A 72,089-nucleotide genomic window follows, 5' to 3' on the forward strand; every position below is an offset into this window, starting at 1 on the left:
GCTCACAGTCTTAATCCCCATTAAAGATGAGGTAACTGAGGCACAGAGAAGTGAAATGACTTGCCCAAAGTCACACAGCTGACAAGTGGCAGAGCCGCGATTAGAACCCATGACCTCTGACTCCCAAACCCTTGCTCTTTCCACTAAGCCCCACTGTTTCCTACAACACTATACTAAGTGCTGGGGTAGATACAAGTTAATCAGGTTGGATACAGCTGACAAGTGGCAGAGCTGGGATTAGAACCACGACTTCTGACTCCCAAGGCTGCCATTAAGCCACATTCTCAAGCGCTTAATACAATGCTCTGCACATGGTAAATGCTCAATAAATACTATTAATTGATAGTTCTTTCGGACTGAAATATCTGGATAATTTAGAGCTCACAGTGTAATTTTTTCCCTAATCAACAGGATACTCACTAGGGTCAGCCTCACCTAAGTTTCCCTTTCATGGCAATGAAACCAAATTTATTGAATGGAATCCACAGGGTCTGTAGGAGTTAATACAGCACTGGTGTCCATGGGAGAACATGGATATTGGGAGAATCCAGCCAAGAGATTGTCCTGACACATTACAGTATCACTCTCCATCCACGATGATGAGGATGATGGTACTTGTTAAGCTCTTACTATATGCCAAGCACTTTTTTAAGCCCTGGGGTAGATACAAGTTAATCAGGTTGAACACGGTCCTTGTCTCACAAGGGGCTCACACTCTTAATTCCCATTTTATAGATGAGGGAACTGAATCCCAGAGAGGTGAAGTCACCTGCCCAAGGTCACACAGCCGACACGTGGCAGAGCAGGATTAAAACCCAGGGCCTTCTGACTCCCAGGCCCGTGTTCTATCCACTAAGCCATGTTCCGTGGAATTCACCCAATAAAGGCAAAGCTTTCAAGAAGGATGAAGCGGTATTTGCTCTCAGAATTAGTTCTATGCTCAAAATGGAAAGTCCAGAATATACAAAATAGTGAAATACTTAAAAGATCAGAGTAAGGGAGTTCTGGCAATATCAAAACTAGTGAAAAAGGAGAATTTCCCTAAACAATAATAATAATATTTATCGTATTTGTTAAGCGCTTACTATGTGCCAAGCACTGTTCTAAGCCCTGGGGTAGATACAAGGTAATCAGGTTGTCCAACTTTGGGCTCACAGTTTTAATCCCCATTTTACATGAGGTAACTGAGGCACAGAGAAGTTAAGTAGCTTGCCCAAAGCCACGCAGCGGACAAGTGGCAGCAGACAAGTGGCAGAGCTGGGATTAGAACCCACATCCTCAGCCTCCCTAACCCGGGCTTTTTCCATCAAGCCACACTGCTTCTCATGCTTCTCTAAAGCATGTTGACCAAGCAAAATGAGAAATCCTGGTCCCTGAAGAACTCTGCCTGAGTATACTACGACTGGGATCAAGTCACATCAATCATTCAGTCAATGCTGTTTATTGAGCACTATGATGCGAAGCACTGTACTAAGCGTTTGATTTACCTAGACCAAGTGGAAAACATTGTTTTCCTGAGCGGGCATTATACTGAAGGTGGAGCGGGGACACCATTAAATAATAATCCTGAGGGGGCTCTAAAGTGGATTTTGACCTGGCCCTGGAACAGAAACCTGCTATAACCCAGAGTTATATTTTGACTTTGCTACTCCGTCATTTGAAGGTGGAAGTTTTTTGTCTGAGAGTTTATCCTTAGCCTGTAAGCTCCCTCTAGATTGGAAATGCCCCTTCCTACCTCTCCTTCTTTCTCTCTTTCTACCGCCCACCCCGCACACTCCGCTCCTCCGCCGCCCACCTCCTCACCGTCCTCCGTTCTCGCCTATCCCGCCGTCGACCCCTGGGCCACGTCCTCCCGCGGTCCCGGGACGCCCTCCCTCCTCACCTCTGCCAAACTCTCTTCCCCTCTTCAAAACCCTACTTAAAGCTCACCTCCTCCAAGAGGCCTTCCCAGACTGAGCTCCCTTTCCCTCTGTTCCCTCTACCCCACCCCCCACTTCTCCGCAGCTAAACCCTCTTCTCCCCCCTTTCCCTCTGCTCCTCCCCCTCTCCCGTCCCATCCCCTCAGCACTGTACTCGTCCGCTCAACTGTATATATCTTCATCGCCCTATTTATTTTGTTAATGAGATGTACATCACCTTGATTCTATCTATTTGCTGTTGTTTTAATGAGATTTTCTTCCCCTTGATTCTATTTATTGCCATTGTTCTTGTCTGTCCGTCTCCCCCGATTAGACTGTAAGCCCGTCAAAGGGCAGGGACTGTCTCTGTTACCGATTTGTACATTCCGAGCGCTTAGTACAGTGCTCTGCACATAGTAAACGCTCAATAAATATTATTGAATGAATGAAATGCCTTATGGGTAGAGAACATGTCTACCATCTCTTATATTGTTCTCCCCCAAGTACTTAGTATAGTGCACTGCACACAGTAAGTGCTCAGTAAATATGATGGATTGAGGTGGTCAGTCATCTAGATCCCAGGCAATTCATATGTTAGGGCATCTTGCACTGCAACTGAAGAGGACCTGGTGGAAGGAAAAAGAACCCAGTGAAAATGCTTTGGTAAATTGTCTTCTCAGCTTTAGGTACTCTGAAATGCTTAGGCCCTGCTCCCCCCGAGCTGTACTCCAAATTTTTCTTCTGTTCCCCCCTCTTCCAGGTTCATCCATCAGCCAGGTTATCTGGCTTCCCCAAAGAGCTAGAAGGTCAGTGGCAGGGCCCAACAGAGGTGAAGAACCTTCTGGAACCCCCTCTGAAGCCAGCTCCAGAATGAAGTTGGGAGCACAGCTGAGCTGGTGATGGCCTCCCCACTCCATTCCCAACCAAACCAGCTTTTTCCTGCTCTGGATGACTTCCAGATTTTCTGGTCCATCCAGAATGTGTGCCACCCCCACCCCACCCCCCGCCCCAGAGATCTGCTGCTTCAGGGTTCAAGGTATCTCAGCTTTAGATGAATACCTCGAAGCAGTGAGACCGGCAGCGAGTCCAGGTGCCGTGACCATTTGTAAAGATAGGTTATATACCCTTGCTAGGAGTTTCAGTTTCCCCTCCAAGTTTTTACTTTTGGTTTTTCCAGTGGTATTTATGTTTTCCCTCATTTCCATTATATGTGTACTGTTTGTGTCTGACAATCTCCTACATTAGATTGGAAACTTGACAAAGTCGGGGGCCATATTTTCTTCTTGCGTTATCTGCTTCCAAAAGCCCAATACAGTGCTCTGCACCCAGCAGCCTCTTAATAAATACCAGTGACGATGATGACCATGATGACGATGAGAGGTTATGGATATTTCATTTTCAGCCCAGAATGCAACTTCCACACCAGTCTCGAGGGGTCCCACTAGTTCCACAGCTGGCTTCCTGCTTGTGGTGTTTTTGAAGTATCTTTGGCTATTAGCTTTGACATCCCATGCGAGATTCTCTTCCAACTCCTTTTCGGCCCTTCTAATTTCCTTTTTGCTCCAGATCGGCCATGCTTTAAAGGCTTTTCTTTCCAGAAGTGTGTCGGGGGAGGCGGGAGGGGAGGGTTCCTTTTTTTTTTTTTTTAAAGGAAGACTTTTCCTTCCCGATGACCTCTTTTACTCTGACCATTTGCTTGCAGCTTGTTTGTTGGGTCACCTGTTTTTGTTGTTTGGTAGGTAGCACGATTTGAGTTGGGTCTCTCGTGAAGTGTTTTTAACTCCAGGCGTCTAGGACCGGGCTTCTAGGAGTTACAGTAAAGACATTCTCAAATGGTTGTTCAGTTCAGGGGTGGGAAGGGGGTAGTGTGGGGGCAGAAGGAGGAAGGGTTAAGTCCCCTTCTTTCTCTATTCACCACTACATTTTATGGGATCGGAACAGTCGTCTCTCAAAACTCTCGACCTGCCTTCGGCGCCGTAAGAAGCCCTTCGGTACATTTGCCGCGGGGCCTGCTTGTTAAATGTCCAATCATTACCTCTAATTACATTCAATTATAGTAGCAGCTTCTTCACATTTGCACACGGCTGGCCTAAGAATCAAATCAGAAATGAGCCGGCGTACGGCTCGAATGAAGGAAAGATAGCTGATGGATCCAGTTTTATTTTATGATTTGTGTTCTTTATATACCAGTTTGCTTGTTCTTTATTTAAAAAGTAACAGAAGACATCGCTCCTTCGGTGGTGGTCGAAATAAAGCTTCCCCAGACGGAGCGGCGATCCTGGCTCTCACACTCCTGAAGGCTTGGAGGCTGGCGGGCGGGGAGGGAGGGCGGGGAGGGCTACTGTCTTCGTCATGTGTTGGCCTGAGTGGTCCCCTTTTGGGCCACGACCTCGCCTTCCTTCTGGTCTAATTCTCCTGCCACAGAATAAGCTATGGTTCCATTACTCCAGAGGCGCAGTTTGGGGTGGGGCTCTGGGGCAGGACTTTTTTTCTTCCTCTTGATGAGTCGAGCAAAGCCGAGTAACACTGAACTGAAGATCATGGAAAATCCGCAGAGGAGGAAGGCGGCCGTGTAGCTGCCAGTCGTATCCACCAGCCACCCTGTTGGCAAACAGATAATCTCGTTGGATCATCTTGATGTTTCTATTAATCATAATCTTATTAATCATCTCTGATGCACTTATTTTTGCTGTATTCGTTAAGCGCTACATGCTAGGTGCAGGGGTAGATACGAGCTAGTCGATTTGGACACAGTCCATGTCCTACAGTTTTCATCCCCATTTTACTGATGAGGTAACCGAGGCACGGAGAAGCGAAGTGACCTGCTTAAGGTAACACAGCAGACAAGTTCCAGGCCCACGTTTCCTCCTCTAGGCCACACCGCTTCTCTTTATACTCAGTTGCTTCCCCTCCCTGGATTTTTTTTTAGTGTGTTTCTGCTCAGTGGAAAGAGCCTGGGCTTCGGAGTCAGAGGTCATGAGTTCGACTCCCGTCTCTGCCGCTTGTCAGCTGTGTGACTGTGGGCAAGTCACTTAACTTCTCTGTGCCTCAGTTACCTCATCTGTAAAATGGGGATTAACTGTGAGCCTCACGTGGGACGACCTGATTACCCTGTATCTACCCCAGCGCTTAGACCAGTGCTCTGCACATAGTAAGCGCTTAACAAATACCAACATTATTAAACTTCTTGAGGGCAGGGATTGTGTTCATTCATTCGATCGTATTTATTGAGCGCTTACTGTGCGTGGATCACTATACTAAGCAGCGTGGCTCAGTGGAAAGAGCCTGGGCTTCGGAGTCAGAGGTCATGGGTTCGACTCCCGGCTCTGCCACTTGTCAGCTGTGTGACTGTGGGCAAGTCACTTCACTTCTCTGTGCCTCAGTTCCCTCATCTGTAAAATGGGGATTAACTGTGAGCCTCACGTGGGACAATCTGATGACCCTGTATCTTTTCCAGCGCTTAGAACAGTGCTCTGCACAAAGTAAGCGCTTAACAAATACCAACATTATTACTAAGCACTTGGGAGAATACAGCACAACAATAAATTTATGCCCTGCCCACAACGAGCTTGTGCCTACTTACTCTGTTGAACTCACTCTGTAGTACAGTGCTCCATATAAACACTCAATCGATTGACTGATTCCCATTCAGTGAGTCAGTCACACTCAAGACACCCAAGAAACCCAGCCCGGCTGCTTGGTTAACACTAGTCCCTAATTCCTAGCAATGTGGGGAAGGAGATGCTGAGCCCAACCTCGTTTATCTCCAATTTTGGCACAGCATTGGAAAGTCCATTCTGCCCTTTGATTCCTTGGAGCCAGGGCTGTCTTCAGATCTGGGTTCTAATCCTGGTTCTTCTACTTGCCTGTTGTGTAACCTTGGGCAAGTTACTTCATTCATTCATTCATTCAATAGTATTTATTGAGCGCTTACTATGTGCAGAGCACTGTACTAAGCGCTTGGAATGAACAAGTCGGCAACAGATAGAGACGGTCCCTGACGTTTGACGGGCTTACGGTCTAATCGGGGGAGACGGACAGACGAGAACAATGGCAATAAATAGAGTCAAGGGGAAGAATATCTCGTAAAAACAATGGCAACTAAATAGAATCAAGGCGATGTACATTTCATTAACAAAATTAACAAAATAAATAGGGTAATGAAAATATATACAGTTGAGCAGACGAGTACAGTGCTGAGGGGATGGGAAGGGAGAGGGGGAGGAGCAGAAGGAAATGGGGGGAAAAGAGGGTTAAGCTGCGGAGAGGTGAAGGGGGGGCGGTAGAGGGAGTAGAGGGAGAAGGGGAGCTCAGTCTGGGAAGGCCTCTTGGAGGAGGTGAGTTTTAAATAGAGTTTCGAAGAGGGGAAGAGAATCAGTTTGGTGGAGGTGAGGAGGGAGGGCGTTCCAGGTCCGCGGGAGGATGTGGCCCGGGGGTCGACGGCGGGATGGGCGAGACCGAGGGACGGTGAGGAGGTGGGCTGCGGAGGAGCGGAGCGTACGGGGTGGGCGGTAGAAAGAGAGAAGGGAGGAGAGATAGGAAGGGGCGAAGTGACGTAGAGCCTCGAAGCCTAGAGTGAGGAGTTTTTGTTTGGAGCGGAGGTTGATAGGCAACCACTGGAGGTGTTTAAGAAGGGGAGTGACATGCCCAGATTTTCTCTATGCCTCAGGTTCCTCATCTGTACGATGAGGAGTCGATACCTATTCTCCTTTCTCTTCGACTGTGAGCCGTATGTGAGACAGGGACTACATTCCATCTGATTATCTTGTATCTACTCTAGCATTTAGTACTGCGCTCGGCACGTAGTCTGTTATTATTATTATCATTATTAGGCAGCAAGTGAGTGAGGCGGCTACGGGAAAGTGGGGCTGTGTTTAAAATTTTGAAAATCTCCTGCCTTACTCTGCTCGCGTTGGAAGTGACACCTGTCTGAACAGGTATCTTAGCTCTGTGGCTCCGGATTAAGGCATGGGGGGATCGTGTCGTCTAGTAACAAACAGTGTGGTCTAGTAGATAGAGCATGGGCCTGGAAGTCAGATGGACCTGGGTTCTAATCCCCGCTCTGCCACTTGTCTGCTGTTGACTGTGGGCAGTCACTTCTCTGTGCCTCATCTGTAAAATAGGGATTAAGACCTATGTGGGACAGGGAATGTGTCCAATCTGATTAGTTTATATCTACCTCAGTGCTTAGCAATGAGCCATATAATTATAATTATGGCATTTGTTAAGCACTTGCTACATGCCAGGCACTGTACTATGCGCTGGGATGGAGACAAGCATCGGGTTGGACACAGTCCTTGCCCCACATGCGGCTCACGGTCTCAACTCTCGTTTACAGATGAGGGAACTGAGGCCCAAAGAAGTGAAGTGACTTACCCAAGGTCACATAGCAGACAAGTGGCAGAGCTGAGATTAGAACTCATGACCTTCTGACTCCCAGGCCCATGCTCTATCCACTACTCCATAGTAAAGTGCCAGGCATATAGTAAGCACTTAACAAATACCACAGTTATTATTAGGGATTTTCCCCGCAGAGAAATGCCCTAGGTTAGGGGAGATGTCATAGCGTGTCAAAAAGCTTCAGAGCCATCAGTTAACTTTCCCCTGCCCCAGGGGAGTGATTGAAGCTGGCCCTGTTGGAACCTCCTCTGATAGGATCCTGGGGCTGATTGCCCTGATTCTCATGGATTTGGGTGCACAGAGGAAGATGGGCACAAAATGAGCACTAATCGAGTCAGTTCTATCTAGGAGAACTCCCCGTCCGGACTCAGAGAACTCTTCTAGGAAGCCTGAAGAAGGAAGCGTAACATCAGTTAATCGCATCCCTTATTATCCTTAGCCAATCTGTTCCAAACTGAGAGCTGGGTCAAGGTGGGATAGCACTGGGTTTTTAACAGGACAGCAGGAGGGGGCACAGCTCCCAGATCCGACTCTCCGGGGGGTGCACGGTCACATTCCTCACATTCCCGTGGACTCTCCTCCTGCCTCACCCCCCCCCCGGATTTTGTGAACTGCTTCACCACCCTCCGCCAAGACAACAGCCTGGATCTCCTGTAGACCAGCGCTGTGTCAGACAGGGTCCCCCGCCACTGGCAATCAATTCCACATGTGAAAATATGTCCATGCTGTGTCCAGGGAGAGGATGCCTTAAGGAAAGTGCAGATGGCTCTTACGGGTCAAGCAAACCGAGAGAGGAAATTATACAAAAAAAGAAGGCCTCGTCCCCCTCTTGAATTTCCTCAGATTAAAGAGACCCTGGTGTGGGGGAATGGTCTGATTCAGGAATACTCCCAAGCGCTTCGTACAGTGCTCTGCACTCAATAAATAAGAATAATTATAATTATGGTATTTGTAAAACACTTACTGTGTGCCAAGCACTGTTCTAAGCGCTGGGTAGATACAAGGTAGTCAGGTCGACCCACATGGGACTCACAGTGAGAAGCAGCGTGGCTCAGTGGAAAGAGCACGGGCTTTGGAGTCAGGGCTCATGAGTTCGAATCCCAGCTCTGCCACTTGTCGGCTGTGTGACTGTGGGCAAGTCACTTAACTTCTCTGTGCCTCAGTTCCCTCATCTGTAAAATGGGGATTAAGACTGTGAGCCCCACGTGGGACAACCTGATTCCCCTATGTCTACCCCAGTGCTTAGAACAGTGCTCGGCACATAGTAAGCGCTTAACAAATACCAACATTAGATTAATCCCCATTTTACAGATGAGATAACTGACACCCCGAGAAGTGAAGTGACTTGCCCACGGTCACACAGCAGACACGTGGCGGAGTCGGGATTAGAACCCATGACCTTGAATGAACGAATGAATAAATTGTCCCCAACACCCGGTGGGGATCCTGGCTTGCCTGGGTCTGAGCTGCTTGTGGAAAGCCAAGTGCTGGTTTTCTCCAGAGATTCAACCTCCTGCTGGTCTGCCCACCTCCCCGCCCTCCTCTGACTCCTTGCCGGCCCTGAATTCCCTCCTAGACCCTTATGAACTCCAGGAAGCCAGGCTATCTGTCCCAACCACATCTTTTGGCGGGACCACATCATCTCTCTCACGTGAATCCACACCCTGGGAGTGGTTATTCTGTGGCTCAAACTTCCCCCGACAGAGAGTCTTCAAAAACACTGGGCTCAGGTCTGCTCATTCCTAGCCCGTGACTGCTTGGTCACAGCTCTCCTGGAAGAGCTGAACTGTGGCATAAATGTATCACGGTGAAGAAACCATACTGCGCTTCCCCTTCAGTTAATCAATGCTGTGTATTGAGTGTTTACTGGGTGCAGAGTAATAGTAAAAGTAATTATAGTTGCACTAGTTGTAATAGTGGTAATAATAGTATTTATCAAGCACTTACTGTGTGTGGAGCACTGTCTTAAGTGCTGGGAGAAAATACACGGGTGGGAACTAACACAGCACTGAACTAAACCCTTGGGAGAATTCCTCTCTGAAACCATCATCTGGAAAGCAGTCTAGCATCTCCCTTTAACCACAGGAGAATCACGTGAACCTTGACTTTATGGAGAAATCGGGATATTTTCAAAGACTATCGTTTTTAGGGAATTGGCACTGTTACAGTTTGAACACCGAGGATTGTTAAACGTTGGAATGGACTGAGAGTCTTTGGGAAAGCACCACTTTTAGATCTCGAAACTCATCTGCCTTTGCTGGTTTTGCTGGGGTCCTCCTGGAGACAGGGGAATGGACTGGTTGACCTCTCAATTCCCACCTCCTTGAGGTCCCAGCTCCACCACTTGTCAGCTGTGTGACTTCGGGCAAGTCACTTCACTTCTCTGTGCCTCAGTTACCTCATCTGTAAAATGAGGATTAAGACTGTGAGCCCCACGTGGGACTACCTGATTACCTTGTATCTTCCCCAGAGCAAAGAACAGTGCTTGGCACATAGTAAACACTTAACAAATACCATTATTATTATTTATATGTGTTATGTGATCAAGAATTCTGAATTTTTGCTCTCTGGAGAGTCCAGGGCTTCTTCGATTGGAAAGAGGAATATTTCATCAAACATACCTTTCAGTTATTAATCAGTGGATATTTATTGAGTGCTCATGTTGTGCCAAACATTGTACTAAGCGCTCGGGGAAATCCAATACAACAGAATTAGCAGACATGTTCCCCACCCATAAGGAGGTAGTCTAGAGAAGGGCCCTAGGAAAACCAGGAGCTTGGACCATGGCGGATAACAGTCAGGCAGAAAACTTCCATCCAGGAGGCCAGACATATTTCCATGATGCCAAGCTTCTCCTTAAAACTATTTCCAGGTTAGTGGGCCTTGTTGGGGGTTAGTAACAATAATAATAATAATTATGGTATTTGTTAAGTGCTTACTATGCGCCAGGCACTGTTCTAAGCGTCGGGGTGGATACAAGCAAATCGGGGTAGACACAGTCCCTGTCCCATATTAGGCTCACAATCTCAATCCCCATTTTACAGATGAGGTAACTGAGGCCCAGAGAAGTGAAATGACTTGCCCCAGGTCACATAACAGACAAGTGGCGGAGCAGGATTAGAATCCATAACCTTCTGACTCCCAGGCTCGTGCTCTATCCATTACACCATGCTGCTTCTCAGGGGATAAGAAGGGAGAAAAAGACATTTGCAGGGTGAAAGGTCCAGGAGATCAAATCTACCAGGGTTTGGTGACTAAGGAGGACGAGTGGAGTTTGACATTTGGCTGCTTTTGCTCACTCCTCATACCCTGGAGGAGGACAGGGTAATAATAATAATAATAATTATGGCCCTTGTGAAGTATATACTATGTGCCAAGCACTGTTCTAAGCGCTGGGGTAGATACAAATTAATCAGGTTGGACACAGTCCCTGTCCCAAATCCCCATTTTTTAACCGATGAGGTAACTGAGGCACAGAGAAGTTAAGTGACCTGTCCAAGGTCACACAGCAGACAAGTGGCAGAGCCGGGATTAGAACCCAGGTCCTTCTGACTTCCAGGCCCGTGCCTTACCCACTAAACCAAGCTGCTCCTCTAGCCCACAAGCCATGACCACACCCTCTCTGGGGAGTCCAACTCTGGGGAACAGTGAATTGCGGTGGGTGAACAAACGCCCCGGCAGCCCGTGAATGAGAAGACCTTGGGGAGATCTCCAGAGGAGATACTAAAGGGGAGACAACCGGAGACTCACCTGCAATGGGGGGGCTCACCAAGTAGGGAACCGCGTGGAGGAAATACACCACGCCAAGGGCCGACGACAAGCATCTGGTGCCCACCACGTCGGCGGTGACGACCGGGATCAGCGTCACGTAGGCACCGTCAAAATACCCAAAGGTGCAAGAGAAAGGCACGAGGAGGGGGAAGCTCTGGAGTAGCGGAAGAAAGAGATAACAGAGACCATCTAGTCCCACCGCAAAGAGGTAACAAATATGTCGGTAGCTCTTCAGACACCTGTGGATTTAGAGAACAGGGGAGAGTTTGGCATAAATAAGACCCGATCTGTTGAGCTCAAACGGTTTTGCCCCCAACCCGTGCCCCGATATGGAGAAGGGAGCACGGCTGATGGACCTCATTTCTGTTTTATCCATTAAACCACACGTTAATAATAATTGTGGTATTTGTTAAGCGCTTACTTTGTGCTGAGCACTCTTTTAAGTGCTGGGGTAGTCACTTAACTTCTCTATGCCTCAGTTACCTCATCTGTAAAATGGGGATTAAGGCTGTGAGCCTCATGTGGGACAACCTGATTACCCTGTATCTACTCCAGTGCTTAGAACAGTGTTCTGCACATAGTAAGCGCTTAACAAATACCAAAATTATTATTATTATTATTATTACAAGGTAATCAGGTTGGACACGGACCCTGTCCCACATGGGGCAAGCATTGCGGCTTAGTGGAAAGAGCCCAGGCTTGGGGTCAGAGGACGAGGGTTCTAATCCCGGCTCTGCCACTTGTCTGCTGTGTGGCCTTGGGCAAGTCGCTTCACTTCTCTGTGCCTCAGTTACCTCATCTGTAAAATGGGGATTAAAAGTGTGAGCCCCGCGTGGGACAACCTGATTACCTTCTATCTACCCCAGCGCTTAGAACAGTGCTTGGCACGTAGTCAGCGCTTAACAGATACCATAATTATTACTATTATTATTATTAATCCCCATTTTATAGATGAGGGAACTGAGGTCCAGAGAAGTGAGGTTACTTGCCCAAGGTCACAGAGCAGACAAGTGGCAGATGCAGGAATAGAACCCAGGTCCTTTCATTCATTTATTCAATCGCATTTATTAAGTACTTACTGTGTGCAGAGCACTGTACTAAGCACTTGGGAAAGTACAAAATAATAATAAAACCTATCCCCGGGCCTGTGCTCTACCCACTAGACTACACTGCTGCATACGTATTGACATAACGCCCTTCTTTCAGAGCATTCTTAGCACTTTCAAACATGACGACGACGGAATCTTCCATTATCAACGGACAAGCTTCGGTTGTGTCAGGAAGACTTCCGGGTCCGAGAACAAACGGGAAGAGGGATGGGTTGTAGTGCTAACGGTTTTGGCAGTGCTTCTCACACTCTCCCAAGCCTGCCAGTCTTGTTCCCGCTGGGGCAGAGGGGGCAAAAACTGAGGGGATGAGCCGAGGGGTGGCACAATGAAAAGAGAACAGAATTATTTTATACGCAAAACCCACCGGCAGCCATAGCTACTGCAGCATTGTATCGATGCCAGGTTACAGCACTGTCAACCAGAAGGCGTTTGCCAAGATAGCCGCGTTGGTAGCCATTACGACTCTTCCCGTCTACACTAGCCCGCTATTTTTAGGGTTTCTACTGAATCTCTCCACCTGCCAGTCAGAAACCTTCACCAACTGATGATCTTCCTCTTTTAGACATTCCAAGAACCTGGGCTTTGGAGTCAGAGGTCAAGGGTTTGACTCCCGGCTCTGCCACTTGTCAGCTGTGTGACTGTGGGCAAGTCACTTAACTTCTCTGTGCCTCAGTTCCCTCATCTGTAAAATGGGGATGAAGACTGTGAGCCTCACGTGGGACAACCTGATTACCCTGTATCTCCCCCAGTGCTTAGAACAGTGTTCTGCACGGAGTAAGCGCTTAACAAATGCCAACATTATTATTATTATTATTACAGTGCTTGGCATGTAGTAAGTACTTAAACACCATAACAATAATTCAGATTAGTACTTCCTCAGGATATCCTACAGTACCGGGCACAAAGTCAATGCTCGGTAATCACCAGTATGTTTTCACCTCATTGTCCCCTAAGTGGCTAGAAAAGGGGCCTGGGAGTCAAATGGTAAGGGGTTCCAATCCTGGTTCTGCCACTTGTCTGCTGTGTGGCCTTCGGCAAGTCACTTAATTCCTCTCTGCCTCAGTTACCTGATCTGTATAATGGGGACTGCGACTGTGAGCTCCACGTGGGACAAGGACTGTGTCCAAACCAATTTTCTTGTACCAACTGCAAATGCTTAGTACAGTGCCTGGCATATTGTAAGTGCTAAGACACTCCCCCGATTAGACTGTAAACCCATCAATGGGTAGGGACTGTCTCTATCTGTTGCTGATTTGTACCTTCCAAGCGCTTAGTACAGTGCTCTGCACATAGTAAGCGCTCAATAAATACTATTGAATGAATGGATGAATAGTAAGCGCTTAACAAATACCAACATTATTATTATTATTCCCTGATTCCGGCTGTTTCCCCCCAACCCTGTGGTGAGCTCTGGGCCAGACTTGTCCCGAATCAATATTGAGTACTTACTGTGTGCAGAACACTGTACTAAGCGCTATATCTACCCCAGTGCTTAAAACAGTGCTTGGCACATAGTACGCGCTTAATAAATACCATTATTACTACAAGAGAGTCGGTAAACACTTTCTCTGTCCATAAGGAGATTACAGTCTAGAAGAAGAGACAGACATTAAAATAAAAAATTGTGGATATGTACGTATGTGCTGTGGGGCTGAAGTTGGGGTGGATATCAAGTGCTTAAAGGGTACAGATCCAAGGGTATAGGTGAGGCGGAAGGGAGAGGAAGTAGGGGAAACGAGGGATTAGTCAGGGAAGGCCTCTCGGGGGAGAGGTGATTTTAATAAGGCTTTGAAGTGGGGCAAATGATGGTCTGTTGGTTGTGAAGGGGGACGGAAATCCAGGCCAGAGGAAGGAAGTGGACAAGAGGTTGGTGGCAAGCCAGATGAGTTTGAGGTAAAGTATGTGGTTGGGTGCTATGGGAGGGCAGAGATTACAAACCCATTTCATACAGAGAAGCAACGTGGCCTAGTGGATAGAGCCCAGGCCTGCGAGTCAGAGGGACCTGGGTTCTAATCCCGGCTCTGCCACTTATCTGCTGTGTGAGTCTAAAGCAAGTCACCTCGCTTCTCTGTGCCTCAGTTCCCTGATCTGTAAAATGGGGATTAAGACTGTGAGCCCCATCTGGTACATGGACCATGTCCAACCCGATTAGCTTGCATCTACCCCAGTGCTCAGTGGAATGCCTGGCATTTAGTAAGCACCTCTATAGCATTTGAAAAAAAAATCAGGAAAAACTGAGGCACAGATTTGTGGTTTGCTCCTTAGAGGAGGGGCTAAGATTAAATCTCAGCCAGCCCACCTCTCCGCTTCTATCATCCCAGAGACATCTGGCACCTTCTTCGTCTTTATGCCCATAGACCAGATCTGAATTAGTGAAAAATCCAGATGATAATTTGTGTTCACAGAGCCAAACCAAGCAGCGATCACAGCCAGAACCGCCATAAATTACAGTCCAAGAACAGCAACACAGTCTGCTCCTGCAGAACTAATCAGTTTAGCTGCTTCTCTTTCTACTTAAAAGGTAATTTAGAATAAGCGTCAAAGGCTGGATGTCTAGCCTGGAGATCCTGACCCCGTCCTGTGGTCTTGTCTTGCCTTACGCCGTCGAGTCGTCTCCGACCCCTAGCAACTCCACTGATACACCTCTCCCAGAATGCCCCACCTCCAAATAATAATAATAACTGTAGTATTTGTTAAGTGCTTACTATGTGCTAGTAGGGTAGATACAAGCTAATAGGGTTGACAACAGTTCCTGTCCCTTAGAGGGCTCGCAGTCTTAATTCCCATTTTATAGATGAGGGAACTGAGGCACAGAGAAGATGTGACATGCCCAAGATCACACAGCAGACAAGTAGTGGAGCCAGGATTGGACAGGATTAGAACCCACAACCTTCTGAGTTTCAGGCCCCTGCTCTATCCACTAAACCACGCTGCTTCAGACACATTCTGTCTAAACCCTACCTTCTGTGTCACCAATGCATTTGGGTCTGTACCCTTAAGCACTTTAATATCAATTCATCTCCCAGCCCCACAGTACTTATGCATATACACATCTATATTTAATTTTAATATCTATCTCCCCTTTTTAAGGTCCTTGTGATCAGGGATTGTTTCTACCTATGACAATAATAATAATAATAACTGTGGTATTTGTTAAGCACTTACCATGCGCTGGGGAGAACAAGTATTGAATCCCCATTTTGCAGATGAGGGAACTGAGACCCAGAGAGGTGAAGTGACTTGTCCAAGGTCACACAACAGATAAATGACGGAGCTGGGAATAGGACCTAGGTTCTCTGACTCCCGGGCCCGGGCTCTTTCCACTATGCCACCCTGCTTCACAATACAATAGAGTATACTCTCCTGTACTGTACTCTACCAAACATTCAGTACAGTGATCTGCCCACAGTAAGCACTCAAGAAATTCCATTGATTGGATGACTGATTGATAACCCCCATAATAATAATATAACATTTATGTTTTTTGTTAAGCACTTACTATGTACCAGGCACTGTACTAAGTGCTGGGGTAGATACAAGATCGACAGGTTGTACTCAGTCCCTGCACCACGTGGGGCTCACAGTCTTGAGCTCACGGATGAGGTAATTGAGGCCCAGAGAAGTGAAGTGACTTGTCCAAGGTCACACTGCAGACGAGTGGCGGAGCGGGGATTAGGAGCCATGACCTTCTGACTCCCAGGCATGTGCTCTATCCACTACGCCTGCTGCTTCCCATAACGCACCCCCACTATGACCAGTTCAGCAAAGGACCATCCAGTCTTCTCGAAGTGCCATCTGAGGGCACCGACCCAGAGGACCTTGCGCTGCCAGAGGCCTAAGCCAGAATGGAGTCCTGGGAACCCCTGATGTGGAGGGCACCTGGGAGAATTGCAGGAGCACACTAAGGGGACCCTGGTTGGCATCAGGGTCCTCAGCCCTCCGTTTGGGTCTTCTGTCCTTAGCAGCCAACGTGAGGCTGCAAAAAGCAGAAAATCAACTAGTGGCAAGACAAAGGGCTGGCTGGTGGTCAGGAGTCTGCTACTTGCCCTTTGTGTGACCTTGGGTATGTCACTTAACTCCCCTGAACCTCAGTGTCCACATCTGTACAATGGGGATAAGACTGTGAGCCCCACGTAAGACAGGGACTGTGTCTCATCTGCTTTATTATCTAGTTTAGTGCTGGTCACATAGCAAACACTTGATAAACATTATTATTATCATCATCATCATCATCATTATCATTATCAGCTCCCCTACTCCAGAAGGGACAAGGCTCCCGTTATTATTATCTCCCCCACAGTGCTTAGAACAGTGCTTGGCACATAGTGAGTACTTAACAAATACCACAATCATTATTATTAGTAGTAGCAGTAATTATTAATTATTAGTAGTAATAATGATTGTGGTATTTGTTAAGCACTTACTATGTGCCATGCACTGTTCTAAGCACTGGGGAAGATACGTGTTCATCAGATTGGACTCGGTCCCTGTCCCACATGGGGCTCACAGTCTAAGTAGGAGGGAATAGGATTAATCCTAATCTTCAGATGAGGAAACTGAGGCACAGAGCGATTAAGTGACTTGACCAAGTTCACCTAGCAGACATGTGGCAGAGTCAGGATTAGAATCTAAATCTTTCGGCTCCCAGATCCGTGATCTTCCAGATTTCTGAGGTAGCTGTGTTGGCAAAGAGGCCAGAGGCTCGGGGGCCAAGGTTTGCGGCACCACTCTCAGACCCACAGTAATTGGTCCGTAACCATAATTTATTTTACCTTCTGTCTCCCCCTTTAGACTGTAAACTCCTTGTGAGCAGGGAACATATCTACCAACTTGTTATATGGTACTCTCCAGAGTGGTTAGTACAGTGCTCTTCATACAGTAAGCATTCAAAAATACAATGATTGGTAAATATGATTGAAAAATCATCACCATCATCATTAACGGTATTTATTGAATGCTCACTATGTGCGGAGAATTGTACCAAGTGCTTGGGAGAGAACAACAGAACCGGCAACGAATTCCCTACAAACAACAGACTTATAGTCAGATAATAATAAAAATGATAATGTTAATTATGGTACTTGTTAAGCACTTAATACATGCCAACCACTGTTCTAAACTCTGGGGTACATACAAATTAATCAGGTTGGACACAACTGCTGTCCCACTTGGGGCTCACACTCTTATTCCCATTTTAATAATAATAATGATGGTATTTGTTAAGCACTTACTATGTGCCAAGCACTGGTAACTAAGGCACACAGTAGTTAAGCGACTTTCCCAAGGTCACACAGCAGTCGTGTGGCAGGGAAAGGATTAGAACCCAGATCCTTCTAACTCCCAGGCCTGTGTTCTAACCATTAATAATAATAATAATAATGACATTTGTTAAGTGCTTACTATTTGCAAAGCACTGATCTAAGCGCTGGAGTAGATACAAGGTAATCAGGTTGCCCCCCGTGGGGCTCAGTGTCTTAATCTCCATTTTACAGATGAGGTAACTGAGGCTCAGAGAAGTTAAGTGACTTGCCCAAAGTCACATAGCTGACAAGTGGCGGAGCCATGATTAGAACCCATGACCTCTGACACCCAAGCCCATGCTCTTTCCACTGAGCCATGCTGCTTCACTGCTCCCTGTCTAGATGGGGAGATGGACAGTAATATAAATCATTTATAATAGGTAATTTAAAGATAAGTTCCTAAATCCCCTGAGGTTGAGGGTGGGGTAAATATCAAATACCTGAAGGTCACAGTGGCAAGTGCACGTCTTAGAAATATCATATCTACCTGGCTAAAAACTACGTAGCCCCTGCTTTCAAGCAAATGAAATTAAGGAACAAGCTAAGTTTATACTTCTAATAGAAACATCTTGTGCTGTAATAAAACACATTTCCCCAAAAACAGAATAGGATGAATCCAACTGATAAATAAGCCGCTTCAGACGTTAAATTAGTAGGTTAATTATGTTGCAAAAGAAAATACATTTAGCAGATGATCAATTTTCATACAAGGCCTTGGGGTTTAATAAGCAAATAAAATCAACAATCTTCCCATTAATCCAAGTAACGCTTCATTTAGACTATCTGCATGTTAAAATGACAGACAGCAGCATTGCCAGATTTATGATTATTGAGAAAATTAAAGGAGCAAATAATTATTAGAGAGTAAATGCCAAAATGGTAAAAACAAAAAAGAGAGAGTTTCTGGTTTAGCTTTGCGACGCAGAAGCTGAGAGGGGAGAGAGTCGGTTTCAAGTGAAATGCAGTTGTGAAATTCTAGAAGAATTTGCTCTTTAACATTGAAATATTGAGGGATAAGAAAAAAACTGTCAAAAATAAATCAATCTCAGTCATCCAGTGGGTACTGACTGCATAATTACGATGGAGCAATCGATCTTCAAAACCAATAAATGTGGGGCTAATAGCTGAAAGAGGAAACGATTGCCAAGCTGGGGGAGGTGGCTCAACCACAACTCTGATCCACCAAGCGATGGATCAATCGATCAGGTCATTTCACTTCCTGCCCTCGAGGAGTTCCCTCTGGTCCTTACCTTCGGTCCGCTACCCACCCAAAGGTGATATTTCCGATGATATCGATGACCCCGAGGATGCCCATGAGGAAGGCCGCTTGCTGGTGAGTCACTCCGACGCTCAACGCGTAAGGCACAAGGTACACAAAGAGAGGGCTGCAGCCGTATGCCATGAACAGGACGGACACGGCCAACACGAGGAAGTCCGGCATCAGTAAAAAGCCGTACTCCCTCTGGGACGGGCAGCAGCGATTGGTCCCAGTCCAGTCTTGGGCCAAAGGCGAGCAGAGAGAAAAGTGCTGCAAGTGGGGCTTGTGGGCTTTGGAGACGGGGTCCTGTTTGGCAGGATTTTGGCGATCATCTCTGAGCGCAATCGGTCTCATCAGAGCGCCGCAGACACAGAGGTTCAGCACAAAGCCACCGAGGATGAGTAACGCCCCACGCCAAGAAAACTGTTCGATCAGGACCTGAACGACGGGGGCCAGGACGAAGGTTCCGATCCCGCTCCCCGACAGCGCTATGCCGTAAGCCAAGGCTTTCCTTTTGTGGAAATATTTGCCCACCATCGCTATGGCAGGGGAATAGCAGAGGGCAAAGCCAAGCCCTAGGAAAGAAGGAGAGGTTATTTGATGGGAGGATTCCAGAGACAACTCGTGCGGGTTACTAAATTAAGGGGAAATCCTGTTTATTTATGGTATTTGTTAAGTGCTTATTACGTGCCGGGCACGAGAAGCAGCGTGGCATAGTGGATAGAACAAGGGCCTGGGAGTCAGAACTAATCCCAGGTTCTAATCCCAGTTCTGCCACTTGTCTGCTGTGTGACCTTGGGCAAGTCATTTCACTTCTGTGCCTCAGTTCCCCCATCTTTAAAATGGGGATTGAGACTGTGGGATAGGGATATTCCATTGCCTTCTTCCACGCACCCAGTAAGCACTCAATAAATAATTGTGGGATATCCACATGGGATAGGGACTGTGCCCGACTTGATTTGCTTTTATCCACTCCAGCACTTAGTACAGTGCCTGGCATGTGGTAAGCGCTTAACAAATACCATCATTATTAACAGTAGTATTATTATTATTATCACCGTACTAAGCGCTGGGGTAGATACAGTCTTAATCCTCATTTTGCAGATGAGGTAACTGAGGTGCAAAGAAGTTAAGTGACTTGCCCACAGCAGACAAGGGGTGGATCAGGATTAGAATCCAAGTCCTCTGACTTCCAGGCCCATGCTCTTTCCAATAGGCCATCCTCCAAAGAAAAGTTTGGGTGGGAGAAGTAATTTAACCTTCCGCAAACTCCCCAAGTTAAAGGTCTGAGCTCTAATACCTGCCTATGTGACCATAGTGAAGTCACTTCACTTCCCTGTGCCTCAGTTTCCTCATCTGTAAAATGGGGATTCTTCTCCGTTAGACTGTGAGCCCTGTGTGGGACAAAGACTATTTCTGATCTGATTATCCTATAGATCCTCCCCAACCCTCCAGGGCTTGGCACACAGTAAGTGCTTAACAAAATACTGTAGTTTTTCCAGTTATTTTCTAAGTCCTCTCAACTAAACTCCAACCCCAGTCTGGTCAATCATTAATTCTCACTTCTTGGATAGAGAAAAAGCCAATGGGACTGGGTCAACACTGGCAAAATCAATGAAGCGGTGAAACTGGGGCAGGGTGGACACATCTGAACCAAAGAAAGTTCTCTTTTCCTCATTAGCAGAGGCATTTCGAGTCTGAACCACCTAGAGAACTGCATAAAAACTCCACTCCCTCTTGCCCATGTAGACCCAGCCTAAATGGAAATATCTCTGGGCCCAGTTCCTCAGGGAATGGTCGGATGAGTGCTTCCAGACTCTGAGGCAAAAAGTTTATGTTTTTACCTTGTGAACTGTGTAACCGTTTGAAAACAATAAGCAAATGTGAGTTCATCCCCAATCACAGCAACTGTGGCCCAATCAGCCAGTCAATCAATGAAGAATGTCTATTGAGCACCTTCTGTTTGCAGAGCACTGTGCTCGGTGCTTGGGAGAGTACAATAGAAAGAGAAGCAGCATGGCGTAGTGGTTTGGGCACGGGGCTGGGAGTCAGAAGGTCATGGGTTCTAATTCCGGCTCCACCACTTGTCTGCTGTGTGACCTTGAGCAAGTCACTTCACTTCTCTGTGCCTCAGTTCCCTCATCTGAAAAAGGAGGATTGAGACTGTGGGAGAAGGACTGTGTCCAACCTGATTAGTTTATAGGTACCCCAGAGCTTAGAAAAGTGCTTGGCACATAATAAGCCCTTGACGAGTACCATAGCAAGTACCATAATTATTATTACTACCAATCAGGGTTATTTATTGAGTGCTTACCGGGCGGTGTGCGGAAGAAGGCATTGGTAAACCATTTCCATATCTTTACCAAGAAAACTTCACGGATACACATATCAGAATGACTTTAAGGAAGAAGATGGGATGTTCTGAAGAGGGTGTGTCCACAGAGTCGCTATGGGTCAGGAACGGGTCAGCGTATAATACAATAGAGCTGGCAGTCGCAATCCCCTTCTAGACTGCAAGCTCATTGTGGGCAGGTAATGTGTCTGCTTATTGTTATATTGCACTTTCCCAATCACTTAGTACAGTGCTCTGCACACAGTAAGCACTCAATAATTACACTTAATAGATTGGTCATACCACCAGTTCATCTCTCTCTCCTAGGTCAAGCACTTGGGCCGTTTCCACCAGAGACATTACTTCTCTTTGTGTCCTCTCCATTCTGGTTCTCATAAAGGAGGCTCCCTGGCTTTGAGAGAGTAGGTGATGGAATAATTTTGGTTACAAAGACCTTTTTGTTGGCTATAAACCTCTCTCACAAAGATTAGCATCGCCGGGTGAAGCCAAGCATTCTGCTATGAAGATTTTCACTTCTTGACCTGCTAGTACAGCTGAAAGCTGCCCACACAGTACCAGCCCTCAGGGGACTGATTCAAATCTTAAATCACCATGACTACATATGATTTTATTTGAGTTTGGAATCTATCTCAACATAATTATTTCCATCTTATTCTGCAGGATGAGAAAAAATAAACTGGAAACTGGAACAACTTTGAATACCTGGTCTGAATTTAAGCCATGATATAATCAAGCCTTACCACATGCTTTAAAGGATTCAATAACCTTACCCTCTCCTACCTTACCTTGCTGATTTCTTACTACAAGCCGGTACGTTCCCTTCACTCCTCTAACACCAACCTACTCACTATACTTCGATCTCGTAGCTTGCCACGTACCCCTCTCCCACATCCTGCCTCTGGCGTAGGACTTCCTCTTCCTTCGTATTTGTCAGGAGGTTTCTCTCTCTTTTCTTTTCCAAACTAAGCTCCACTTGGGAGTATTGTCAGTAATCATTTATTCTGGGTGTCATACTAGGAGGCTTACTTGCTTCTTCTGGACTCATCCCAAGTTCGTTTGCCACCAGCCTCCCGGCTCCACTGCTTGCCGGCCGTGTGACCTTGGACAAGTCATTTAACTTCTCAGGGTCTCAGTTAAAATGGGGATTCAAGCCATCATTCCCCTCTAATCTTCTCAGATCTCTCTTTCATGTCTATACTATGCTCCTCTGATATGTTAACTCCTCTTCCTCTCTATTAACTATCATCTGAATCCCTCAAAATCTAGATTCCTCTCTCACTTAACACTGAGACTTATTCTTGCTGATGTCACAGATCACTTTCTCCTGTCTAAGTCCAATGTTCTTTTCTTTGTTCTTATCATTCTCAACCAAGACTGTAAACTGTATCCTCCTTGTGAGCAGGGAACATGTCTACCAACTCTGTTATACTGTACTCTCCCAAGTGATTAGTTCAGAGCTCTGCACATGATAAGTGCTTAATATATATGGTTGATTGGTTGATTAAACCTTTCTTCTGCCCTTGAATATGTTGGCCACCCACTTGCACTTCAAATATTTTCATGGCACTCACCTGGTTCTGCTGAACTTTCAGATGGCTGATTGATTAAATGATTTATTGTTAGCTCCTTTGTCATTTCAATTAATTTTCTTCTCCCTAACCCTTAAAATGTTAGCATCTCCCAGGTTCCAGCTAATATTCTGACATGCTTGAATTGCCCCCTTCATTCAGACCTCTCCATTTCACACCTTGTCCTAACTCCAAAACACCTCTTCTTGAATATCTGGCCATCATTTCAGTTTATGACACCTAAAATCAAGCTCCTCATCTTTTTGTCTTTTCTGATCACTATCAGTCCCCATCATGATCACCCTATTGATCTTCATTTTCATCAACGTCACCATCAATCCCCTCCCAAAGCAGCCCCTGCTTCCACTTAATTTTCCTCATTGTCTGATCCACCCATTCTTGCGCCTTTCATTTCAACCAAGCAAAGCTATTTTATGCCTCTATGCCACTGTCAGACCAGACCCCCAGGTAAGATGTCCTCCGCCTTCCCTCATTCAGTTGTCAGTCCCCACCCCAACAAAATTCCATGGACTATTTCCAAGTCCATATCCCAGAGAACCTAATCCAGAACCCATGAGCCTTGTGATTGCCCCATACTGACTGTTGATGGGTTCTAGTCCTGGCTCCACCGCTTGCCGGCTGTGTGACCTTGGACAAGTCACTTAACTTAGGGTCTCAGTTAAAATGGGGATTCAATGTCTGTTCATCCTCCTACTTAGACTGTGAGCCCATGTGGGACAGGGATTGTGTCCAACCTGATTAAGCTCATCTCTAGACTGTAAGCTCGTCTAGAGACTATAAACTCAGCGTGGGCATGTTTACCAACTCTGTGAATTTTTATTCTCCCAAGCACTTAGTATGGTGCTGTGCACACAGCATTTAATAAACATCATTATCTGGTTGGTTGATTGATGATGCTGAGGCTGATACTGAAGACTGTAATAAGGCAGAACTGTCTTTTCTGATCATGGGCTAAAGGACGCCGGCTGAGGTACACCTTAAAACAAGTGGAAAACATCACACTGACCTGTAAGGACTCCAAGAGTGAGGTAGAGGTGCTTCAGGCTGGTGGCAAACGAACTTAGGATGAGTCCAGAAGAAGCAAGTAAGCCTCCTAGTATGATACCCACTTGGCAGGATAAATGATTACTGACAATACTGCCAAGTGGAGCTTAAAAACACAACAGAAAAGTTAATGCAAAGATCATGGGTTTTATTGGTATAATACCCGCGCCTCCCCGGTCCTCAAAATACTTTAGCAACAAGTTTCTCCATCTCCATATTTAGAATATCTTTCTAAGGGGTGAATCATGCAGTTCTATTAATCAAAATGGACACTTCTTGCAGACCTTGGGCCAAAGCAATGGTTTAAAAAAAACAGCCAGAGGATGAGCTAAATGTACTCTTTCCCGGATCCTTCTTCGGGTGGAGCACGCTGCCTCGTAAATTTCACACCTCAGACTACAAACCTGTGAACTTGAGAAGACCAACATGTGGCAAAAAATGGTAGTGTTGACTGAACTGCAGACGCTGTGTTATGGTCAAAGGCAGCATGAAACACCCAATGTAGGATCTGGACCGAAGGGTGTGTCCATTCTGATTCTACTTCATAATTATTTCCAATGTGCCCACCCCACTGAGACATGTAAGCAAGTCGGAGAGCCATCACCATTAGGGTGGGCGTGAGATCTGAGTACCCATGTGCTCAGTACTTTTAAGTGGCAGATATTTAATCTAGCGCTATGACAAACAGTCTGGGCCTGTTGACTCAATGCCTGAACTTACTGGATTTCTTTCTGTAATAAAGAAAATGACAAAATGGCCCAGTCAAGCAGTCAGTCAATAGTTCTTATCAAGCACTTACTGTGTGCAGAGCACTGTACTAAGCACTTAGGAGAGTACAATATAACAATATAACAGACACATTCCCTGCCCACCATGTAAACTCAGTTATCTGTTATTATTAGAGATCGGATGAGATCCAGACCCCTACTATGCTTTAAGACTATATTTTCCCAAACTTGGGCTTCATCAGTGTTGATGAATCCCACTGTTGGCAAAAAAAAAATTGTCTCCCCTATTAGATGTAAGCCCTGGATAACAGGGAATATTGTGTTTGGCTTCTATTTCCCTAAATCCTAACCATTCATTTCAAAGCACTCAGCCAGCTCTCTCCCTCCTACTTATCCACTCACTTTTCCCACTACAGCCCAGCTCACTCTTCATTTCCTTCCAACTAACCTATTCCATGAGCCTTGTTCTCATGTCTCGCCATCACTACCTGTTACTCTTGCCCTTCCCTATTGCAGGTTTTTTCAATCGATGGCTTTTATTGTGTGCTTACTGTGTACAGAGCACTGTACTAAGCATTTTGGGAGAGTATACTACAACAGCATTGGTAGACACCTTCCCTGCCCACAAGGAGCTTATAGTCAAACCCCCCATCGCATTGCTACTCAGAGTGGACTCAGAGCTTAACCAGCCTGGGAGTGCAAAGAAGAGAAAAGCCCAGTACAACCATGTCAAAGTGTCAACCACACAGCTTATCATCAGGCAGGTGCCCCAGGAAGTTGGAATCAATCAGTCAATCAATGGTATTAATTGAACACTTACTCTGAGCAGAGCACTGTACTAAACACTTGGAAGAGTACAGTACAACAGAATTGGCAGAAACATTCCCTGCCCACAAGCTTACAGTCTAGAGAGGGAGACAGACATTAATATGAATAATTAAGTAATTTATAAGATATAATATGTTGATATGAACATAAATGGAAGGCCCAAATAAGAACCGATCTCACCTTAATGCTCTACCTAATGCTTTTCAGTGCTTCCCTGCTGAAGTGCAACGAGAAAGTCTACAATCAAATCCCCCTAGAGATAACTGGCAAAAGACTCAGCCACCATTAGCCTCAGAAAGACACGATCAGATTCTGAGGAAATCATTTGAACTGTTCATTGCTTTGGTCTGGTGCAGTCACGGTAAGTAAATGAAATCAGTCATTTAGGCCTTCTAAACAATGGTACATTAAAAGTAATTTGGGAACCAATTTGTTTCCATTTATAATGAGGTATTACAGTGCAGGACAATGGAATCAAAGGCTGATTTTTTTTATTATTGTTTGTTGAACCACTAAAAATTATCAATCAGAGCACTGTACTAAGTGTTTAGGAGTGTAGATTACAACAAGAGTTGGTAGATAGGTTTCCTGCTCACAAGGAGCTTGCAGTCTACAGGGGGAGACACAAAGTAATATAAATAAATAAATTACAGATATGTGCATAAGTGATGTGGAGAGTATAAAGGACTGTGTATAGAATTCATTTGGAAATTAGTTCAGGTTATTTCTTGAGCTCTCAGGACAGCAACTATCTTTCTCTTAGTGCCATTTGAGCATTACTGAGGAGAAAAAAAACTGTGAAATCTTTGAGAACTCACTTAATGATAAGACCATGTAAATTTAAGCTACTTTTATATTTATTTGCTAGGGTTGAGCCAGTGAACCAGTCTAACAACTATAATATGTGATAGAAATACATTTCAGCTGCTTATTTATTAACTCTACGGGCAGAGATCAAGTTTACATCTGTATTTTGAGAAAAATCTAGCAGCGTGGCTCAGTGGAAAGAGCACGGGCTTTGGAGTCAGAGATCATGGGTTCGAATCCCGGATCTGCCACTTGTCAGCTGTGTGACTGTGGGCAAGTCACTTCACTTCTCTGTGCCTCAGTTACCTCATCTGTAAAATGGGGATTAAGACTGTGAGCCCCACGTGGGACATCCTGATTCCCCTGTGTCTACCCCAGCGCTTAGAACAGTGTTCGGCACATAGTAAGCGCTTAAGAAATACCAACATTATTATTATTATTATTATTATTAATGAGGAGAAAAGATTAGAAATGGAATTTCCTCCATTATGTGACTGGTGGCAAAAATTAGGGTCATACAACAAATAGGTCAACATCTACTTCCACACACTGACTTGTAATACTGTAAGCTCACTATGGGCAGGGAACGTGCTCACTTATTCTGTTCTATTATACTGTCCCAAGAGCTTAGCACAGTGCTCTGCACACAGTAAGTTCTCAATAAATATAATTGATTGATTGATTACCAGGGGCCAACATCCTGGGCAGTTCAATATCTGGTATTCAATAGTCTGTGTTCTTTAGCATGATGTAGTGGATAGAGCACGGGCCTGAGAGTCAGAAGGTCATGGGTTCTAATCCCGGCTCCGCCACTTGCCTGCTGTGTAACTTTCGGCAAGTCGCTTCACTTTTCTGGCCCTCAGTTACCTCCTCTGTAAAATGGGGATTGAGACTGTGAGACCCACGTGGGGCAGGGATTGGGTCCAAACTGATTTGCTTGTATCCAGCACTCAGTACAGTGCCTGGCCCCCAGGAAGGGCTTAAAAAATACCTCAATTACCATTATTATTTTGTGGACCTCAGTCCCTACCTGCCCCAGCAGCGAAACCAGTTAGACAGTCAATCAGTCAATCATATTTTTTGAGTCTTTATTGTGGGCAGAGCACTATAGCAAGTGGAAGAATACACTTATAACAATTGCTACAATATGACCATATAACACATTCCCTCCCCACAACGAGTTACATTGTAGAGACCAGGTTAGCTGGAGCCGCGAGTGAGAGGAGATAGATGGTCTCTCGTATTTTCTTCACACTTTGAGCCCCCTCCCCTCCACCTGTGAGGCAGTAATGATGACATGTGGGAAATCACTGCCATTTACACTGGAAGACTAAACTTATCCTGGCTTCTTGATGCATCATACTCACCACATAGCATTGTGGCACAGTCTACAATGGAATGGATCCAAGCAGTTTGGGCATAATCCTGAGCGAAGTGCGTCTGGAACTCCACAAAAAAAATGGAGATACACCTGCAAAGCACACCATATAAATAGGATAGACTCAAACCTCTGCCCACGGCAAAGAACGGGGTAACAAGAGTTGAAAGGATCCCAGGGCTGGAAGAGATTTGGAGAGGTCATCCAGACCATCCTCCTACCTCTGGTTAGCCTTCAATCAATCGTACTTATTGAGGGCTTACTGTGTGCAGAACACTGTACTAAGCACTTGGAAGAGTACAATACAACAGAGTTGGCATACACATCCTCTGCCCACAAGTGCACCATCTAGAAATAATAATAATAATATTGGTATTTGTTAAGCGCTTACTATGTGCAGAGCACTGTTCTAAGCGCTGGGGGAGATACAGGGTAATCAGGTCGTCCCACGTGAGGTTCACAGTTAATCCCCATTTTACAGATGAGGTAACTGAGGCCCAGAGAAGTTAAGTGACTTGCCCACAGTCACACAGCTGAGTAGTGGCAGAGCGGGGAGTCGAACCCATGACCTCTGACTCCGAAACCCAGGCTCTTTCCACCGAGTTATAGATAGGTACATAAGTGCTGCGGAACTGAGGGAGGGAGGAATAAAGGGAACAAATCAGGAGGATGCAGAACTTTCCACTGAGTTATAGATAGGTACATAAGTGCTGTGGAACTGAGGGAGGGGTGAATAAAGGGAACAAATCAGGATGAATGCAGAAAGGAATGGGAAAAGAGGAAATGAGGGTCAAGAAAGGCCTCTTGGAAGAAGTGCTTTCAATAAGGTTTTGAAGCAGGTGAGAGTTACTGTCTGTCGGATATGAAGAGGGAGTGCATTCCAGGCCCGAGACAGGATGTGGGTGAGAAACTGAGGTACAATGAGAAGGTTGGCATTAGAGGAGTGAAGAGTGCAGACTGGGTTGCAATAGGAGAGCAGTCAGGTGAGGCAGGAGTGGGAAAGGTGATTGAGTGCTTTAAAACCCATGGTAAAGAGTATTTGAAACAGAGGTGGAAGGGCAACTGAGGAGTGGGGAAACAAGGACTGAACATTTTTGTAGAAAAATGATCTGGGCAGCAGAGTGAAGTATGGATTGAAGTGGGGAGAGAGAAGAGGCAGGGAGGACAGCAAGGAGGCTGATGCGGTAATCAAGGCGGGCTAAGATAAATGCTTGGATTAATGTGGTTACAGTTGATTGGAGAGGGAAGGTGAATTTTAGCAATGTTGTGGAGGTTGAACCAGTAGAATTTAATGATAGGCTGACTATGTGAATGGGAGAGATGAGTCAAGGAAAATGCCAAGCTTTCGGGCTTGTGAGAAAGGAAGGATGGTGGTGTATACAGTGATGGAAAAATCAGGGGGAAGACAGGGTTTGGGTGGGAAGTTAAAAGAGTTCTGTTTTGGACAGTTAAATTTAAGGTGTTGGGGAGGACATCCAACTAGAGATGTCTCTAAGGCAGAAGGAAATGCAAGTCTGCAGAGAGAAAGAGAGATCAGGGCTGGAGATGTAGATTTGGGAATCATCACATAGAGGATGATCATCTGCAGAGAGCCTTTTTGGAGTGACACCCCATTCCTTTAAATTCACCCAAGGATGTGACTTACAGTCACCTTTAGAAACAAGAACCAGCAGTTCACAGCCTTGACATTACAGAACCAAGAACACTGGTCAACAACAAAGCTGTCCTTCAACAAGTCATTGAGAGACATGAAAGTAAGAATGGAAATTTCCTCAGTCCTCCAAGTGTCACAAGTGGAACTGAGTAGATAGTGGTGAAAGTGCTTCCTATCTGGCTAACTGAATGAGGGAGGAAGACTCCCTGTTAGGGAAGAGCAATCAGTCAATAGCATTTATTAAGTGCTTAATGGTGTGCAGACCACTCTGTTAAGTATTTGGGAAAGAGCAGTGAGAAAGATGCCTTCCTATTTGGTTACTGGGAGTTTCTGCATCTAGAGAATCTTCCACTTGTTAACCTTAGAGCTCTATGTGTAAATGTTCAGAGTCTCCGGTAAGTCTTCACAGAGTAAAACCAACCCTCATTTTCCTAGTTGTTCCCAGTAACACAGGTTTCTTAGCAGGGCAATTTTTTCTGGCCTTATTTGCCAACAAACATCAGAAGCAGTATGGTCTAATGGTAACAGCATAGGCTGAGAGCCAGAGAATGTCGGTTCTAATCCTAGCTCCACCACTTGCTTCCTGTGTGATCGTGGGCAAGTCACTGAACTTCTCTGTGCCTCAGTTGCCTCATCTGTAAAATGGAGATTGAGCCTGTGAGCCCTGTGTGGCACATGGACTGTGTCCATCCTGATTACTTTGTATCTACCCCATTGCTTAGAACAGTACCTGGCACACAGTAAGCTCTCGACAAATACCATAAAAAAAAATCTTTCTTATTGCCTGGTTAATACTGTGCTAAGTGCTTGGGAAGGTACAGTACTCTGTCTCCATCAGGCTCTAACCCTCTTCAGAAAATCAAGTGGAGCGCAACTTTCATTCATTCATATTGAGTGCTTATTATGTGCAAAGCACTATACAAAGCGCTTGGGAGAGTACGACATAACAATAAGCAGACACATTTCTGCCCACAGTGATCTCACAGTCTAGAAGAGGAGACAGACTTTAATGTAAATAAATAAATAAATAACTTGAAACCTGTTTCTTTGGTTCCCCGTGTGCTCAGAATTTACCTCTCTGTCCAAGCTCAAGTTTCTCACAATGGAGACATCAAGCTGTCTTGCCGAAGAGGATTCTGGTCCTAAAGTTTGTTATTCCGAGATTGAAGTTGCCACTGAACTGGCCCAGCCTTCCTTTGGGTTTGCCCAGCCCTAAAGTTAGCTCTTCTGCCTCTCCAGGGTCACAGGGGGCTCCATCCAGAGCCAGCCCCTAATCCAGCCTCAGAGTGCCTGGGGGCTCCCTCTCTGAAACAGGTCCCAGCAGCTGCTGCAGAGAGGGGATAACAGTGCTTGGGGTGAGACTGAACTTTACAAAATAGTTGGGTGACACTATATAGCATCTGCAGGGTACGGGGCATGCAGAAGAGAATACTCAAATCAACACCCACGTGATATGACTTGAATTTCTGAACCAGAAGTCCGAAGGTAATAATAATAATAATTGTGGTACTTGTTAAGTTGCATGCCAGGGAATGTACTAAGTGCTGGGATGGATGGGGTTGGACACAGTTCCTGTCCCACATGGGGCTCACAGTCTCAATCCCCATTTACAGATGAGGTAACTGAGGCACAGAGAAGTTAAGTGAGTTACCCAAGGGCACAGAGCAGACAAATGGCAAAACCAGGATTAGAATCCAGGTCCCTCTGACTCCCAGGCCCATGCTCTATTCACTAAACTATGCTGCTTAATCCCCAATGTACGGCAGCTAACTGAAAAGCCTGGGAGAAGAAAAAAGGCAGTTTGCTCAATTGAGCAGTGCTAATACAGGTGCAAATATGCATTAAGCACCATGGCCTAGTGAATACAGCGCGGGCCCGGGAGTCAGTAGGACCTGGGTTCTGAACCTGGCTCCACTACTCATCTGTATGTGACCTTGGGTCACTTCACTTCTCTATGCCTAGATTACCTCATTTTACCTCACGAAGCAGTGTGTCCTAGTGGACAGACCCTGGGCCTGGGAGTCAGAAGGACCTGGGTTCTAATCCCAGCTCTGCCACTTGTCTACTGTGTGACCTTGGGCAAGTCACTTCACCTCTCTATGCCTCAGTGACCTCATCTGTAAAATAGGCATGAAGACTGTGAACTCCATCTGGAACAGGGACTATGTCCAAACCGATTAGCTTGTACCCACCCCAGCGCAAGGAACAGTGCTTGACACATAGTAAGCTCTTAACAAATACCATTATTATTATTATTCATGTGTAAAATGGGGATTGTGACTGTGAGCCCCATGTGGGACAGGGACTGTGTCCGACATTTAGACTGTGAGCCCATTGTTGGGCAGGGATTGTCTCTATTTGTTGCCGAATTGAACATTCCAAGCGCTTAGTTCAGTGCTCTGCACATAGTAAGTGCTCAATCAATTGAATGAATGAATTACCTTGTGTCTAATCCCATGCTTAGAACAGTGCATGACACATAGTGTTTCACAAATACCATCATCATCATCATCATCAACATTCAGGTGGGAACAGGATATGATGATTGCTGAACCAGTCTCAGCTTGTGGAATCTAGCTCCTTAAACCTGGGCACAGGTAGAGAGTGGCCCTTCTTCCCTCCTTTCCCAACTCCATCCATTTATGGGCAAAGAGCAACCATTTCTAAATGTCCTTTGCTAAAATGCCTCAAGAGAATCCACCAATCAGTCAATGAATGATATTTATTGAGTACTTACTTTGTGCAGAGCTCTATAATAAAGTTCTTGGCAAGTACAATACAACAGTGACAACAGACATGATCCCTACCTGTAAGAAGCTTAAAAGACGGAGTCATAGAATTCTGAAATTTTTGGTTTTACACTGCATTATTATTTCTATTGTTCTTGTCTGTCTGTGTCCCCTGATTAGACTGTAAGCCCGTCAAAGGGCAGGGACTGTCTCTATCTGTTACCGATTTGTACATTGCAAGCGCTTAGTACAGTGCTCTGCACACAGTAAGAGCTCAATAAGTACTATTGAATGAATGAATGAATTTCTATCATAGAACATGCCTCTGGGTTCATCATAAGAACCCAGCCTATGAAAAGGAAGGGGTGACTTTGTTCCTTAATAATCATGGTATTTGTTAAGCGCTTACTATGTGCCAAGCACTTTCCTAAACACTGGGGTAGATTCTAATCCCGACTCTGCCACTTGTCTGCTGTGTGACCTTGGGCAAGAAACTTCACTTCTCTGGGCCTCAGTTACCTCACCTGTAAAATGGGATTAAGACTGTGAGCCCCACGTGGGACAATCTGACTATCTTGTGTCTACCCCAGTGCTTAGAACAGTGCTTGGTACATAGTAAGTGCTTAACAAATACCATAATTATCATTATTATTATACAAGATAATCAGGTCCCACATGGAGCTCACAGTCCAAGAAGTCGGGAGAACGAGTATTGAATCTCTCTTTTCACATGAGGGAACTGAGGCACAGAAAAGTTGAGTGACTTGCCCAAGGTCACACAGCAGACAGGTGGCAGAGTCTGGATTAGAATCCAGGTCCTTTGACTTCCAGGCCCGTGCTTTTTCCTTTAAACCTCATCTCTTTCCTTATCATGGACTGTTCTCTTGAAAGATCAATTTTGCTAAAACTGCACTAAGATGCTCAGTTTCTTGTCATGAATTGTCTACCTCCAGTGTGTAAGTGCTTTGCACACAGTAAACAATCAAGAATATCATCGCTCAATTATTTCATTGATTTTTGTCCTCCCACTGCTCTTCCACTCCTTTGTCATTGGGACAGGAGAGGGAAGAAATAGATCCAAGAATGAAAATCTCCCAGCCAAATCAGCAAAACTGGACCTAGGTATAAGGTCCAAAATCAAAGCAAGGACACTGGCCTCAAATCCAGTGATATCCAGAAGATGTGCTGATATCAAAGTTCCAGGAAAGAGGAAGATGCAGTTTTGCAGAGAAAGCAGATATGGGATTTCAGAAGCATTCACCCTGCTGGCCTCAGCCTCTTTCTAAGACCACTGCTTAAGGTGAGATCTGCCTGTATCGTTACGAATCCTTAAAATCATTTTACACAAGGAAAGTCCTCCTCAAAAAAAAAAAAAGAAGAAGCAACATGAAGCGCTATGGCTTAGTGGAAAGAGCACAGGCCTGGGAATCAGAGGACCTGGGTTCCAATCCTGCCCCCACCATGTACCTTCTGTGTGACCTTGGGCAAGTCATTTAACTTAGTCTCAGTTAGCTCATCTATAAAATGGGGATTAATACTGAGAGCCTTATGTGGGAGAGGGACAGTGTCCAACCTAATTATTACAGTACCTGGCATATAGTAATTGCTAACAAATGCTATGACTATTATTATTATCATTAGTAATAATGATAATAAACCTTTTCCCAAGGAGACGGAGACTTTTAAAAAGCTTCCAGAAACAGCAACCCACAGGTTTGTTTTGTTTTTTGTACAACCTAGCATGGACTTATGAAATGCATACCCACATATTTGTTTCTGGAACACTCTGGCTAGGAGGGGAAGACATGAATGTGATTCACTGTTTTCACTTCTGCCTGAGGCCAAAATACACCAAAAGCTGCCTATCAGCTAATGTTCTAAAGTAGCTGCTTCTAAACTCAGCGAAAATCCTCAAGAAAACAATAATTCATTTTACTTCTGCCTCTTCTTGTTTTCAGTTTTCTTGAAATATGGATTTCAAATAGAATGGAAATGGGGATTTCAAGCCTTCTCTATTCATAGTGTCTTCATGAAGGGTCAAATGTCACCAAGCCTATAGGCCTCATTTCGCTGCTCTGTTGTATGTTGGCTTTGTTGGCTGTTGAAACCATCTGAAGCTCAGTGGTGGTGATTTGGCTTTATGTACTGAATATGTTACACTTGGCCATGGTTTGAGGTAGACAGGAAGCTGGCAATCCGTAATGACTGCCCAAACTCAACCCTAGGGTGCAGTTGGGGCTGATAATAATTAGAATAATGTTGGTATTATTAAGCGCTTACTATGTGCCGGCACTGTTCTAAGTGCTTGGGTAGATACAGGGTAATCAGGTTGTCCCACGTGAGGCTCACTGTCTTAATCCCCATTTTACAGTTGAGGTAACTGAGGCACAGAGAAGCTAAGTGACTTGCCCACAGTCACACAGCTGACAGGTGGCTCAGGATGAGTACAGGTCTCATACTCATGGGCATAACACAGACCAAGCTCCAAGACTCACATTCATGGGTGTTACTCAGAACATCTACAGGCCTCACACTCATGGGGGTAACACAGACCAGCTACAAGCCTCATGTTCATGGGTGTAATATAGACCAGGCCTCATACTTGCTGGGACCTGGAATTCCAGCCCAGGCAGGGCCATCTCCGCTGGGGTTAGGCAGTCATTAAACTCGGCAGCGACAGGGTAACTACTGAAACTGCATTGTGGCAGATTAAAAACAATAAAACTAAACAGTTCTCTGCCCAGCGGGTAGTAGGTATATGTAATGTGATCTCTTGGGAAATTGTGGAGGCAGAAAGTATCAGGAGGTTCAGGTGGGGGTTTAGAAAAAGTCATGGCTAAAAGGTCCATAATGAGCAATTAGAGAGGGCTAGAGATGAACAGTGAAGAATAGGGGCATAAGTTAGCTAAATCAATTAAATCAATGGTATTTAGCGAGCACTTACCGTGTGTAGAGCACTATATTTTCAAAGCCATTAAAGAAGCCCTTCTTTCAATCATATTTATTGAGCGCTTACTGTGTGCAAAGCACTGTACTAAGCTCTTGAGAGATCACAGTACAACAATAAATGGACACATTCCCTGCCCACAACGAGCTTACAGCCTAGAGACAAGCTTATATCTAAGACAGGATATTGGGCCGGATGGACTTTAGATGCCATACACTATTGGCTTTGCTCATGTTTTTATCCATAATAATAATAATGTTGGTATTTGTTAAGCACTTGCTATGTGCAGAGCACTGTTCTAAGCACTGGGGGAGATACAGGGTGATCAGATTGTCCCACGTGGGGCTCACAGTTTTAATCCCCATTTTACAGATGAGGGAACTGAGGCTCAGGGAAGTTAAGTGACTTGCCCACAGTCACACAGCTGACAAGTGGCGGAGCCAGGATTCAAACCCATGACCTCTGACTTCCAAGCCCGGGCTCTTTCCACTGAGCCACGCTGCTTCTCCTTATATGGGGAAAAGATGAAATCACCTTGAAACAAGAATCTTGAGGCTCTCCAGGTCCTACAAACTCAGAAGAAAAAGGAAAAAAGACCGGGGCACCCAGGGCCATCCAAGAGAACAGAAAGAGAACCTCCACCTACCTGGTGACTGCCCTAGTGCAGATGGTAACGAGGAAACAGCCGGCGACAATCATCCAACCCCAGCCTCCATCCGGGGGCGCTGCATAGAGGACTTTCTTTGGGGCCGCCATTGTGTCTACTGATGAGCTTCTCTCTCCTCGGCAAAACCACTTTAATGGCCCAGTGGTGGTTTGGGGCAGGTTCTACTAGCCCGATGATTTTACACACAGAGAATTCCTGTCAATATAGAAAGTCAACAGGAAGTGTTACCTGGCACTACCAAAATCACAAAGACAGTGGATCAGAGTTAACTTGATCAATCAATCGATCATTTGCCGAGTGCTTACTTTTTGCAGAGCACTGTACTAATCTCTCAGGTAAGTACAGTTCAATAAAGTTGGCAGATGTGGCAATTACTCTCCACCCCTTCAAAGCCTTATTGAAGGCACATCTCCTCCAAGAGGCCTTCCCACACTAAGTCCCACTTTTCCTCATCTCCCACTCCCTTTGCTCTTCTTCCCGCTTTCCAGCCCCGCAGCATTTATGTATTTATCTGTCATTTTATTTATTTGTATTGATGTCTGTTTCTTCTCCATCTAGACTGTGAGCTCACTGTGGGCAGGGATTGTCACTGGTTACTTTGTAATGTTCTCTCCCAAGTGCTTAGTACAGTGCCCTGCACAGAGTAACCATTAATAAACATGATTGAATGAATGAATGAATAAATGAAGGTTACGGGGGAGACGGACATTAAAACACATTTCAAAAAGCTGAATCCCTGATAAATAAGGGAACGAAGGTGGATGGGGAGAGGTAGCCTCCAACTGGCTGGATGGGCCATGATCAGAATCGAATTCATTGGGAGAAAGGGGCCATTGGACAAGGATGGAAATTGGGTTTGCTTGGTCCAGAGAGAAGAGTCAATGGTTTGACTTCTACTCTTCTCTCTCCTCCCCCCACTTCCCTGCATCTTCCCCACCCCCAAAAAAATCCCCCTGCTGCAGAGATAGGGCGGTTTCCGATTGCCCCTCCCCTTCTCTTCCTCCCTTTCCCCTCCAACTCCACCTCTCCTCTGCAGTGCTTGAATTCCCACCATTTCAGGTGCGAGCATGAGATGTACAATGAGGGGAACCAGGATCTCCTTTCCTTTGGAACTGACTCCTTTCTTTTGAACTTGAGATTTCAGGAGAAGGGGGTTGGGAGGGAGGAGTGAAGGAGGGGAGATTACTGGCTCTCCTCCCATCTCTTCCCTCCCCTCCTCCCTACCCTCTGTGGCCCTCTCCTCACCCCTGGGTCTGTGGGAGAGACCAGCCAGTGGGGCCCAGGTGCCCCAGCGTGGCGGTTTGCCCACTGCATTTCACTGCTTGGTGGGGAAGGGGCTGGGGGGTCTGCTCCCTTGCAGTGCATCTGGATGGTATGCACTGGTGAGAAAAAAAATGATGGCATTTGTTAAGCGCTTACTATGTGCCAAGCACTGAGGTAGATACAAGTAAAGTAGGGTTGGACATAGTCCCTGTCCCATGTAGGGCTCACTGTCTCAATCCCCATTTTACAGATGAGGTAACTGAGGCACAGAGCAGTGCAAGGTTACACAGTGGATAAGTGATGGAGCCGGAATTAGAACCTATGACCTTCTGACTCCCAGGCCAGTGCTCTCTCCACTATGCCACGCTGCTTCTATGAACTCTCTGCATATGACATGGGGATTGGGATGTTGGTTTTAATGAGCAGCAACATGGCCTAATAGATAGAGCACGGGCCTGGGAGTCAGAAGGATCTAGGTTCTAATCCTGGCTATGCCATTTAATAATAATAATCTTGGTATTTGTTAAGCGCTTACTATGTGCAGAGCACTGTTCTAAGCGCTGGGGTAGATACAGGGTAATCAGGTTGTCCCACGTGAGGCTCACAGTTAATCTCCATTTTACAGATGAGGTAACTGAGGCACAGAGAAGTGAAGTGATTTGCCCACAGTCACAGAGCTGCCAAGTGCCAGAGCCGGGAGTCGAACCCATGACCTCTGACTCCGAAGCCCAGGCTCTTTCCACTGAGCCACACTGCTTCTCTATTTGCCCGCTGTGTGACCTTGGGCAAGTCATTTAACTTCTTTGGGCCTCAGTTACCTCATCTGTAAAATGGAGATGAAGACTGTGAGCCCCATTTGAGGGGTGGGCTGTGTCCAACCTGATGAGCTTGTATCTTCTCCAGGGCTCAGTACAGTGCTTAGCATATAGTACATGCTTAACAAATCCCATTAAAAATAGGATTACAATGAGCTTCTCACATTTATCAAATATAGCTGGCATTCTGATGGATAATTTTTTCTCCCTCACTCTTCTCTCTGGTTAAAAAGGCCATTCACCTGCCTTCTCCAGGGTCTGAGATTTCTGAAACCTTCCCATGTCTGTTTCCCCAATCCATCCCTGGCTCATCTGACTTGGTTTGTGAGAGGAAGAGTGGCTACATTAAATAGAAATTTATTGTTCTCTAAAAAACAGTTGAGTATTCCACAGATGATTCATTTTTTCCCACCAAAATGATATCAAACCGAATGTTTACGAAAGGCAGTGTTCAATAAATCTAAAAATCCATGATTATTTTATATTAAGTGGATTTTCCAAACAATAACATTTCTCTGAATCCTACCTCTTTTTCCCACAACATCCACTTCCCTGTCACTACCAATAGCTCTTCAGGGGCAGGGTCACATTTTCTAAAAATAATAATAATTGTGGTACTTGTTAGGCACTTGCAATATGCCAGACACTGTGGCTGAGCACTAGGGTAGAAACAAGATAATCAGGTCCAATATGGAGCTCACAGTCTAAATAGAAGGGAGAACAGGTATTGAATCCCCATATTGTAGATGAGGGAACTGGGGCACAGCAAAGTTAAGTGACTTGCCCTAGGTCACACAGAAGGTTAAGTGGTGGAGCCAGGATTAGAACTCAAGTCGTCTGATTCCCAGGCCCGGGCTCTTCCCACTAGGCCATGTTGCTTTTCTTTGAGACTGTGAGCCCACTGTGGGCAGCGATCATCTCTGTTGCTGAATTGTACTTCCCAAGCGTTTAGTACAGTGCTCTGCACACAATAAATTCTCAATAAATATGATTGAATGAATGAAATGTCACTCATCTTCCCAGACATCTCTCCCAGGCCCTTGCCACTCCTCTCAGGGTACGCATAGCGTGGCTCAGTGGAAAGAGCACGGGCTTGGGAGTCAGAGGGAGTGGGTTCTAATCCCAGCTCTGCCACTTGTCTGCTGTGTGACTTTGGGCAAGTCACTTAACTTCTCTGTGCCTCAGTTTCCTCATCTGGAAAATGAGGATTAAGACTGTGAGCCCCACGTGGGGCAACCTGATTACCTTGTATCTACCCAGCACTTAGAATAGTGCTTGGCACATACTAAGTGCCTAACAAATACCAAAATTATCATTATCATTATTATTATTATCATGCACAAACCTCACCTTTTCCCCTCCCAGAGAGCTCATTTCTGTAACATCTTCTGATTCTAAGAGCAGAGATGCATTTCACGGTGAGTCAAATATACTATTTTCAAAACAAATCAAACACCATTTCCAAATGTGACATTTAGGCTGGGAATGGTCGAGGGTACCTATTCCTGTTTTAAGTATAACCAAACCAGCTAATTCAGAACAAACAATTAAGCAGCATTTGTCTTAAGCCAACAACTTCTCAGGAACAAAGTGGTTTCAGAAACAGATTTATGGGCTGATCACCGATAGGTGCCTAATAAATACCATTGATGATGATGGTGATGATGATGATTCTTTGGATTAATAGAAATAACCGTATAAGAGATCAGTGCTCTATTTGCCAAGTTTAACGATCATTTCCAGAGGACAATCTTATTTCCTTAATTTAATTTCCCTATTAGAAGAATTGTTTTTGTTCCACTGTTACCTTGCTGATTCTTATTTCTCAGAGCAGGGTGTAAGTCTTACAGATGCTACCAACATTAGCGGAAGTCGCCTGCCTCACCTACTCCTCTGAGCTCAACACAGTCAGCTCTGATTCATACATTCATTTGTATTTATTGAGTGCTTACTGTGTGCAGAGGACTGTTCTAAGTGCTTGGGAGAGTATAATACAACAATAAACAGACACGTTCCCTAGCTCTACCCCAACCCCCGTCTCCGACCCGACCTATCTGACATATAGCTATGCAGGTTTTCCATCGCCATTCCTGATTGTCCACACCACTGTTGACCTGGATAACCATAAGGCAATTCCAGTCCCTAATCTTTGCAGATGGGAATCAGAAGTTATGTTGTCAGCATTCCCTGGACACCCCTGTCAACCTTATAGATTCCAGAGCCAATCAGAAGGCACAAGGAAGCCCAAGTAATGTTTCTGAGGAAAATCATCACCCGTTTAGTATTGAAACTGAGTCTAGGACTGCTATAGTCACTTAGCAGTGGGGAAAATCCACTTACAACCTTTTAAGTATTTCCTTAATCCGATACACCTATCTTACAGAAGCCCAATCCATGTCCCATCTGCTCAGCTCAGGCAAGACTGTAACTATAATAATGTTGGTATTTGTTAAGCGCTTACTATGTGCCGAGCACTGTTCTAAGCGCTGGGGTAGACACAGGGGAATCAGGTTGTCCCACGTGGGGCTCACAGTCTTAATCCCCATTTTACAGATGAGGTAACTGAGGCACCGAGAAGTTAAGTGACTTGCCCAAAGTCACACAGCTGACAAGTGGTAGAGCCGGGGTTCGAACCCATGACCTCTGACTCCAAAGCCCGTGCTCTTTCCAGTGAGCCACGCTGCAACTATTAATATGACTTGGCTAATTCCTTTCAATCTTCGTGTGAAGATCCTCTCCACAAGTAAAAACCCAGTACAGACAACTAAAGCTATTATACATTTCCATTTTAATCCTTACTTATTACTCTAGATGAATGCTGCCACTGGGCTGAGGAGGCTTATAGAGTCTTCCAAATTACCATCTAATAACTGTTAAGAGTGGAGGAGGCTGAAATAGTCAAACGTTCTTAGAATTATTAGCAATTAAATCTAGTTACCACTTTCTTAATGAGGTGACTGACATTTCTACCTTTTTCCCTAGGTATGCCATCCCAGCTAATTAATTAATTAAGGTATTCATTTAGCATTTACTGCATGTAAAAGGTTATCCTAAGTGCTGGAGGAGATGTAAAATAGACAAATTGGACATGGTCCCTGTCTCACATGGGCTCATAATCTAGGGGTGAGGTCAGGTTCAGAAAAGAGAAAGAAAATACAGACAAATTACAAACAGTGGGAACATTTAAATGAACAAGAGTGAAAAATATTATAGGCGGAGGCAAAAGCATCACAGCAAAATGATTCAGTTTGAAGTTAACAGTCCCTAACTTTATAACTCTCCAATGAATCGACACCTTACCATGGCAGGGGAGTTTGTGTACGCTGATGAATCTCAGATCTATGCCATATAGGATTACCCATATTGAAAAGGTCTAAGCCAAAGTTTCAGACAAAGTTGATTCACCTGTGCTGGGCAGCACAGGCAGATGATCAGGTGATCAAAATGCTGATCAAAGACAATGGCACTGTCTTACCCATACCCGCTTCCCATGGCTCCACCGTTCCTTTTAAAATCTTTCCCGATTGAAATACTCCCTGGAGACTGTCCCTTAAGGGCAAGAAATGCATCTACCAATGATGATAATGTACTGTACACTCCCAAGTGCTTAGCCAGTGCTCTGCATACAGAAAGCTCACAATAAATAGCACTGATTAATTGCTGGATAACAGAAAATTATGCTCAGTTTTCTAGCCCAGTTTTCCAGAAGGGCATGGTGTGCAGACATAGCTAGACAAACAGCTGGGCTGGAACCCTCTCCACCTCAGAGAGCTTTGGGCAGGAGCTGGAGTCATGGACAGCCTAGCGTTCATTTTGAGGTGCCTGAGCTAGCCTGGGCTGCTTGGGGGTATGTGGCTATCACCTTGTGGGCAATATTTAAGTCCCTGGGCCACTCTCCAGGGGTTGGCTTCCAGCAATTGAGGGTCATTTGCTTCCCAAAAAGCGAGCCTTTCTCAGGCAAAATATGTCTGAGATTCTACTTCCACTTCAGGGGGTTTGATGGCATAGAAGCAGCATAGCCTAGGGAATAGAGCACAGGCCTGTCTGCTGTGTGATCTTAGGCAAGTCACTTAACTTCTCTGCACCTCAGCCGTCTCATCTGTTAAACAGGGATTAAGACTGAGAGCCCTATATGGGACAGGGACTGTATCCAAGCCGCTTACCTTATATCTACTCCAGTGTTTAGTACAGTGCCTGGCACATAGGAAGTGCTTAACATATTCCACAGATTATTATTATACAAATAGGTGAGAAAAGTTAAGAGTGTGGACATGTTCTCAAGAAATGAGATAAGCATTTCATTGAGCTCATTCATCCCTAAAGAATAGTGGGACTTCACAATACAGTGCTCATTGCAAACAAGTCATGCCACAAACCTGTTCTTCTATTATGAGCCTAAGGGGTTTTAATTATCTTGTTGGTTTCTTGCTCTGACAGTCGACTACCTACCATTTACTTTAGTTGAAAGATTTATATTTGGGAAATATCATTTATTACTAGCTAACACCAGTTAAAAGACTACAGATGAAGCTTTTTTTAGCAAAGGACATGATGTTAGAAACCTAAAGGAACAGAGGTGGAATTACTAAACGCAGTAATGATTTCCATGGTAAGAACATATTAACTTTCCATAATGACATCCTCAGGGTGTTGAAAATGTCAATACCTCTTTCACCCTACTTTCACTCAGCATCCTTTGGTGAGAAACAGGTGCTGATATTCTCCAGAGGTTAAATGAGGCACAATTTAAATCCACACCCACGTGTGTGAATTCACTCCTCATTTTTGCTCTTTTCTGAGAAATAGATAAATGGATATCTTAACCTCAGGAGCAGATTATTTAGAGGCAAAAATTTCCCCCCAAAATAACATGCATTACCAATGCTCTTAAGTTAACAATCCCCTACTTTAATTATGACCATTAAACAACACTGTGACCATCCACAGCAACAGCTATCTTCACTTGCCAGGATCAGAGAGGAAAGCAGAGACGGAAAGATTTTAAGCATTTATAGAGACTATATTAACCAAGTCATCATATGAAAGTTCAGAATTTACCAGCTGATAGATTTTGTCTTCATCATCGCTGAATCTGTATCCAAGCACATAGGAGCAGCAAAATGACACAGAGCAACTTAGGGGGTGGCCAAATCAAAGCGCTTGTGTCATTCAAAAAGATAATGTTTAACAGATTTTTACTTATTTACAATAAAGAAGAGAACAGGCCAGTACTGACATATCACCTAGGGATTTCAGAGCAGCAGGCTTGGCCTCAGGTTATTAGCTTGTTGGAAGACCCCTGGTAAAGTTGGTAAGAACTCCAGAGAGCTATGACCAGCCACGTAAACGCTGGTCCATGTCATGAACGTTTCCTTCCCCTGCTGCTCAAACCCTTCTCATCCATAGGTGGGTATTTTTGTTCAAACTCCCACGATATCAATTTACGTGTAAATGCCAATGAGATGGCAGAAGCAACTTCATAATTAAGGGAGAAGAGAGTGGAATTAGAAATTCCCCAAACAAATGATGTGTTATAGGCAGATGACCCATTAAAAGACCTTTCCCAAACTGATACCCAGCTTCAGATGTCCAACTTCAATCTTCAGTAAATGGTTGTCTTTTGCTGTTGGAAATGCAGAAATGGCATCCTGAGGCATTCATTTCCCAAGAAGTAATTCCACCCATGGTCCAAACCTACTCTGCTGTCCACTATGTCCAGACTTCCCCAAGAGGATGCCCCCCGCTTCCATGTTGGTCCAGGTTTCTTTTGGTGTGGAAAAGAGAGGACTAAGGGATCAGGTAGAGGGGTTCTCCTGACAGGCTGTGGAGAATCCACCCTCAACTCCCCACACACAACAGCGGAGTCTTGACCCCTCAGCCAGTTTGCCCCTGCTTCCCTTGAGAAGAGGCATGGCGCAGTGGAAAGAGCACGGGCCTGGGACTCAGAAGGTCATGGTTTCTAATCTCAGCTCCACCGCTTGACCAGGGCTCCTGCCTGGGCATTCAGGAATGGTGACTCTAGTTCCTTAGTTGAAACTGCCTCAAATCCTGAAGGTCTGCTTCAGTCGATCGTATTTATTGAGTGCTTACTGTGTGCAAAGCACAATACTAAGCGCTTGGGAGAATAAAATAGAACAGTATAACAGAAACATTCCCGGCCCACAACAAGAGGGAGTCTGCTTCACCAGTAGAAAAAAGAGCCACAGTAGAGTATAGCTAGGTGGCACCTTGTACCATACAATTTTCCATGCCAACTTTGATTCTCTCTGTATTGGACTCTGGCTGAATTGCAGGATTCTGAGGCTCAGGGGTTCCTGCTTCCTTGTCCCCTGGGGTAGAATGAAAAGTACTTGGTCTTTGTGGGGGCTCCAAGAAACTTGACTGCATAAGTGAGCATGTGCAGACATCCTAGTGGGATACAGAAGCAGCATGGCATAGTGGATAGAGCACAGGCCGGGAGTCAGAAGGTCATGGCTTGTAATCCCAGTTGCTCCACTTGTCTGCTGTGTGACTTCAGGCAAGTCACTTGGCTTCTCTGTGCCTCAATTACCTCATAATAATAATAATAATGTTGGTATTTGTTAAGCGCTTACTATGTGCCGAGCACTGTTCTAAGCACTGGGGTAGACACAGGGGAATCAGGTTGTCCCACGTGGGACTCGCAGTCTTAATCCCCATTTTACAGATGAGGGAACTGAGGCCCAGAGAAGATAAGTGACTTGCCCACAGTCACACAGCCGACAAGTGGCAGAGCTGGGATTCGAACTCATGAGCCCTGACTCCAAAGCCCATGCTCTTTTCACTGAGCCACGCTGCTTCTCCATCTGTGAGCCCCAGGTGGGACAGGGACTGCATTCAACTCAAATTGCTTATGGCCACCCCAACGCTTGGTACAGTGCCTGGCATATAGTAAGTGCTTAACAAATACCATTATTGTTATTATTATTATTATTGTTGTTATTATACTAATGCATGTGCAGCGGGTCTCAGAGTCAGAGGACCTGGGTTCTAATACCGGCTCCGCCACTTGTCTGCTGTCGGACTTTGGGCAGGTCACTTCCCTTCCTTGTGCCTCAGTTACCTCACCTGTAATATGGGCATTAAGACTGTGAGTCCCACGAGGGACAAGGATGGTGTCCAACCTGATTAGGTTGTATCTCCCCCCAGGGCCTGGTCCAGTGCCTGACACACAGTAAGTACTTATTAAATATCATTATAAAAAAGAGAAAACTATGAACTCCAGAGAGATAGCCTGAACATCCACAGTGATTCCCAGAAGGTGGACATGTCCACCTGCTGCTGTCCTTCACACTGAGGCCCTGCTCCCCTCCCCGCAGGCCTCCCCTGGGTGTTGATGGACTTGCAGAGGGGATACAGGTGACAAATGTGGGCTCCAAAACAGCAGGAAGAGCAGCAGAAGTGGGTATACAGATGACTGAAAGGGGTTACACAGGTCTGGTTTAAAGAATACGGTTTTCCACTTCACTCGTTGTGGGCGAGGAATGTGTCTGTATATCATACGCTCCCAAGAGTTCAGTACAGTCCTCTGCACACAGTAAGCGCTCAAGAAATATAACTGACTGATTGACTGACTCATCACCGGAGCCCTCTGTTTCTTAGTGCAAGGAAAGCCCAGAAAGCTAACAGAGTCTTTTGCAAGTTACAACAGCCCTCTTTAAGATGGTTCCTGACCAATTAAGTATTAAGTGTTCTCTTTTAGACACCACCTTTCACTCCAACCCTGCTCCTTGGTATGGATTTTTTTTCAATAAGATTACACGTGCTGTGAAAAAAATAAGCTTTGAGGATGAGGAAGGGCTATGATTCACTTTTTTCCCCCTCTGTAGCTTCATCTTTCCATGGGAACCAGGGGGTAGGTAATTATTTGCTCCTGCTAAGAATTCTGTATGCCTGCCAGAGACCTTTGAGCCCCAAACTGGATCTTGACCTTTGCTAGGGGAATTGTAACAGTTTCCACATTCTATCGGATACTTCGCGGAAGCGGGATGCTTTACTAAAGGGACTGAATAAATAGCAGGATGATTTACCCAGAGTTTAGTCAGCAGAATCAGCAAAGGAAGGAACAGTTGACAGTTCACTCAGCCATCAAAGCAGTTAAAATAAAGCTATTCATTTCATTCACCCTCACGTGGCTGGTATGACCCTCAGCATCTTGCCAACTGCTGGTGTCTGCTCTGATGGACTCTCGGAAGTCCAATGGCAAACTCAATTTCCCCTCCTGCCTTTCCCCTACCTTCTGCCAGAAGGAGAAAGCCAAACCAGCAACTACTCGCAACAGCTTGTGGAGGGAGGAAGTCACATATCTTTGCCCTGGTTCACAGTCTCTCTTGGGGCTGGAACTCACTCCTTCATATCGGACAGTCCACCTCTCTCCCCACCTTCAAAACCCTCCTACAACTCCTCCAAGAGGTGTTCCCAAACTGAGACTTTTATTTCCCCTAATCGCCCTCCCCTCTGTGTTGACTATGACCTTGGCTGAGCATTCCTTTAAGCATTTTGATATTCACCCCAGCCCCACAAAACTTATGTAAATGTTATTATCCTGCTTCTCTTATCCCTGTAGAGAATCAGCATGGCATAATGGATAAGAGCATGGGCCTGAGAGTCAGAACGTCATGGGTTCTAATCCCCGTTCTGCCGCTTCTCTGCTGTGTGACCTTGGGAAAGTCTCTTTGCTTCTCTGTGCCTCAGTTACCTCATCTATGATGATGGTATTTAAGCGCTTACTATGTGCCAACCACTGTTCTAAGCGCTGGGGTAGATACAAGGTTCTCAGGTTGTCCCCCGTGGGGCTCCCAGTCTTAAACCCCATTTTCCAGATGAAGTAACTGAGGCACAAAGGAAGTTAAAGTGACTTGCCCAAAGTCACACAGCTGACAAGTGGCGGAGGGGGGATTAGAACCCATGACCTCTGACTTTCAAGCCCATGCTCTTTCCACTAAGCCATGCTGCTTCCCCTAAAAAAAAAAAATCTATAAAATGGGAATGGGGACTATGTCCACCCCAATTTGCTTGGTTCAATCCCAGCACTTAGAACAGTGCCTGACACATAGTAAGTGCTTAACAAAGACCATAAGTAATATTATTATTATTACTATACTGTACTATTTCCCCTATCCTTAATCTATATGAATGTCTGTCTCTCCCTGTAGACTGTATAAGCTCTTTGCAGGCAGGGATGACATCTACTATGTTGTAATGTACTTTCCCAAGCACAAGGCTCTGCCTACAGTAAGCACTCAGTAAGTATCATTCATTGATTGATTACTTGATGCTCTAAACTGTAAACTTGTCTCTAGACTGTAAGGGATTATGTCTGGTCACTGTTGTATTGTACTTTCCCAACCTCTTGGTTTAGGACTCTGCGTACGGTAAGTCATCAATAAACATCACTGATTGATTGAACCTTCTCACTGTGCCTCTATCTAATTTATCTCACTGCTGACCCCTCGCCCACATCCTACCTCTGGTCTGGAACGCCCTCCCTCCGCCCTCCCTCCTCAAATCCGTCAGACAATGACTCTCCCCTCCTTCAATGCCTTACTAAGCCCCCCTTTCCTCTTCTCCCATTTCCTTCTGCTTTACCCTGATTTGTTCCCTTCATTCTTCCACCCACCCAGCCCCACCGCACTTATGTCCATATCTGTAATTTATTTATTTATGTTAATGTCTGTCTTCCCACGTCTAGATTATGAATTCATTGAGGGCAGGGAATGTGTCTGTTTATTGTTGTATTGTACTCTCCCAAGTGCTTAGTACAGTGCTCTGCACACAGTAAGTGCTCAATAAATGCGATCGAATGAATGCACAAAAAGGGGCAGGGAGGGAAAGGGGGAAGAATGGTTGTTGAACTCAAGATTCCCTTTTAAACACTTTCCCCAAAATCCGGCACAAACTGCAGAGTCAGCAACCTATGTGCCTGCACTCCAACAGGCTACAGAATCTTCCATTTCTTCCAGGCCTTCTCCCTTCAATGTTCCTTTAATCCATCAATCAGACAATCAGTAGTATTCATTGAGCACTTACTGTGACAGAGCACTGTGCTAAGCGCTTGGGAGAGTATGATACGACGAAATTGGACAACCTGTTCCCTGTGTTTGGTAGTGATGTGGGGTACCTACCACAACCACAATGACTGAGATGGTTTTAATTACCATTACATTGTGTAGTACAGTTGTCTTGATGAGGATGTTGGTGTTAGTGTCAAAAGTCCATATATGTTTCAAATAACAATTAACAATAATAACTATGGCATTTATAAAGCATTTACTATGAACTAAGCACTCAGGGAGACAAGGATAACAGGTTGGATTGAGGCTCAATATGTCTCAACACCAATCTAGAGATAACGAAACTGATGCAGAGTGGCCTAGTGGAAAGAGCACAGGTATGGGAGTCAGAGGGACTGTGTTCTAATCCTGGATCCACCATTTGTCTGCTGTGTGATCTTGGGCACTTCACTTCATTTCTCTGTGCTTCGGTTATCTCACCTGTAAAACGGGGATTAAGACTATGAACCTCATTTGGGACATGGACTGTGTCCAAGCGGATTAGCTTCTATCTACCACAGCACTTAGTACAGTGCCTGGCACGTAGTAGGTGCTTAATAAATGCTGTAATTATGATGCCCAGAACAGTTAGGTGAATCGTCCAAGGTCACAAAGCAGGGCAGTGATGATGTTGATGGTGTTTCTTAAGTGCTTACTATGTGCAAGGAACTGTACTAAGCGCTGGAGTAGATACAAGCAAATAGATTTGGACACAGTCCCGGTCCCAGGTAGAGCTCATAGTATCAATCCCTATTTTATAGATGAAGTAACTGAGACCTAGTGAAGTGACTTGCCCAGGGTCACATAGCAGACAAGTGGCAGAGCTGGAACTCAAATCCAGGTCTTCTAGCTCACGTTTCATGCTCTTTCCAAGAGGCTTCATTTGCTCAGCACGAGTTACATGTGAGTTGCTTCTTGTGGTGAATTTTTGATTCAGGATTCACTAAATATCATCAGAATGGCTTTCTATTCAGTGCTGCAGCCTGCCTCTGGATAATATCTGCTTCTAGATAAATAGCCAGTAATGCTATTTGGGGCTGGGTGTGGGTTCTCTGTGTGTGTGCCCTTAGGAATGATGGTAGTGAGAACCCTGAAGTGCAGTGTGACTTGAAGTTTACATGACTGTCATCATCATCATCAGTGGTATTTATTGAGCCCCTGGGTGTAGAGAACTGTACTAAGCCCCCAGGAGAGAACAATACAACAGAATCAGTAGACAAGTGCACTGCCCACAATTGTTCACAAACAATTGTTCCCAAACTGGTGGGTTTTTTCTTTTTTAAAACAGTATTTGTTAAGCACTTGCTATGTGCCAGGGACAGTATTATGCACTGTGGTAGACATAAGCTAATCAGATTAGACAAAGACCATGTCTAAGCATTGTACTAAGCACTTGGGAGAGTAGGATACGATAGAGTTGGTAAACACATTCCCTGTTTACAACAACAGTCTAGATGGGGAGATAGAGGTTAATATGAATAAATAACGTATATATATTTATTCAACAGTATTTATTGAGTGCTTACTATGTGCAGAGCACTGTACTAAGCACTTGATATATGCATAGGTGCTTTGGGGCTGAGAGAGGGGTAAATACCAAATGCCCAAAAGGGGACAGATCCAAGTGCATAGGTAACACAGAGAGAGCCAGAGAATAATAATAATAATAATTGTATTTGTTAAGCATTTACTATGTGCCAAGCATCGTTCTAAGTGCTGGGAGAAAATAAGGCATCATGAGAGAAACGCTCTTGGAGGAGATGTGACCCTCTAGACTTTAAGTTCACTCTGGTCAGGGAAAGTTTCTACCAACTCTGTTGTAGTATATTCTCCCAAGTGCTTAATACAGTACTCTGAATATAGTAAGCAGTCAATAAATACCACTGAATAATCATTTCCATCCTGGGAATGGGGCAGGCTACTAAACCTTTGCCATGTCTAGGTCAAACCAGACTATATGGTCTGCTTAATTAAAGCCCACCTTACTAGGCCGATAAGAAGCTCCCATTCTTCCTGAGCAACTCTAAAACAGGAGCCTGAAGAAGTCCTGTTGCTGAGGAACCATAATAATAATGATAATAATAAATAAATAAATATCATTTATTATGGTATCAATAAATACCATACAGGCACTGTACTAAGCACTGGGGTAGGTACAAGCAAATCAGGTTGGACACAGTCCCTGTCCCACTTAGGGCTCACAGTCTTATTCCCCATTTTACAGATGAGGTGACTGAGGCACAGAGAAGTGAAGCGCCTTGCCTGAAGTCACCCAGCAGACAGGTGGCGGAGCTGGGATTAAAACCCATGACCTTCTGACTCCCAGGCCCGTGCTCTATCCACTTGGCCATGCTGCTTCTCTGGAGTATTCTCCTCTACTACGGTGGCACTGACGACCCTCGCAAATACCAGATGTGCTTTTGTTGAACCAGAAGAAGAACAATAAGGGTGTTATGCAGGTTATGCAACATAGTGGTATCATACAGAATCTTTTGCAATAATCTGCAGAACGGAGTGTATCTCCTGTGGGGCTGGGGGGCCGGGGGGATCCCCACTCCCCCAGTTTGTTCCAGAGTCATTGCATTCCCCTCCCAGCTCCTTGAAACACAGGTACCCCACCTGGGAGTCATGGGGCTCGGAAGCTGGAGTCTCAGCCGAGGGAGGCTGGAAGTTTCAAATGGAAATTCCAGACGGAAAGGCATCTGGCACCATATCTGTACGGTTCAGGGGATAAACCAGATAAAGACTGGACTGTCAGGAAGAGAACTGAGAGAATGGCCACTGTCTCTTAAATACAAACTCTGCAGCCAGCCTTTGTCTATACAATGTAGCTGGCCCTCTAGCCCTGCCTTTCAACTGGAAGAATTGACAAGAGTCTCATCTGATCCCAGCACCTCCTTTGCATTGCCTTCCAGAACCCGGCCCGCCCCTCCTCATTCATCTAGGTCAGTTTGGGCTGAATTGTCCATTCCCGGTCTTTGTCAGGGGATCTGCGATGTTGGAGATGGTGGCCTCTGGCCATAAGCACATCTCCCAGCATCGCTGACTCAGATCTGGCCAGAAGAAAGGGAGCTCTAGACTGTAAGCTCTTTGTGGGAGGGGAATTTGTTTAATATTGTATTGAACTCTTCCAAGCGCTTAGAGCAGTGCTTTGCGATTGAAAATACTGAATGAATGAATGTGAGCTGGTTGTGGACAGGAATGTGTCTGTTTGTTGCTATATTGTACTCTCCCAAGAGCTTGGTACGGTTCTTGGCACACAGTAAGCACTCAGTAAATTCGACTGAATGAATGAATGAAGCTACCAACCACCAGCACCTCCCTCTTCTTCCTGGGCGATTCCACCTTCAGTCTCCTGACCTTGAGAGCTTCCTCTCCTCAATATTCACTATTATTTGTACTAATGCCATTTAATGTTGCCATTTGTTAAGTGCTTACTATGTGCCGAGCACTGTTCTAAGCGCTGGGGTAGACACAGGGGAATCAGGTTGTCCCACGTGGGGCTCACAATCTTCATCCCCATTTTACAGATGAGGGAACTGAGGCACCGAGAAGTTAAGTGACTTGCCCAAAGTCACACGGCTGACAAGTGGCCGAGCCTGGATTCGAACCCATGACCTCTGACTCCAAAGCCCGTGCTCTTCCCACTGAACCACGCTGCTTCTCTGTTAATGTCTTAATATCAATGAAGCAGCATGCCCTAGTGGATACAGCATGGGCCTGGGAGTCAGAAGGACCTAGGATCTAATCCCAGCTCTGCCAAGTTGTCTGCTATGTGACCTTGGGCAAGTCACTTCACTGCTCTGTGCTTCGCTATTGTCATAATGATGATGATAGTAACAATGACATTTATTAAGCAGCGTGGCTCAGTGGAAAGAGCCCGAGCTTGGGGGTCAGAGGTCAGGGGTTCTAATCCCAGCTCCGCCACTTGTCGGCTGTGTGACTGTGGGCAAGTCACTTAACTTCTCTGGGCTTAAATTCCCTCATCTGTAAAATGGGGATTAACTGTGAGTCTCACATGGGACAACTTGATTACGCTGTATCTACCTCAGCACTTAGAACAGTGCTCTGCACATAGTAAGCGCTTAAAAAATACCAGCATTATTATTTACTATTTGCCAGGCACTGTACTGAGTGCTGGTGTGGATACAAGTGATTTTGGTTGGACACAAGTCCCTGTCCCATATAGGGCTCACAGTCTCAATCCCCATTTACAGATGAAGTAACAGAGGCACAGAGAAGTGAAGTGGCTTGCCCAAGGTCACACAGCAGACAAGTGGTGGAGCTGGGATTAGAACCCTTGACCTTCTGACTCCCAGCCCCATGATCTATCCACTACATCAAGCTGTTTCCTTGATATTAATAAAAAAAGACATTAATATGAATGATAGGATTAAGACTGGGAGCCCCATACAGGACAGGGACTGTGTCCAACCTGATTATCTTGTATCTACCTCAGTACTTAGAACAGGAGAAGCAGCGTGGCTCAGTGGAAAGAGCACGGGCTTTGGAGTCAGGGCTCATGAGTTCGAATCCCAGCTCTGCCACTTGTCGGCTGTGTGACTGTGGGCAAGTCACTTAACTTCTCTGTGCCTCAGTTCCCTCATCTGTTAAATGGGGATTAAGACTGTGAGCCCCACGTGGGACAACCTGGTCCCCCTATGTCTACCCCAGCGCTTAGAACAGTGCTCGGCACATAGTAAGCGCTTAACAAATACCAACATTATTAACAGTGCTTATCACATAGTAAGCACTAAACAAATACCATTATATTAAGGTCTGTCTCCCTCGCCCCAGACTGTGAGCTCATCACAGGCAGGGAACATGACTGCTAATTCTGTTGTACTGCACTCTCCTAAGCGCTAGGTTCAACACTCTGTACATATTAAGTGCTCAATAAATACAATCAATTGATTCCTCTTAATAATGTTGGTATTTGTTAAGAGCTTACTACGTGCAGAGCACTGTTCTAAGCGCTGGGGTAGATACAGGGGAATGAGGTTGTCCCACATGAGGCTCACAGTCTTCATCCCCATTTTAAAGATGAGGGAACTGAGGCACAGAGAAGTGACTTGCCCACAGTCACACAGCTGACAAGGGGCAGAGTCGGGATGCACAGTGAATAGAGCATAGGCCCGGTAGTCAGAAGGTCAAGGTTTCTAATCCTGGCTCCTCCACTTGTCTGCTGTTTGACCTTGGGCAAGTCACTTCACTTCTCTGTGCCTTAGTGACCTCAAAACTGTGGAACGGGGATTGAGACTGTGAGCCCCGCAGGGGACCGAGACTGTGTCTCTGTCGATTTGCTCATCTCCACCCCAGTGCTTAGTACAGTGCCTAACACACAGTAAGCACTTAACAACTACCATCATTATTAACAACTACCATCATGAGGAGAGGGTCTTTTCTTTCTGGGAGACTAGAAGACCATCCCGATTTTCAATCTCAACTGGGACAATGCAAGAGTTTTGTTAATGAATTGTACATCGCCTTGATTCTATTTAGTTGCCATTGTTTTTACGAGATGTTCTTCCCCTTGACGCTGTTTAGTGCCATTGTTCTTGTCTGTCTGTCTCCCCCGATTAGACTGTAAGCCCGTCAAATGGCAGGGACTGTCTCTATCTGTTGCCGACTTGTTCATCCCAAGCGCTTAATACAGTGCTCTGCACATAGTAAGCGCTCAATAAATACTATTGAATGAATGAATGAATGAATGAAAGAGTGGAGCTGCGAGTGCTGCCCTGAGACGACCGTGGCTCAGAGGAAAAGAGCACGGGCTTTGGAGTCAGAGGTCATGGGTTCGAACCCCGACTCTGCCACTTGTCAGCTGTGTGACTTTGGGCAAGTCACTTCACTTCTCAGTGCCTCAGTTACCTCATCTGTAAAATGGGGATGAAGACTGTGAGCCCCACGTGGGACAACCTGATTCCCCTGTGTCTACCCCAGCGCTTAGAACAGTGCTCGGCACATAGTAAGCGCTTAACAAATACCAACATTATTATTATTATGACCATCAAATATCCTCCTTTAGGGGAAACTCCCTTCTCCAGTTGGCCACTCCTGTCAACTTTTGAGGTCCTTTGGGGTTGGGTCCGGTCTTCATCCGTGCAGATGCTCTGCAGCTGCCTTATCTCCCCCTGGAGGTTTTCAAAAACAGGAGAGACCTCTGCCAAACTAGCTCTCTTTCCCCCTTCAAAGCCCTTCTGAGAGCTCACCTCCTCCAGGAGGCCTTCCCAGACTGAGTCCCCTTTTCCTCTGCTTCTCCTCTCCTCCCCATTGCCTCTACTCCCTCCTTCTGCTCTACTCCCCTCCCCGCCCCGCAGTACTTGTGTATATTTGTACATATTTATTATTCTATTTATTTTATCAATGATGTGTGCGTATCTATAATTCTATTTATCTATTTTCATGTTATTGATTCCTGTCTACTTGTTTTGTTGTCTGCGTCCCCCTTCTAGATTGTGAGCCCGTGGTTGGGTAGGGATTGTCTCTGTTGTCGAGTTGTACTTTCCAAGCTCTTAGTACTCTGCACACGGTAAGCATTCAATAAATACGACTGACTGAATCAATGAATCTGTCAGACTGGAATACTTTTGGAGCAGTCCCGGCGGGCGGCAAAAAAAACAGACTACACCGTCTACCGGGACCACGTCCAGCCCTTCATTCCGGGATATTCATTCAGTCGTATTTATTGAGTGCTTACTGTGTGCAAAGCACTGTACTAAGCCTTGGGAGAGTGCAATATAACAATAAACAGACACATTCCCTGCTCACAACGAGCTCACATTCTAGTGATCACAATCTAGATACTAATCATACTCATTATAAATATGGCACTTAAGTGCTTACTATGTGCCAAGCATTGAACTAAGCGTTGGGGTAGATGCAAGCTAATCAGGATGGTCCCAGTCCTGGTCCCACATGGGGATCACTGTCTATGGACACAAAGTGCCATTTACCAATCTGATTTCCTCCAACATTCTGATTCAGTGTGATCTGCCATTTATCAAGGAAGAGTGAAGTATAGAGAAAATCAGATAGAACTGTAATTCCCATTCTAAAGTGGATTCATTTAGTGGAGATTTGAAATTCCTCTTTAACTTGGTCCAGATTATTTTCACCAAGGGCTGTTTGCTCTCTGTTTACTGTGGATTGGAATTTTCACTACTTTTATTCCAAAGACAACAAGCATCCATCAGCATGGAAAGCAGCAGGGTGTAGTGGACAGAGCACAGGCCTAGGAATCAGAAGGTCATGAGTTCTAATCCTGTCCCCACCACTTGTCTGCTGTGTAGCTTTGGGCAATCACTTAACTTTCCTGTGCCTCAGTGACCTCATCTGTAAAATGGGGATTAAGACTGTGAGCTCCACGTGGGATGTACTGTATCCAACCTGATTTGCTTGTATCCACCCCAGCACCTACAACAGTGCCTGACACATAGTAAGCATTTAAAAAATATCATTATTATTATTATTTATCATTTATATGTCCCCCCTCCCATCTCCCTCCAGCGAAGGCAGGCTTGACCCAGCCAGCAGTGTCTACTTAGGGTGCTTTGATTGATGAAAAGGAAGCTGTCTCTTTATGGGGTCCCTAAGGGCCTTGAGGGGGGCTATTATATTCTTATTCGACTTTCTCCAATAGATCCAAAGGCTTCCCTTTGCATAGTTCAGCGTTTCTTCTATCTATAACTCACTGACCTACACTACAAGAGTCACATTTTAGGGAAGGGCCTTGAGAGGGCCTTGGAAGGAATATTTGTAAAAAATTTTCATTTCAAAAGACACAATGTTCTCTTTCTTTGTGCAAAATTCTGCTGTACAGTACCAGGCTGTACAGAGCATCGGAGGTGGAAGGGCTGATAACTCAGCCGATTAATCGGTGGTATTTATTGAGTGCTTTTTGTGTGCAGAGCATTATACTAAGCGCTTGGGAGAGTACAGTGCAATAGAATTGATAAACATGTTCCCTGCCCACATGAAGCCTACAGTCTAGAGGGAATTTATAATCTTGTTCTTTAGTAAATCAGTCAATTGCATTTATTGATCACTTACTGTGTGCAGAGCACCTGGGATAGTACAATATTCATTCATTCAATCACATTTATTGAGCGTTTACAGTGTGCAGAGCACAGGACTAAGCACTAGGAAAAATACAATTTGGCAATAAAGAGAGACAATCCCTGCCCCCACCAGGTTTACGGTCTAACAATATAACAGAAACACCACCTGCCCACAATGAACTCACAGTCTATCTGAAGGAATGATTGATTAATTAATGATTGATTAATTCATGATGGTATTTTTTAAGCACTTACTATGTGTCAGGCACTCTTCTAAGCACTGGAGAGAATACAAGCAAGTCGAGTTGGCCACAGTCCCTGTCCCATGTGGGGCTCACAGTCTCAATCCCCATTTTACAGATGAGGTAACTGAGGCACAGAGGAGGAGAAGTGACTCTTGATAAGCACTTAGTACAGTACTTTGCATATAGAAAGCACTCAATAAATATGATTGAATGAGTGAATATTGGTGCCGCTCCCTGTTGGCCTCACACCATATGGAATGGTCCTGTTTGGAGTGGAGAGTCTCATTGCTTCAGATTCCAGCATGGAGTAGTGGCTAGAGCACGGGCCTGGGAGTCAGAAGATCATGAGTTCTAATCCCAGCTCTGCCACTTGTCTGCTGTGTGACCTTGGGCAATCCACTTCTCTTCTCATGGGTCATGGGTTTGAATCCCGGCTCTGCCACTTGTCAGCTGGGTGACTGTGAGGAAGTCACTTAGCTTCTCTGTGCCTCCGTTACCTCATCTGTAAAATGGGGATTAATTGTGAGCCTCACGTGGGACAATCTGATTACCCTGTACCTCTCCCAGCGCTTAGAACAGTGCTCTACACATAGTAAGCACTTAACAAATACCAACATTATTATTATTACTATTCTCCATGCCTCAGATACCTCATCTGTAAAATGGGGATTGAGACTATGAGCCCTACAGGGGAGATGGACTGTGTCCAACCTGAGTTGCTTGTATCCACCCCAGTGCTTAGTAACAGTGCCTGGCACATAGTAAGCATTTAACAAATACCACAATCATCATTATTATTATTATTCCATCTGCGACAGGGGTTATTAGGGTTCAGTGACCAGGCTACCTATTTCCTTTCAGGCTTCTGTCAGCCGGGCCCCTTCCCCATGAGAGGAAGAAGGAGCAAGAGGAGAGGAAGAAGAAGAGAGAAGTAGGGGAGGGGGAAGAGAGAGAGTAGGGGCAGACTGTCTGGGAGGTGATTGTAGTCTCTGTGCATGGGGCGACTACCCTCAGGGTGATTGTGCTCTCTCTGTGTGTAGTGGGATCAGGTAGCGTGGGAAAGGAGTGTGCCAGGGCAAAGTTGCTGAAGGTGGAGTGACAGGGACCCTCTCCTGCAGAGGCTTAACTATCCAGGAGATGTTGGACACAGTCCAAGTCCACACAGCGCTCACAGTTTTAATCCCCTTTTTCCAGATGAGGTAACTGAGGCACAGAGAAGCAAAGTGATTTGCCTAAGATCACACAGCAGACAAGTGGAGGAGCCAGGTTTAGAACCCAGGTCCTTCTGACTTTCAGGCCCGTGCTTTATCGCTAGACCACCCATTTCCCTCTTTGTTGCCATCCCTCTTCCTCACTGTAGCCCTTGAGGAAGGGAGGAGTCACCCATTCTGTGGAGAATCAAGCTCTGAGATACCTCCGTCCAGGCCCAAATTCATTCATTCATTCAATCATATTTATTGAGCGCTTTCTGTGCGCAGAGCCCTGTACTAAGTTCTTGGAAAGTACAATTTGGCAACAAATAGACACAATCCTTACACAACAGTGGGCTCACAGTCTAGAAGTCTAGAATCCATCTTGTTCCTGGATTTCCATTTTCTGGCCCACTAATCCAGTCTCCATTTTCCCAAGAGTACAAACCCATACTTTCTCTATCCTTAGTTTCCTGTTCCAAGGCACAGGGATTTCATCATTCTCTGTTTCCTCAGTGCATGGGAGGACTGCCTTGTGGCCCCACAAAATGGCAGCAGCCATGTTTGGAGTGGTATCATGTGTCCTCCAGATCAACTGACATCTCCAACAGCAAACAGACCTCCCTAACCTACCTCAAAAGAGACCAGGGCAAACAGTATATTGCTCTCAAACCTTTGCCCAGGCCAGTCTGCTTCTGCTAGAAAACAAGTCCTACCCTTTCCTCTCCCAGAAGCCTTGGTGCTCTTGCCCTGGCTGAGACACAGACTGGACTGATATTTAAGACAGACAGGCAGAATCTGCCTTGGTGTTCAATTCTGTGGTAAATTTTTGGTAAAAAAAAAAAAAAATTCCCTATGGGTACAAATCTATGGGAAAAAAAGTCAATCAAATAAGTAATTCTTAGAATATTCATTTTTGTCCAATTCTTCCAAAATGTGCTTAAGTGCCACACTTCCTCGTCTCAGTACATGCTCTGATCTACTCTCAGAGAAGGTTAGAGAAGCAGCGTGGCGCAGTGGAAAGAGGTTTGGAGTCAGGGCTCATGAGTTCAAATCCCAGCTCTGCCACTTGTCAGCTGTGTGACTGTGGGCAAGTCACTTAACTTCTCTGTGCCTCAGTTCCCTCATATGTAAAATGGGGATTAAGACTGTGAGCCCCACGTGGGACAACCTGATTCCCCTGTGTTTACCCCAGTGCTTAGAACAGTGCTCTGCACATAGTAAGCGCTTAACAAATACCAACATTATTATTATTATTACTCTGGTCACAAAAGACACTGGACAGAACTGACTTCTTTTTCACTTACTATCCATGCATCTACATAGATACATCAACACTTAGTTCAGTGCTTTCCATACAGTAAGCGCTCAATAAATAAAATTGTATAGACTAATTTGGATGGTTTAATGTTATTCATGTAGCCCCTTTTCTTACAGACCGTATCTACCACCGACAACGTCAATACTATTATTGCTTCCATTTTCCACTTAGTGGCTTGCGAAGCAGAGCACTGAAATCAGCAAGCCCCTTTACCTACGATCAATCATATAATGCATGATATAATATGTGCATATAATGATGGTATTTGTTAAGGGCTTACTATGTGTCAAGTGTTGTTCTGTGCACTGAGGTAGATTCAATTAATCACAATGGAGGCAGTCCCCGTACCACATGGTGTTCACAGTCTATGGAGGAGGAAGGTCAGGTACTGAATTCCCATTTTACAGATGAGGAAACTGAAGCACAGAGAAGTTAAAAGGCTTGCCCAAAGTCACATAACAGACAGTTAATGGATATGGAATTAGAACACAAATCCTCTGACTCCCAAGCCCTGGTTCTTTCCACTAGGCTTCTCTACTGCTTCTCTACTGCAGCTTTAATATTAATACTTATGTTATTTGGCATTATATCAAATAATATATTGTTAAATGATACATAAAAGAGTACATTATTCAGATCAGATTTATCTGACCACTTGTCAGCTGTGTGACTGTGGGCAAGTCACAACTTCTCTGTGCCTCAGTTACCTCATCTGTAAAATGGGGATTAACTGTGAGCCTCACGTGGGACAACCTGATTACCCTGTATCTACCCCACCGCTTAGAACAGTGCTCTGCACATAGTAAGCGCTTCACAAATACCAACATTATTATTATCTTTTGTCTACCTCAGCCCTTAGTATAGTGCTGGCCACCTTGTATAAGCGCTTAACACCTACCACTATTATCATCAATATTATTATTATTCATCTGTTTTAGGGTAGAAATGTATCCATCTGGGATGACCCCAAGACTTCAGTGGACTGGAAGCCAATGACAACTGAAATCTACTGAGATAGGACAAACCACAGGAAACAGAATAAAAATGATGAAAGATTCTTGCTTGACTTTCCATCACCTCTAGATGAAATGGTTCAAACAAGAACGGAACAAGCCCCGATTAGACTGTAAGCCCATCAAAGGGCAGGGACTGTCTCTATCTGTTGCCAGTTTGTACATTCCAAGTGCTTAGTACAGTGCTCTGCACATAGTAAGCGCTCAATAAATACTATTGAATGAATGAATGAATATGACCGAAGACTACACATTTATCAAATCTTGCTATGGGCCGGGAATGTGTCTAACAACTCTGTGGCATTCATTCAGTCACTCATATTTATTGAGCGCTTACTGTGTGCAAAGCACTGTACTAAGTGCTTGGGAGAGTACAATATAACGATAAATGGACATATTCCCTGCCCACAACAAGCTTACAGTTTAGAGTACTGTACTGCGCTCTACCAAGCACTTGGGACTCTGTATACAGTAAGCACTCAGTAAATACAATCGATGGATTTATCAGTCAACATGCCAATAGACACAACCTCCCTTCTTGGCTTCACCAAACTCCGTCCCTCACCTCTTCCAATTCTGCCGAAAAGCCACCTCCTTCAGAAGCCAACCCCGATTAAGCCTCCACCTTCCAGTCATGCATCTCATCAGCCCCCTCAGCACTCACACTTTCATCTGTTGGTTTATTCACTTGTTTCTCTTATTTATAAACCATTCTCTCTGATCTATGGCATTTTCATCTATATATGTCTACTGTCTCTCCATTAGACTGTAAGCTCCTCAAGACAGGGATGGCATCTTTAGCTCCTTTTGTATGTTCTCCAAACATCCAGTACAGTGCTTTTCACATGACAGGTGTAAAATGTTTATAGTTGGATCGGATAATGAGGGGAGCAGGCTTCGCCCCAAAATGGAGGGTTCCAATTCTTTGAGCAGAGCCACAGTGCTCTGCACACAGTAAGCACTCAATAAATACTGACTGACTGACTAAAGAAATCCCTACAAAACCCAGCAGCTATTCACAAGCCAAGATCACCCACAAAATCCAGGTCTGGCTCTAACACCAGTCTTTTTACTTTTTTTAAAAAATGGCATTCGTTAAGCGTTTACTATATGCTGTGCACTGTACTAAGCCCTGGGGTAGATACAAGCTCAGGTTGGACACAGTCCACCTCACATATGGGACTCACAGTCTTCATCCCCATTTCACAGAGGAGGTAACTGAGGCACAGAGAAGTTCAGTGACTTGCCCAAGATCACACAGTAGACAACTGGCAGACCCAAGATTTTATAATAATAATAAAATAATAAGTATGGTATGTGTTGAGTGCTTACTAAGTGCCAAGCATTGTTCTAAGCGCTGGGATAGATATAATTTAACCAGGTTGGACATAGTCCCTATCCCACATGAGGCTCACACTTTTAATCCCCATTTTACAGAAGAGGTAACTGAGATCCAGAGAAATGAAGTGACTTGCCCAAGGTCCCACAGCAGACATGTGACAGATCTGGGATTACAACTCAGGTCTTCTGACTGCCAGGCCCGTGCTCTATAATAATAATAATGTTGGTATTTGTTAAGCGCTTACTATGTGCAGAGCACTGTTCTAAGCACTGGGGTAGATACAGGGTCATCAGGTTGTCCCACGTGGGGCTCACAGTCTTCATCCCCATTTTACAGATGAGGGAACTGAGGCACAGAGAAGTTAAGTGACTTGCCCAAGGTCACAGCTGACAAGTGGCAGAGCCAGAATTTGAACCCATGGTCTCTGACTCCCAAGCCCAGGCTCTTTCCACTGCGCCACGCTGCTGGGCTCTTTCCACTACGCCACGCTGATTGTCTATCCACTAATAATAATAATAATAATGGTATTTGTTAAGCGCTTACTACACACTAGGTACTGTTCCAAGCGGAGGGATAGAATCAAGATAATCAGGTTGGAGACAGTCCATGTCCCACCTGGGGCACACAGTCTTAATCTCCATTTTACAGATGAGGGAACTGAGGCTCAGGGAAATGATGTGACTTGCCCAAGCTCACGCAGCAGAAAAATGGCAGAGCGGGACTAGAACCCAGATCCTTCTGACTCCCAGGCCCGGGTTCTATCCACTAGGCCATCTTGTCTATGTTGCATTGACCCCCATCCCGTGTCCACCCTCCGGCCTGGAACTCCCTCCCCTTTCATATGTGATAGACTACCACTCTCCCCACCTTCAAAGCCTTACTAAAATCACATCTCCTCCAACACAGCTAGCCTGACTAAGGTTTCATTTCCCCTACTCTCTCTCCCTTCTGCATCACCTATATACTTGGATCTGTACCCAATAAGTACCTTGATATTCACCCCACACTCAGCCCCACAGCACTTATGTCCATATCCTTCCTTATAACCTGCCCTTTCTCCTATCTGTAATTTATTTTAATGTTTGTCTCCTCCTCTAGACTGTAAGCCCCTTGTAGGTAGGGAACATGTCTACCAAGTAATAAGAATAATTGTGCAAGTCACTTAACTTCTCTGTGCCTCAGTTACCTCATTTGTAAAATGAGGATGAAGACTGTGAGCCCCACGTGGGACAACCTGATTCCCCTGTGTCTACCCCAGCGCTTAGAACAGTGCTCTGCACATAGTAAGCGCTTAACAAATACCAACAAATTATTATTGTGGTATTTATTAAGCACTTACTATGTGCTAGGCACTTTACTAAGTGCTGGGGTGGATACTGGCAGATCAGGTTGGACACAGTCCCTGTCCCACATGGGGTTCAGTCTCAATCCCCACTTCATTCATTCCTTCAATAGTATTTATTGAGTGCTTACTATGTGCAAAGCACTTTACTAAGCGCTTGGAATGTACAATTCGGCAACAGATAGAGACAATCCCTGCCCATTGACGGGCTTACAGTCTAATTGGGGGAGACAGACGGACAAAAACAATACAACTTAATAGCAATAAATAGAATCAAGGGGATGTATACCTCATTAACAAAATAAATAGGGTAATAAAAATATATTAAAATGAGCACAGTGCTGAGGAGAGGGGAAGGGAGAGGGGGAGGAGCAGAGGGTAAGGGGGGAAAGGAGGCGTAGCTGAGGGGAAGTGAAAGGGGCGCAGAGAGGCAGCAGAGGGAGCAGACAGAAAAGGGGAAGCTCAGTCTGGGAAGGCCTCTTGGAGGAGGTGAGCTCCCAGTAGGGCTTTGAAGAGGGGAAGAGAGTTAGTTTGGTGGAGGTATAGAGGGAGGGCATTCCAAGACAGCAGGAGGACGAGGGCCAGGGGTCGACGGCGGGATAGGCAAGAATGGGGGACGATGAGGAGGTGAGCGGCAGAGGAGCGGAGCGTGAGGGGTGGGCAGTAGAAAGAGAGAAGGGAGGAGAGGTAGGAGGAGGCAAGGTGATGGAGAGCCTTGAAGCCAAGAGTGAGGAGTTTTTGTTTTTTGCAAAGTTGACAGGCAACCACTGGAGGTTTCTGAAGAAGGGAGTGACATGCCCAGAGCGTTTTTGTAGGAAGATGATCCGGGCAGCGGAATGAAGAATAGAGTAGAGTGGGGAGAGACAGGAGGAAGGGTGATCATAGAGGAGGCTGGCACAGTAATCCAGTGGGGATATTATGAGAGTAAGATAGCCGTTTGGATGGAGAGGAAAGGGCGGATCTTGGCGATATTGTAAAGGTGAGGTACAGATGAGGTTGCTGAGGTACAGAGAAGTGAAGTGAATTGCCTAAGGTCACACAGCAGACATGTGATAGAGCTGGAAGTAGAACCTATGACTTTCTGACTCCCATTGCCATGCTCTATCCACTATACCATTGTATTGCAAAAACTCCTCACTCTAGGTTTCAAGGCTCTACATCACCTTGCCCCTTCCTACCTCTCCTCCCTTCTCTCTTTCTACCCCCCACCCCGCACGCTCCGCTCCTCCGCCGCCCACCTCCTCACCGTCCCTCGGTCTCGCCTGTCCCGCCGTCGACCCCCGGGCCACGTCCTCCCGCGGTCCCGGAACGCCCTCCCTCCTCACCTCCGCCAAACTGATTCTCTTCCCCTCTTCAAAACCCTACTTAAAACTCACCTCCTCCAAGAGGCCTTCCCAGACTGAGCTCCTCTTCTCCCTCTACTCCCTCTACCACCCCCCCTTCACCTCTCCGCAGCTAAACCCTCTTTTTCCCCTTTTCCCTCTGCTCCTCCACCTCTCCCTTCCCATCCCCACAGCACTGTACTCGTCCGCTCAACTGTATATATTTCCATTACCCTATTAATTTTGTTAATGAAATGTACATCGCCTTATTCTATTTAGTTGCCATTGTTTTTACGAGATGTTCTTCCCCTTGACTCTATTTATTGCCATCGTTCTCGTCTGTCCGTCTCCCCCAATTAGACCGTAAGCCCGTCAAACGGCAGGGACTGTCTCTATCTGTTGCCAACTTGTTCATTCCAAGTGCTTAGTACAGTGCTCTGCACATAGTAAGCTCTCAATAAATACTATTGAATGAATGAATGAATGCACTCTCCCAAGCATATAGTCCAGTGCTCTTCACACAGTAAGTGCTCAATACCAGTGACAGATTGGTTTCTCAGCCTGAGATCCTCAGGAGTCGATGAAGTGTAATAAGTCACTTCAGAGTTAAGCCGACCCTCTTTAAAATGCTGTCTGACTGTACTCTCTCAAGCATTTAGTACAGTGCTTTGCACACAGTCAGCGCTCCATAAATACAGTTGATTGAATGAATGAATGACTCTTCAAGATCAGGGGCTGTATTTTCTCAGTTCCATTCAGGGCTACGGATTGAGGGTGGGATGGGATGAGAGCTTAGGCATTCGGCAGTAACGCTCACGAGGTTCCACCATGTGGGCCCCTGAGTTTGTTCCATCGCCGCATAAGAGTGCAGGCACTCTTTGCTCAGATGGTGGCCTGCGGAGGGAACCTGCTGTTTGACCTCAAGCCCAGGGATGCAGAGCAGAGTCCCACTAGCCTGTAAGCTCCTACCAAACTCTATCACATCGTAATCTCCCAAGATCTTAAGCCAGTGTTCTTCATACTGTAATATACCTGAATGATTAATTTATCAATTGGGTTCTGGGCTCCAAGAGAGAGAGAAAGTTTCCCCACCTGCCTAAAACCCCAGTTTGGAGAATTGGGGTCACCTAAAATCTTATGGACCTCACTGTAATTTATATGCATTGAAATGTTGCTTTAGACCCTACTTCTCTAGTTCTGGTGCACACAAAGTTATTTTGCATTTCAGGAATCAACTAAACCTAAAGTTCAATAATCAAACTGTGAAAACTACACAGCAGCATGGTCCAGTGGAAAGAGCACAGTCCTGGGAGTCAGAGGACCTAGATTCTAACCCCGATTCCATCACGTATCTGCTCTGAAACCTTGGGCAAGTCAATTTACTTCTCTGGGCCTCAGCTACCTCATCTGCAAAATAGGAATTCAGTACCTGTTCTCCCTCCTAATTAGACCATGAGCCCCATGTGGGACCTGATTACCTTATCTCTACCCCAGAGCCTAGTAGTAATAATAATTATGATATTTATTAAGACAGAAACAGTGTGGCTTAGTAGGTAGAGCACGGACCTGGGAGTCAGAAGGACCTGGGTCAGAAGAACCTGGGTTCTAAGACCAGCTCTGCCACGCATCTGCTGTGTGACCTTGGGCAAGTCACTTCACTTCTCTGGGCCTCAGTTACCTCATCTGTAAAATGGCGATTAAAAGTGTGAGCCCCATGTGAGTCAGGGACTGTATCCAACCTGATTAACTTGTTTCTATCATTAACTTGAATCTATCCCAGAGCTTAGAACAATGCTTGGCAGTACTTAACAAGTACCATTATTATTGTTATTATTACTACTAATAATAATAACCTGTCCTCTGGTGAGCTTCTGTGTTTGGTTTAAGCAGGGGAAGTTATTAATAATAGCGAAGATGAAAATAATAGTGATCATATTTGTGAAGGTTGCCTTCCAAGTTGCTGCTCATTCACCTCACAGCTTGTATCCTACAAATTACTCCAAATAATCTCTGGAAAATTGGAGGCCTAATGTCTATTTCAGCTCCTCTTGGTTGTCTTCCAATTAGGACACATTTGCAAACCCAGAAAAAGCCGGAATTATTCAATAGAGCCACTGGCATAAAGAAGCCCCTCCACTTCGATACCAGGAAAGCTCAACAAACAACTCATCAAACAATCCATTCGGAATCACCCAGAAGAGCTTAAGGCGAAACCAACATGACATGGTGAAGAGCAGATTATGCCTGACCAATTTAATTACCTTCATTGATGGTGACAGGACGTGCCCAGGGGGAGAAATAAAAATGGTCATCTATCTAGAGTTCAGCAAAGTTTTGGATTCTGTCCCACATGACATTCTTATCATCAAACTTCAGTTAGCCAAGAACACAGATGGCCCCGGGGTTATGATGAGAATGATTTCTGTTTAAACTGTCTAGGCTGCCCCAGATTGCAAACTCCATTAGGCTATAAACTCCAGTGGACTGTGAGCTCCTTAAGGGCAGAAATCGCATCTACTAATTCTAGTATAGCCTTTCCAGCAATTGATCAATGGTATCAACAATGGCATTTATTGAGTGCTCACTGTGTGCAGAGCATTGTACTAAACGCTTAGGAGAGTGCACTATAAAAGAGTTAGTAGACACATTCCCGGCTCACGAGTTTACAGTCAAGCAGGGGAGACAGGTATTAATATAAAGTATGAATACACATATAAATGCTGTGGGGCTGAGGGTACGGTGACTACCAAGTGTTTAAAGAGTAGAGAAGCACTTAAGACAGTGCTCTACACTCCTTAGGTGCTTAATAAATACTCTGATTAATTGGCTGAAGTATTCAGCCCTTCTCAGTGGAATTCTCCTCTGGCCCCTTTCTTCTCCCCCAAGCTCTGAGCAGAGATGGAATCTAATTAAGTAAAACCTAATCCAACATATGTTTTTCCTGCATTACTGGAGAAGAAATTACAAACTTTCTTCTGCCAACTATTGGACATTTAAGTGTGGCTACTTTTATAAGGTGCTATCTAAAACTCGTAAAATTGCTTTGAGATCTTAGAAGACCAAGCACCTCATAAACACCAGTCATTATGATTACATGTTTCTGGCACTGCAGAAGTTAATACCAGTTCCAAAAGAAACAGGCATTCCTGTTCTCAACCTCTACCTCCCTCTGTTTGTGATAAGCAGGAGGGTTGCTAATTCATTCGGCAGATGGCCAGGAATTTCCAAGCTAGCCAGCAGCCTGAGTTTGTTTGATTTGTGTAAAGATAAGCTTCCTGCATAACCTTCTGTCTTTTATCTCTTTCTCAAAAGCTGAAAGTGTTAGGAAACTTATCACCCCCAATATATATAATATCACACACATAATGAAACTTCAATCAATCAACCAGTGGTATTGTTTGAGCACTTACTGTATACAGAGGTCTGTACTAAAAGATTGAGTTGGTAGATGTTAGTAGACATGTTCCCTGCCCACGACAAGCTTACAGTCTAGAGGGGGAGACAGATATTGGACTAAAATCATTTTACTTCCCTTCAAAAACATCCTCTGAGATCTAGCTGTTTTTCTTTAGCAATCTGTACTTAGAACCCAGAAGCGTGCTGATCTTTTCCTAGTTTAATCTGTGAGAGAGTGTGTACTTTGTTAAAGAACAATTCAGGAGAAGAGGCTCTCACAAGGCTCAGTCCTGGGTCTCATTTAGGCTAAGATTAAATTACACAATTTCAGACAATGCTACATACTCTTCTGACCCTGCTGGTGGAAAATTTTTCTTTGTATTTACAATACAGCATGCGCCTCATGATCAGAGCTTAACAAATACATACAGCTGTTTTATGTTGACAAAGAAGCCGCAGCTAAATGTAAGGGGGATGAAGAGACTTATGCGCACAACTGAACGAAAAAAAAAATCTCTCCCACGCTCTGGGCACCACCACATCATCAATCAATCAACCCATTAATTGTATTTATTGAGTGCTTAACGTATACACTGTACTACGGGCTTGGGAGAGAACAGTATAACAGAGTTGGTAGACATGTTCCCTTCCCACAATGAACTTGCAGTCTGGAGAGGGAGACAGACATTAATATAAATGAGTTAAATTACAGGTATGTACCTAAGTGCTGTGGTGATCATCGGCATCATCAGCATCATCCATAGTATTTATTGAGAACCAACTACTGGTAATCTATTACCAGCTAACCAGAAAAAGCATGAGTCCATCAGTGAACTTGAGTAGCTTACTATCTAGTGGAGAACAGAAGGAAAGATAAATTGATGAAATGAGAAACTGTGTGGCCTCGTGGAAAGATCACGGCCTCGTGGAAAGATCACGGCCCCGGGAGTCATTCATTTAATCGTATTTATTTAGCGTTTACTGTGTGCAGAGCACCGTAATAAGTGCTTGGGAAAGTACAATACAACAATAAACAGTGACATTCCTAGCCCATAAAGAGCTTACAGTCCGGGGATGGGGGGGTGGGGGGTGGGTGGAGACAGACAGCAATACAAATAAAAAATAAATAAATAAAAAGATATGTACATAAGTGCTATGGGGCTGGGAGGGGGAAGACCAAAGCAAAGAGATCAAGTCAGGGCTACACAGAAGGGAGTGGGAGAAGAGGAAAGGAGGTCAGGGAAGGCTTCTTGGAGGAAATAAGGTTTTGAAGGGGAAGAGAGTCTTTGTCGGATTTGAGAAGTGAGGGCATTCCAAGACAGAGGCAAGACGTGGGATAGGGGTCCTTCATTCATTCAACAGTATTTATTGAATGCTAACTATGTGCAGAACACTGTACTAAGTGCTTGGGATGTACAATCGGCAGCAGTTAGAGATAATCCCTGCCCAATGACAGGTTCACAGTCTAAATGGGGTCAATGAGACAGGCAAGATTGAGGGAACAGTGAGAAGGTTAGCACTAGAGAAGCAAAGTTTAGGGCTGGGTTGTAGAAGGAGAGAAACGAGGTGAGGGAGGAGGGGGCAAAGTGATGGAGTGCTTTAAAGCCAATGGTGAGGAGTTTTTATTTAATAAAATGTTGGTATTTGTTAAGCGCTTACTATGTGCAGAGCACTGTTCTAAGCGCTGGAGTAGATACAGAGTCATCAGGTTGTCCCACGTGAGGCTCACAGTCTTAATCCCCATTTTAGAGATGAGGTAACTGAGGCACAGAGAAGTGAAGTGACTTGCCCACAGTCACACAGCTGACAAGTGGCAGAGCTGGGATGGAGGTGGATGGGCAACCACTGGAGTTTTTTGAGGAGGGGGTGACATGTCCTGAATGTTTTTGTAGAAAAATGATCCGGGCAGCAGAGTGAAGTATGAACTGGATAGGGGAAGACAGGAGACTGCTAGGTCAGCAAGGAGGCTGATGCTATAATCCAGGAGGGACAGGATGAGTGATTGTATTGACATGGTGGCAGTTTGGAAGGAGAGGAAAGGATGGACTTTAACAATGCTGTGTTACTATCAAGATTTAGTAACAGATTGAATATATGGGCTGAATGGCAGAGAGAAGTCAAAAATAATGTCAAGGTTACAAGCTTGTGAGACAAAAGGGATGGTACTGCCATCTACTATGATGGGAAAGTCAGGGGGAGGATAGAGTTTGGGTGGGAAGATAAGGAGCTTTGTTTTGGACATGTTAAGTTTGAGTTAACAGGCAAATATTCAAATAGAGATATCTTTAAGGCAGGAGGCTGGAGAGATGGGAGAGAGATCAGAGCTGGAGATGGAGATTTGGGTATCATCTGCAAAGTGGTGGTAGTTGAAGCCATAGGAGTGAATGAATTCTCCAAGCAAGTGGGTGTAAATGGAGAATAGAAGAGGACTCAGAACTGAACCTTGAGGGACCCCCACAGTTAAGGGGTGGGAGGCAGAGGAAAAGCCCGCAAAAGAGATTGAGATTGATTGGCCAGATTGATGAGGAGAACCAGACGAGGACAGAGTCAGTAAGGTTGATAATGTTGAATAAGGTTGGATAATGTTTCCAGGAGAGAAGGTGCTCTATAGAGCTGAGGCAGGCAGCTGAGTGGTCAAGGATTAGGATGGAGAAGAGGTCGTTAGATTTGGCAAGAAGAAGATCATTGGTGACCTTTGAGAGACTGGTTTCTGTGGAGTGAAGGGGATGGAAGCTAGAATGCTGGGGATCAAGAAGGAGAGGAATTTGAGACAGTGGGTGTAAGAAAACTCGCTCGAGGAGTTTGGAGAGGAATTGTAGGGGCAAGATGGGGAGATAACTGAGGGAGCTGTGGAGTCAAAGGAGGGATTTTTAAAGATGGGGAGATAAGGGCATGTTTGAAAGCAGTGGGGAAGAAGCCATTGGAGAGCAAATGGTTTAAGATGACTGTGAGGCAGGGAAGAAGGGAGAGGGTGAGAGTTTTGATAGAGTACGAAGGAATGGGGTCTGATGAGAAGGTGGAGGGGGTGGCTTTTGATGGGGGCAGGAGAGATAGGTTCCAATTTTGGCTATGTCACATTCCTGTTGTGTGACCTTGGGCAAGTCACAATACTTCTCTGGGCCTCAGTTTCCTCATCTGCAAAATGGGGAGTCAACCCCTGTTCTCCCTCCTCCTCCAACTGTGAGTCCCATGTGGGACTTGATTATCTTATATCTACCCCAGCACTTAGAACAGCACTTGACACATAGTAAATGCTTAATAAACACCACAATCATTATTTTTATTACTATATAATTATCAAAGGAACTTAAGTCAATATAAATATTACAGATAGATAAACAAATCTATTATTATTAGATACTGATCAAAGGAGTATGAGTCAATATAAATACTACAGGTAAATACATCAATAACAAAGTAGATGTGTTTTTTTAATCCACCAACAGAATTTACTGAGTGTCTACTGTGTGCAATCACAGTTCTAAGCATCTGCAGTAAATCAATGCTTACCATGTAGAGTGGGAAGCACAGACTAAAATAAATATGAGAAGCAGCATGGTGTAGAACACGGGTCTGGGAGTCAAAAGGACCTGGGTTCTAATCCCTGCTATGCCACTTGTCTGTTGTGTGGCCTTGGGCAAGTCACTTCATTTCTCTGGGCCTCCATTTCCTCATCTGTAAAATGGAGATCGAGACTGTGAGTCCCATGTAGGACAGGGACTGTGTCCAACCCGATTTGCTTGTATCCACCCCAGTGCTTAGTACAGTGCCTGGCACAAAGTAAGCACTTAAAAAATACCATAATTATTATTATTATTGTTATAGTAGACAGAGCAGAGTGTAAAGATAGGTACCTAAATGTTGTGGAGCTGCATTCAGATGAGGATTAGGCTATCTTGACGGGGCAGTGGAGCTGTAGTAGCATGATCTGAACCGTATATAGTGTCTTTAGTGATGAATCTAAATCCTTGATTAAGTGGCAGCCTCAGGATAGCCCCGACTATTTCTAACCTTAACCTCCATCCATCACCACATGTATTTCATTCAATTGTATTTATTAAGCGCTTACTGTGTGCAGAACACTGTACTAAGCACTTGGAAAGTAAAATACAGCAATAGAGACAATCCCTGACCACAAAGGGCTCAAAGTATGGGGGAGAGGCGGGGGGAGACAGGCACCAATATAAATAAATAGAATTATAGATATATACATATATTCATAAGTGCTGAGGGGAAGGGAGAAGAGAAAAGGGAGCGGGTCATGGTGACATGGAAGGGAGGGGGAGCTGAGGAAAAGCGGGGCTTTGTCTAGGAAGGCCTCTGGGAGTAGGTGTGCCTTCAGTAGGGCTTTGAAGAGGGGAAAAGTGATTGAAGAGGGCGGGCGTTCCAGGTCAGAGATAAGACATGGGCCAAGGGTCTGGGGTGAGACAGGTGAATGGAGGCATAGTGAGAAGGTTAACATCAGGGGAGTGAAATTTGCAGCCTGGGATGTAGAAGGAGAGAAGGGAGGTGAAGTAGGAGGGAGCAAGGTGATGGACAGCTTTAAAGCCTAAAGTGAAGAGTTATTGTTTGATATGGAGGTGGATAGGCAACCACTGGAGATTTCTGAGGAGAGGGGTGACGCCCTGAACGTTCCTGTAGAAAGTTAATCTGGGCAGCGGAGTGAATTATGGACTGGAGTGGGGAGAGGCAGGAGGTTACAGGGTCAAAAAGGAGGAGGATGCAGTAATCCAGGAGGGATAGGATGAGTGGCTGTACTAGCGCAGGCGGTTTGGAGGGAGAGGAAAGGGCAGATCTTGGCATTGTTGTGAAGATGAGACTGACAGGATTTGTTGATGGACTGGATATGTGGGTTGAATGAGAGAGCAGAGTCAAGGATGACACCAAGGTTACTGGATTGTGAGACGGGAAGGATGATTGTGTCATCTACAGTGACAGGAAAATACGGGAGAGGACAGGGTTTGGGAGGGAAGATAAGGAGCTCTGTCTTGAACACCTTAGGTTTGAGGTGGTAAGAGAACATCCAAGTAGAATTGTCCTAAAGGCAGGAGGAGATGTAAGCCTTAGTTTGATCCTCATGTTACATCACAGGTTTTTGAAGGCCTCCCTCGTGTCTTAATTACAAGCTGCTGTGAGTCTTTTTTTTGATCTCTGAGTTGTTTACATTTTTTAATGGCATTTGTTAAGTGCTTATTATGCAAAAGGCACTGTACTAAATGCTGGGGTAGATACAAGATAATTGGGCTGGAC

General features: G+C 45.1%; 1 protein-coding gene across 2 annotated transcripts; it reads right to left on the bottom strand.

Moving 5' to 3' along the window:
- Positions 1–2,562: 2,562 nt before the first annotated feature.
- Positions 2,563–42,668, bottom strand: SLC16A12 (solute carrier family 16 member 12). 2 transcript variants are annotated; one of them, XM_029061568.1, is made up of 7 exons: positions 42,597–42,668; positions 35,440–35,655; positions 27,453–27,556; positions 23,685–23,828; positions 18,729–19,311; positions 11,049–11,308; positions 2,563–4,499 (listed from the first exon to the last, which is right to left on the bottom strand). In XM_029061568.1, the coding sequence occupies exons 2-7, from the start codon at positions 35,547–35,549 to the stop codon at positions 4,249–4,251; spliced, it is 1,452 nt and encodes a 483-aa protein (XP_028917401.1). In that variant the 5' UTR covers positions 35,550–35,655; positions 42,597–42,668; the 3' UTR covers positions 2,563–4,248. The 2 variants fall into 2 exon arrangements, with proteins under 2 accessions (XP_028917401.1, XP_028917403.1); XM_029061570.1 differs by lacking the exon at positions 23,685–23,828.
- Positions 42,669–72,089: the final 29,421 nt, after the last annotated feature.

The sequence above is a fragment of the Ornithorhynchus anatinus genome, chromosome 3 (genome assembly GCF_004115215.2).
Source record: "Ornithorhynchus anatinus isolate Pmale09 chromosome 3, mOrnAna1.pri.v4, whole genome shotgun sequence".
In the NCBI taxonomy this organism is placed as follows: domain Eukaryota; kingdom Metazoa; phylum Chordata; class Mammalia; order Monotremata; family Ornithorhynchidae; genus Ornithorhynchus; species Ornithorhynchus anatinus.

What these genes read in the sequence shown, in the direction of transcription:
- SLC16A12 (XM_029061568.1), bottom strand. Translation starts at nt 35,549, where the DNA reads ATGGCGGCCCCAAAGAAAGTCCTCTATGCAGCGCCCCCGGATGGAGGC. An exon ending in CTGTGCCACAATGCTATGTG is followed by an intron (nt 23,829 to 27,452) that starts GTGAGTATGATG and finishes TGTGTTTTTAAG; the next exon opens with CTCCACTTGGCAGTATTGTC. An exon ending in CACTCTTGGAGTCCTTACAG is followed by an intron (nt 19,312 to 23,684) that starts GTCAGTGTGATG and finishes CTTCTTTCCTAG; the next exon opens with GGCTTGGCTTTGCCCTCTGC.